The sequence below is a fragment of the Lacerta agilis genome, chromosome 17 (assembly GCF_009819535.1).
Source record: "Lacerta agilis isolate rLacAgi1 chromosome 17, rLacAgi1.pri, whole genome shotgun sequence".
NCBI classification, from domain to species: domain Eukaryota; kingdom Metazoa; phylum Chordata; class Lepidosauria; order Squamata; family Lacertidae; genus Lacerta; species Lacerta agilis.
The window spans coordinates 34,251,337-34,323,425 of record NC_046328.1 but is presented as its reverse complement, the minus strand read 5'-3'; the positions used below and the strand labels follow the sequence as shown (position 1 = coordinate 34,323,425).

Here is a 72,089-nt window from a genome sequence, read left to right as displayed (position 1 = left end):
AAGTCGAGGTACCACTGTATTGTGATGGCCTGGGAAATCAGGCTCGGACTCAGAACCACAGGAGTCTCAGTCTGCACCGGATCCCCTGCCTCAGACATCACCCTTCTTCAGCAATATGGAATCTAAATAATACAAAATAATGCAAAGCCGTAATCTTACACATATTGCATGAAACAATCTTAGAAATGCAATATACCCAAATAAATTATACATACCAAACACGATATTATGACAATGTACATCACAGGTATTCCAAAAGGTTGCAATAAACTCTTGTGATACAGTAAGGAATACTCTCCCTGTTACATTTGTTGTGGTTTGTGCTACTATTGTACGTAACCAAGGTTTTTTGGGTGGTTTGTCCCTCTTAGCAATTGTCACAACTTTGGCAGTTAGGGCATTGGGTGGGATTAATAGTAATTAATTGGAAGGGTGGGTGTATGGCTTTCCATTCCCATCCCAGGAATTGGGATATCCTGTTACAAGGATCCTAGGGGATCTGGGTTGAGCACCATAACACTCCCCAAGGCTGTTCTGATGGGCTGCTGCTATTTGATGGAAGTCATAGGGCAATCCTTTCCCAGAACTGACCCCCTAGGAAGCAGTCAGCAAGCAGGTTGACTGAATGGAAAGTTACCCAGTGCCTGAGCCAAATCATTTACACCTGTAATCAGTAAAGTTGTGGCCTTTTTTTTTTTTTGATCCAATAATATAGTCCTGTGAATTTTTGTACCAGGTTGGGTGTGGGTGTGTGGTTTCACTGCACCTGAGCACAAAATTGCTTTCCCTTTCACTCCTTGGAATGACTAGATCCCATAAAAGTATTAAGAGAAAGGACTCTTCACAGGTTGCAATATGTACACCTTATTATATGGGGCTGAGAATAGACCATGGGTAGCCAATAAAACAGAGGAGTTTTCCAGAAATACTACTATTGCTACTAATAATACTGAGAGGGACAGAAAGAGAGAGGGAGAGATATATGTGGTTTGTAGGTTATGGTTTATGAGAACCAGAGGAGGCAGGCATTCGTCTTCTACGTGACACCCTAAAAGTATATATAAACTCTCAGAACTCCGAACTCTTCCAACAGATCGCATCCTCTTCCACTCACTCCTCTGAATTTGTGCTTCTTGTGGAACCAGGTGAGTTTTGTAGAATACATTTCCATTTGCTTCTAAGCTCCATGCAACCTCCAAACTCAGGGGGATTATGCCTCCAGTGTTTAATAGCTGGAGAGCAGCAATAGGGGAGAGCTGTTTTCTCCATTCTCTAATTTGTGGGCTTCTTGGAGACACTCGATTGGCCATTGGGGGCAGCAGGATGCTGGACTTAAAGTCTAGTCATCCAACCTTCTCCTGTGAGATACTTTGTTCATGGATCACTTGGGATTGTGCCCCAGGTCAATTCACCCAGTCCTCTCCTGTGAAGTGGTAAGGCATGGCTAGGTGTTCAGCTTTGGTAATATTTCCCCGTCCGCCTTACCTAGACTTCAACACATTCAAAAAATGGAATGACAGACATGCATCCCAACAGCTGAAGCTTCCCATCGTGGAACTTGTATTGTGTAAGAAAGCTGTACCTGTTGGATTTGTGCATCTTGTATGAAGGTTCAGCTGACAGAAGATTAATGGTCAGGAATAGCAAAGGTTGGCAGGCAATCCTACATCCTTTGTGGGGGTGTTCTGATTTCTTACCCCTGCAGTGAATGCACAAGTTAAGGATGAGACAAGAATGCTAGGATTATTTCAGGGAGACGCACATCCATGCATTGAATAGATCTGTTCGTGGATGGCTTGCGAGTGTGTCCAAGGTCCATCTGTCCAATCATCTCCTCTGAAGTACTTTGACTGTGACCTTCTTGTGTGTTTCAGATCCCTCTCTCTCACTCAAGATGGCCTGTTGTGGAACTTCGTGTGGTTCTGGATGTGGGGGCGGATCTGGCGGATACGGTGGGGGCGGATACGGTGGGGGCGGAGCTGGCGCCGGCAGCGGCGGAGTGTTGGTTGACACTGGCAACACCTCAGTTGTGCACGTCCAACCCGGCGGTTGCTCCCTGACTGTTCCAGGACCCCGTCTTGTCTACCACTGTGACCCCCGAGTGTCTTGTCGCTGTGTGTGTGCTTCTGAATGCTGCCCACCCTCCTGCTGTGGCTCTGGGTCTTATGGGGGTGGACCTGGGGGTCATGGGGGCTCTGGCCCAGGCATGAGAGTCGATATGTGCTACCCAGGCTACGATGTGATCATGCCAGCAGGATTCCTGTGCAGCACTGCCCACTGTGGTAATGTCTCCAGCTCATGCTGTGAGCCATGCTGTGGGCCATGCTAAACTTCAACATGGAATCGTGGAGCAACCGGGATGTGAAATGCAAGGCATGGACACATGACAATGATCATAGGCACAACCTCCAGAGGGGATGATTGCATACTGGTACTATTGAAACTAGTAGCTACAGGGTGCAATGAACTTTCTGGATTTTTTTCCCCTTTCAGAATCTCTCATCATACATTAACCATAATTCCTTCTTTCCTCTCGGCTTAACCTACCGATCCAAATATCTTCTCCAGTTCCTTATTTATTGATGTGTCCTTTTAAACACACATGCACACACTCATTGCAATAGCTTTCTTTAATTGTGTCATGGTTTCTATTCAAGCTGGACTTCTATTTACTGCACAACTTGTAGTCTCTCTTCAGGGTTTCAAAAAAGGGTTCTTTCCCACCCCCTACCTGGGGATGCTGAGGAATGACCTTGGGTTCTTGTGCATGCAAAGCAAATGCTCTTCCATGCCCTGTCCATTCAAACATGCTAGATTTGGTGTTGCTTGTTCCTTTGTCTCCAGGGACACTGTTGCTAGGGGATTCTAAGGGAAAGCAAAAGAAATTGATAAAGGGTTTAAAGGTTTGCCCTGGTTTTGAAAGCAGGGCAGCTAAATGAGAGTGGGGGAGAAGGATGTGTCGGTCAGAGATCTGTTCTGTGGGCTACTCCAAAAGGCATCTCCATGCGATGATGGAGTCACTGTCAGGGGGAGACACTCACAATGCTTACTTGCCTATTACATGGATGTATTGCTTGTTCTGTTCTGAAATCTGTAATTGCTCTTAGTTTCTTTTGTGTATTAAACTTTCACACAGCATCAAAATTTCAGTCTCGGAGCATCATTTATCCCAAGGATGGGGGAACTGTTCCTACACAAGGTCCACATTACCTTGTGAGCAACTATTTCTGGTTCATTCATTCATTCAATTCATTCATTCAGAGCATTTGTATCTCACTCTTCAGCCAAAAAGGCTCCCAGAGTGACTTACACACCATCAAGACAAGACCAAACCAAGAACAAACTCAAGACCAAACCAAGAATAAACTCAGTTGGTCTCTAAGGTGCTACTGGAAAGAATTTTCTATTTTGTTTATAAAAACCAAAGACATACAAGGGACAAGGGACAAGGAGCAAATAGAAATATCAAAGCCAAAACAGTTTTGATTTCTAAACAGTTATTCCCATATTGACCAGCTGACACAATTAAAGGGCAGAAGATACCCAGTGGAGCCGGGCCTCCAGTAAAGCTGATGAAAGGAGCCCTGAGTAATGTGAATTTCAACTTTCTGCAGCAGACTAGTTTCTACACATACTTTCGCACCCTTCTCTATCCTCCATTCAGGCAAGCAAGAAGCATTATCAGGGTTCAAGGACACATTGCATCCATGCCCTGCATCTACCTGGCAGCAGCGGCAAGGTTTGGGCTGACACGGTGGGTTTCGTTCCCTCCTCCGCATCCATCCCCTGGTCTTGCCTGGTGTAGGCGCATGTGTGGGCGCACAGCCCAGGTGCCAACAAAGGATGCAGCACTTCTGAGAACATAGCTATTGTGGATTATCATAGATAGTCTTCTCCTCCATGAATTAATTTAGATGATCCTCTTTTAAAGACATCCAAGTTAGTGGCCATCGCTACTTCTTGTGGAAGAAAATTTCATGCACAGTGTGAAGAAGATGAACCAGAGGGATAAGTGAACCAAATAAACATATACCTGTGGTGCCCTGTAAAATTGATGACTTGTGCAAATGTTTTTAGACTCAGAGACACAAAACTACACTGACAGAGTGTCTAACTAACACAGACATGGCCTTTGCAGTGGAAAAGTGGAAGAAAATGGATGGTCCTCATTGCTCAAACGCCATTTCAATACAGGGGGTTGAAGTGGTAGTAGAGGGACTTTGCTTAGCCCAAAAATCACAGCTCCCCACTGACAAATGGCTGGTCCAGATACAGATGTGGGCAGAGCAATGGACACAACTCATCTATGTACAGTAGGCTACATTCCAATATTGCCAGAGTCAGGTGTTTTCAAGGAGCTGTCGACAGAGCCAGGTCAACCACAGGGCAGGTACATAACAATACAGTATAGTCTCCTGGAAGACAATCCCCATTTTAGAAGCTTGCAATGGAAAGATGGATTAAAGACAAATATCTTTATACTTGTCACAGTCAAGTATAAAGTGGATAAGATAGCTGATGGTCTGAGATAGGGGTAGCCAGCTTGGCATCCTTGCAGACCTACCTGCAGGTAGAGATTGAATTTAGGACCTTCTGCCTGCAAAGCAGATGCTCTTTAGGGATACATTGATATATCACAGGACAGCTCAGCCAATATGACCACAATGGGGTAGATATGTCTTGAATTGTAGCCAGGCTGACACAATTAAATGATGGTGGAGATCAGGCCATATTCTTGGAGGGAGAAGGGTATCTGGAGAGACAGGGGAAACAGAACAGTGAAAGTAAATGCATCAAAAGTACAAGGGGGAATAATGTAACTTTGATGTAAAATTTCCCCCCCAAAAAAAGATAAGAAGAGACCTGCTGGATCAGGCCCATCAAGTCTATCATCATGTTTTCACAGTGACCAACCAGCAGGGTTGGCCTAAGACATTTTGGCACCTAAGGCAGACCACAATATGACATCCTCCCCACTAGGGAATGAGGTGTGAATGAAGATCTACATTAGGAACAAGGCTGAGAGGAGGCTTGCAGTGCCTCCTACTCACCAACAGGCTGCTGTAGAGGAAGCATGGGGGATGGCTGCCAAGGAGATGGCAGATCCAGTCTCCAAGGAACATGCCATGCCACAGCTGTCACTGCCACTACAGTGGCAACAGCAGGTGATTCAGTCCCTGGAGGCCAGATATGCTACCCCTGTGGTGGTCGCCTCACATTGCCTCATGGATGCGCCAGTCCTACCAAACAGATGCATTAAAGGGAAGCCTGGAAGCAGAACCCAAACGCAAAAGCATTCTCACCTCACGCTGTTTCCAGCAACTGAAAGTCTGAAATGTAGAGTATACCGGTATGTGTGTGTGTGTGTATATACAGGTGAAACTCGAAAAATTAGAATATCGTGGAAAGGTTCATTTCTTTCAGTAATTCAACTTAAAAGGTGAAACTAATATATGAGATAGACTCAAGAAATGCAAAGCGAGATATGTCAAGCCTTTCTTTATTTGTTATAATTTTGCTGATTATGGCGTACAGCTGATGAGAACCCCAAATTCACAATCTCAACTTTGGGGTTTTCATCAGGTGCACGCCATAATCATCACAATTATAACAAATAAAGTCTTGACATTATCTTGCTTTGCATGTCATGAGTCTCATATAAATGGACTTTTCCACAATATTCTATTTTTTGAGTTTCACCTGTATATATAGATAGAGATAGATAGATGATAGATAGATAGATAGATAGATAGATAGAGATATAATTTTTATTAAATTTTCTCTTTTCCAGTTTAAAATGCTCATTTTACATCCTTAAGATATCCATGACTTCCCTTCTTCTCTTTCCATGGTTCATTGTACATACTATAAATCCCTGCATATTTTACAAAAAAAAAAAACTATACCATTCAGTATTCCATTATTGCACCCATCAAAACTTATTTACACTGTTGAATTTATCTTAATGCTGCCCACATTTCCAAATGTACACAATTATTTCCCATATATTCAATAAACATTTTCCAATCGTCTTTAAACGTATTTTCTTCGTGTTCTCTTATTCTATATGTTAAGTCTGCAAGTTGAGCATATTCTGTCAACTTAAGTTGCCATTCTTGTTTGGTTGTGACCTCACTCAATTTCCATTTTGGGCTAACAAAACACGGGCTGCAGTAGTAGCATACGTAAATAACCTTTTCTGACACATGGGAATTTCAGTCTGAATTATCCCCAACAGAAATGACTCTGTTTTTTTCAATTCATTATGGATCATTTCCCAATACTCTTGTACCCTTTTACATGTCCACCACATATGAAAGAATGTTCCCTCCACCTCCTTGTATCTCCAGCAGTTATCTGATTCGGGCTTATCCATCTTAGCAAGCCCACTCAGAATTACATACCATCTGTGAATTATTTTCAGGTAGTAGAGAACTTTCATTCCTTTGTCTAATCTGTCTCTCACTTGACCCTATCCCATCTTCCACCCTTGATATATTACTCGCATTACTGGTTTTGAAGACTCACAAAGCCTTCAGAGAAGTTGAAAGATAGGTGGAACATCTAGATGCAACATCCATCTCTGTAGACTAGACTACATACATTTGCCAATTCCATCTTCAGTTGGTAATTGTGGTTTAGGTCAACAAGCAAACTAATATTTCCATGGACCCTGGCAAATCCCTGGCAAATTGGTGACCTCTCCCAAATGGGATGGCAGATGGGTGACCTCCAGACCTGGCCACCATCAGATACTTACAGTGAAAACTTATATAGCTCTGTTCCTATTAGGTTCAATGAAACTTACTCCCAGGGAAGTAAGTACAGAACTGCAGTCTTAATTTTTTTTAATCAAATGTTGTATTTTAACAAATACTGAACTGTATAATAGTCAATGTCATAGGATAAGGTGGGGGACCCTGGGGCCTTTGAGAAGGTGATATCCATCAGCTTTGTTGCCAGGTGTTGATGGGAGGAATCCAATAACATCTGGAGGGCCAAAGGTTCCCCATACCTTTCATAGGGGACACAAACACACACATATATAACCTCAAACATTCAGTAAATAAACATTTCATATATATGCAAAGAGCATCTGAAGAAAACAAGATTGAAAGCCAATAGACAGAAATATCATATTTAGGGATCAAACATTTCATTGAAGATGTTAAATGAAAATGAGAACTAGAAGCCAGAATATGGAAACCATCATCAATACCACTCTGGACCTAGTGAGCATCTTTGTAAAAGTATTTTAGATTTTTTGTTCATTTGTATAATAGATTTATAATAGGGGTTTTTTAATGTTACAATTAACATACAAAAAACACAGGGGTTACAACAAACTCTAAGTTTCAGTACCACCACCCAAATGGTATCAGGTTACATATCCACATCATTTTCCATTTTTTTATCCAAACAGAATAAAGTTATGTATGAAGTTTCCAGCCAATAGGAAACTTGTCAAATGCATTATTGCACCATGTGAAATGTCAAGAAGTCACTATATCATGAAGTTATGAGATCCAAACTAAATCTGCATTTCAGAATATGAGATGTGGCATCTCTCTCTTGAGCAGACCTCAGAATAAAAACCTGCCCTCCACATCCCACAAATTAGTGCTTGAGAAAGCCTTGAGTTTTGGTTATTCAAGTTCACTAGCAGAGGAGTGATCCACCATTGATTCATGACCTCCTAAATCAATTGACCCATCACGAAAGGTCATAGTTTATGGGCAAATCCTCCCTGGACTTAATTGCTGTACACATTCCTTGTGAAATATTCTTGTCCTCAAATAATTAGGTTTGAATAGTATACCTTTCTTTTTATAAGTTTATGAGGACCTCTTGACTTCAGGTGACCTAAGTAGAACAGAAATAGGAATGTCCTTGTTTCTTTTTCTTCTGATGCTCGTGAAGGAACTTGCTGCTGTAAATATTTCCTCGTGATTTTCCTAAGGGTGGCAGTCTTTGTGAATACTTTCCAGCTTCAATGTTGCTCTCTCGTCATTAGCTAGGTAGGTCAGGAGACAGAGGGAAAGTGGTTAATGTACATCACAAACAACCACATTCAGCAAGTCTGTTGGGGATTATGCATATTGGCTGAGGAATATACAAAATATTGCCATACATGTTCCCAAGGCCTGATGGAAATTATGGACAATGACCAGAGATTGTCCAAAATTCAGTCAATCTATGCACCTTTTCCACAATCCATATGGACCAGGAAATGTGTGCAAAGCCCTCTTTGTGGATGGATTTTGTGCACATTCTACAAGATATATACATAACCCAACCCTTCATGAACAAACTTAATCATTTATAAAACAATGAAACACTTAAAACAAGTAAAGGGAGCTAAAATAAATAAATAAACTATTTATTTATTTATAAATAGTTAAATACACTGCAACAAGGTGGGCTGAACTACAAATAGAAGAGCAAAACAGTGAGTCTCTGTCTGAAGGTACACAGGTCATGGTCTAAAGGCATACAAGGTGACTGCCTTGCTGGACCTGAGCAGATCTAGGTCTGGTCAGGGGCTGGATGGTAGAACTCCTGGGAACCACATAAGAACTTGGGTTCCATGATGGAGAAAAGGTGGGAAATAAGCACACAGGGTTGTATACAATTAATTCCTCTTCAGGGTAGGCGCATTGAAATTAATAGATCTAATTCATGCCTATTCATTTCAATGGGACTACCCTGAGTAGGGCTAACACTGGATGTAACCCACAGATTCTGCCAGGCTTTGTAATGTCTACTTTGACTGACAAGTGTCTTAAGCATTGAGCTTCCTCAAAATGTGACAGAAACACCGCTGGGTCAGACATAAGACCCATTTAGTCCAGCATCCTATTCTCGCAATGGCTAATCAAATTGGTCCAGGAAGCCAACAGGTAGGGCATGAACACACAAGCCCCCTCTCACGGTTAACCATCAAAACATCAGAATTGTTTTGGAATTTTTTGAGTCAAGCTGAGTTTATGGGAGGAGCTCGTCATGATCTGTGTGTGCAACGTGTTGTTGTTTGAGGTGATTCACAGAATAAATGAAGCCAGGTTAATTTCCTCAACACAAGGCTGTCCATTCCCCATTAAAATTATAAAAAGAAAGGAATTTATAGATTGTAATAGAGATGCTTCATTGCATGGATCTGACACTAGACCACAGGCAGTGAATAAGGAATCTGTTTGGAGAATTGACATACATAGCGTTGTGTCATGGTGTCAATAATTAGCAACTGATGAAAAAGGTCACAGCTTTTCCAAGCTGGCCAGGTCTGTATAAAAGCACCGAGAGCTCAGGAGCCTTTTCATCAGCTTCAGTTGACTTCACACTCAAGACTTACCTTCAGCAAACCAGGTAACGTGTTGCATTTTGTCTATCTGGCAAAGGTGTAGCTTTACTGCCCAGGTGTTACATTGGTGCTATACCTTTGATGGCCAGGTAGTGGAGAGGGGGGAAAGGACCAGCTGCTGTTTTCATGCTTCCATTATTGGAAATGTGACAATGAATAGGCCAGTGTTTTTCAAACACTGTTCCGCGGCACACTAGTGTGCCGTGAGATGTTGCCTGGTGTGCCGTGGGAAAAATTGAAAAATTACTTTATATATAGTCAATATAGGCACAGAGTTAAATTTTTTAACATTTTCTAATGGTGGTGTGCCTCATGATTTTTTTCATGAAACAAGTGTGCCTTTGCCCAAAAAAGGTTGAAAAACACTGGAATAGGCAGACATTCATCCATCCGACTTGACAATTATTTGGTTCTTATTGGGAGAAGGGATAATCTCTATAATATTTTTGCACTGAGTGATCATGTTTCTTTGCACGTTAAAGGGCCTGGAAGACATTGATTTGTTGCAAGTAGATAGAATGGGGGTTGACCATAACTCAGTGGTCCATGGAGAAGGTCCCAGGTTCAATCCCTGGTGTCTCCAAGTAGGGGTAAAGACTATTGGACAGATATTGCATAAACCATCTTCATGTATTCAGACATTGCAAGAATGGGGATCTCTATGGTCCTCCAGATTATTGCTGGATGGCAACTCCCATCATCCCTGAGCAATGGCAATGCTGGCTGGGGGTGATGGGAGTTGGAGTACAACAGCTTCTGTAGGGCCACATGTTCCCTATGCTTGCTCCAGGGAACAGGGCCAGAGCAGAAATATGTCAGGACCTGGGAGAGCTCCACAGGAACTCCACCCCTACTACATACTGTTAGTGAACTTGTTCTTCGTGTCTGGGTCATAGCTTTCATCTTTTCCCTTTTCTTGCGAGGAATCCTATTCGGAATAAAGGAATTTCCCTTGAAAAAGGGAAAAGTTGACAGCTATGGCTCTGGGTCCATATGTAGCCAAAATTGACGAATCCACACAGAAGAGAAAACATCTGCTTTACTTGGAACTCCAAGTTTTGTTTTTTGTTTTTTTAAAACCAACATATTGCAGGTGAAATAAAAACAGCCCAAAGAAGAACAAGTGTGCTCAGTGGGCATGCAAAGTACTGACATGGGGCCGAAGTACTGGCACACCCCTAGGAAGGGCTCCTAGTGAAATTGACAGAGCTGGATTAGGCCACATCTAACACCAAATCTAAGCTTCTCATCATGGATTGCCTGGGAGTATGCCTGACGCCCATCCATCCAATCCTCTCCTGTTTGTTCACTGTCCGTCTCTTGTGTGTTTCAGATCCCTCTCTCTCACTCAAGATGGCCTGCTGTGGAACATCGTGTGGTGGCGGATATGGCGGATGTGGCGGATATGGTGGACACGGTGGATACGGTGGGGGCGGAGCTGGCGCCGGCAGTGGCGGAGTGTTGGTTGACACTGGAGACACCTCAGTTGTGCACGTCCAACCCGGCGGTTGCTCCCTGACAGTTCCAGGACCCCGTCTCATCTGTCACTGTGACCCCAGAGTGTCCTGCCACTGTGTGTGTGCTTCCGAATGCTGCCCTCCCTCCTGCTGTGGCTCTGGGTCTTATGGGGGTGGATATGGGGGTCATGGGGGCTATGGCCCAGGCATGAGAGTCGATATGTGCTACCCAGGCTATGATGTGATCATGCCAGCAGGATTCCTGTGCAGCACTGCCCACTGTGGTAATGTCAACACATCATGCTGTGAACCATGCTGTGGTCCTTGTTAAGTCATTAAGCAGACCATGCAACGTTACTGGGCAAAATAGGGTTGTCTTCTCAGAGGGTTGAGCACCTTCCACTCTTGCCATCTTGGTGGGATTGTTGGGTCCTTGACCTCTGTGTCTACCTTCCCTGGATATGACTCTCTCAGTTTTTCCCTCGTCACAATAGTTACTTCATGCTTTTCATTTTTGCTACTGTTTACTGTTTATAGTTATTTCATCCTTTTTGCTACTGTTTACTCATGTATTGTCATTTTAAGTGCCTACCCCCTTCCACTCAGAAGGTGATTGATTGTACTGAAACTTGAACAATGTTAGGTTTTTAAAACTCTGTAACCATTCTTTTTCACTCTCCAATTGTATCCATTTCCCATCTTTTGTCATTAAAAATTCAATGCATCATAGATATTTTGTCCTCTCATTCTTTTTTTATTTTAAAAATAGCTTTATTTAATTTCAGACTTCTAAAATACAACCATATCAAAGTTATAATCCACAAAAAATAATATTTGAAAAAACAAAACACACAGAAAAAGCAAAGAATTATAAATAACAATTAAAAATTGACTTCCAATTGTCTGTATATCGCTTCCCTTAATAATGAAACAAAACTTGCTATACCTTATACAATGATTAAAAAATATATAACTAAATAAATAGCTCACATTTTCATATAAATCTCCCCACATATATCTCAATCTAAGCAAATCACCAAATCCGTTCTTATACCTTCTTTTTTCAGATAGTCTTCCACATATTTCCACTCAGCCTTAGATCTTTGTTTGGATATATTTCGAATTGCTGCTGTCATCTTAGCCAGATTCATGAATTCCACTAATTTAATCAACCATTCTTGAATTGTCGGAATTTTCTCCCCTTTCCAATTTTGGGCTATAAGTAACCTGGCTGCCGTGCACACATACAAAATAATATTTTTCCTATCATCTGGAATATTTTCAGGAGTTATACTTAATAAAAAGACCTCTGGTTTTTTCCCAAACATACACTTAAGCATCTTCTTTAATCTTTCGTATATTTCACTCCAAAAACCAAAAATCTTTGAACATTTCCACCAGCAATGAAAATAACTGCTTTTTTTTTTCATGGCACTTACAACAATCCACCGATTGCGTCTTAGAAATTTTTGCTATTTTCTCTGGGGTTAAGTGCCATCTATAAACTAATTTCATCATATTCTCCTTAATTCCTGTACAGGCTGTAAATCTCATATTAACTTTCCATAACTTATTCCATTGCGCTCTGTAGATTGGTCTTCCTAAATCTTGGGCCCATTTTGTCATCACACATTTCACTTCCTCATCTTTTAATTCCCATTCTAATAGATATTTATAAATTTTTGCTAATGATTTATTGGAACTATCGACTAAAAGCTCTTGCAATTTAGATTTATTTTCCAAAAAACCTATCTCTTTATGCTTTTTAAATAAGCTCTGTATCTGGTGGTAATGTAGCCAGCTTGCACAATGTTGTTTTCTTTTATCAGTTGGTTTCTTTCTTGACGAGGCACGGAGAAGAACGAATCTGTGTCCATTCTTGGGTAAATTTAATATGAGGGGAAATATAGATTTAATTAATAAAAGATAAGCCTATCAATGGCTTCTAGACATTGTCATTATCTTCTTGCCTCTGAATATATGGTTTCTGAGAATCACATGCAGGGAAACTTGCTGCTGTGCTCAAGTCCTGCTTGAAGGCTTTCCAGAAGAGGCATCTGGTTGGCCACTCTGAGAACAAGATGCTGGACCAGTTGGGTCTTTTATTGGGTTTTGTTTCGTATTTGGTTAAAATAATAAATCTATTAGTTATAATAAAAGGGTGATTCCCTGGATTCTTAAATCCAAGTTTGGGACTACTAATTTTTGCTGAGAGAGTGCCAGCAGAGTTTTCCAATCACAATGACCGTTCCCCACATCAAACAGGGTGCACATTTTGCGGGGTCGCGTGCAGCCGCCTGGATCCCAGAGCAGCTCCTGGTAGTTCGGGCTGGCTTCACCTTCCCGAGCTGGATACCTGTGGTCTCCGCCTACCCAGTCAGCCTCCCAATCCTGCCTGGGGGAGGTGTTGCCAGGGGGATTGGCCAGGTATGGGGAGGGAACACAGACCCACACAATAGAAGGTGTTCAATACATGGGAAGCACCAGTTGGGCTCCAGAGCTTCTCCCACCCTCCACTTCCTCAATTTACTTTTTCATTTTGCATGTTAACCTCTTCTCCACAGGTACACAGGTGCTGCTATGTCAAGGCCGCTGTTGAAGGGCCGGAAAGGAATTTCCCTGCATTGGCAGGCTTCACTTTTCCTGTAGCAATACGTCACAACTTTAGCGGTTGCAGGCCTTGGGCGGAATCCTTTAGTCATCTTCCTAAATGGCATGTGGGGGTGTGGGGTGGTGACCCCACGCCCCTATTGCAGTGTCAATACCAGGGTTCCCGTTAAAGCGATCTTGGGTGGAGGCATTGACCATATGACGAGAGGTTGTCATTGCCCTCCCCCTCCAGCGGCAGCGAACAGGCGGGCGTGCTATCTGCTTGAACATATGTTCTCCAGAGCCAACCCAATCCCCTCACATGCTGGATAACCCTGAAGTTACCCAGGTCCCTGGCTTGGGAGCTGGGAAGGATAAACACCCAGTGCCTGAGCCTGCTAGATTGTGAAATTGGGTGCTCCACAATCTGTAGCGTTTACCAGGGTTCGGCACGCTTGCGTTGCATTGCTTTGCTTTCTGTGCCTGGCAACTCCTGGCTATTAGCAGAGTTCAAAGCCACAGCGAAAGCTTGTGTGTAACTGCCAAGGCAGCACAGCAATAATTCACAGAAGCGTTGTCTTCTTAACTAGCTGAGTTTATTTACAAAAACAATAAATCTTCTCCCGGAGTGCTCAGTTCCATGACTGCTCTGGTCGGTGAAAACGAAACCAAGAAAAACAGCACACAGAGACAAAGACCAAAAGCCCATATGTGAACTGCCCACACAGTGACCAGTGCGTCACAGCAGAGCACTTAACTCTTTAGGCTCTGATAATCTCCACAGAGCCAAGGTCTCCCTACATATGAATCTTAATACAGTTGTGGCATAATTTTAATCCCATAGCACGTTGTCTTGTGTCATTATTCCACTCCGGGGCTGCCTGGGGTTTGGGGGAATCCACCTGACCACGCAAATCACACAACAAAGTAAAGTGTGGAAATATAGGCTGTTAGAGCTTTAAAAGATCCCCTTCTAGGTTGCTTCCAAATGTCCTCACATTCCATAGCATAGAAAGAGACCATATGCTTGGCAAGTTTAAAATGGTTTACTTACAAACTCTTCAAATGTCAGATTCATGTGCTTTTCCATGTAGCAGCAGGTAAAGACGGACAGTTTAATTTAGGTTCTAAAAGTGGCAAATGTTTCTAAATTATTTGTATACAAACATATATCTTTATTATTACGGTCAACGACCAACACACAAAAACAAATACAGAATCAATAATAAGTGCAGTTTGCAATTGATCTGAGGTTGATCTAAAAGGAGTTGGCCGTCTTAAAACTAAAATATATTAAACTTAATAATTATTACTTTAAGAGAATTAAAATTAAAATTATTTAAAAGAATCAGCAATTCAGATTGTTATAAGACTTAAATCGAAAGAAGGATCAGAAGCCACCTATTTAGTGCAGACCAAAGCTTAATAGCGACAGCACAAAACTTTGCCACCACAGCTGTAACCTTAGGTTTGGCATCTGAGAGGAGCCAGTGAGTATAGTGTTCATCGGAACATCCAGAAGACTCGCATAGTAGCGGAGAGATAAGTTCATTCCATGAAACCCTAGAAAAGCGGCAACGGAGAAGCACGTGGTCTGTAGTCTCTATTTCTCCGGAGTCTCATGGACAGAGTCTGTCGCCCAAAGGAACCCCCCTGTACTTCCCATCCAAAACGGCAGAAGGCAGAATATGATAGCGGGCCAGTGTGAATGCCCTTCTGTGGGATGGGACCTCAAGCTGAGTAAGATACCTAGCTGGGAGTTGTAAGTATCTCCGCTCCTCTGATGTTAAAGAACGAGGGACTTTAGTTAAGTCATTTTGCCTCTCGATAGCCATTATCCTCTGCTTGACTAGTGCTCTTGCTGTGTTGTAACTATGTGAACAAAGGTAAGCTGGATGTGTATACAAACATAAAGATGCCTTGCTTAAGCTACACATTCCAAACCTGGAGCCCCCTTCCTGGTAGTGTTCACATGGTGGAAGACAGATAGAGCAAGGAGTTTGATAACCCTTCCAAGGTGAAGAGATGAGACCTAGCTAAGCTTGGCAGGACAGCTTACTCTATGGACTTAACCCAGTGATGGCCAAATTGGCCCTCCAGCTGTTTTGAGACTACAATTACCACCATCCCTGACCACTGGTCCTGTTAGCTAAGGATGATGTGTTGTAGAATCAGGTTAACACAGGGTTAACTCTGCACAGGAAGTGACGTTCTGAACTCTGGATGCTTCGTTGTTTCTGTATTGCTTTTGTAACTGTGTCGCAGTTGGATTTGTGTGTGCTGCAAGGCAAGATGGGGGAGTCGATATGCTCCCGGCTGATGTATATATTTCTGCAATAAATGATGACTTAGAAAAGAACTATCGTGTTCAGAAGCCTTAATTGGACTTGCACTTGACTTAACCCCTTCATGCATAAATTAGAGTTAAACACATGGGCTGTATGAGGCTGGTTTATCTTTGGCCTGATCCAGCACGGCTCTCCTCCTTAGGCAAAAGAAGCAAAGAATTTTTAAGGGTATCCGAATGATAAGACAAAGAAACTTCATTATTAGGGGAGTGAGGTGATGCACACATCTGGTCTAGGACATTGGGCTTCTTAGACCAATGTTCTGCACACATACCCAGTATTTATCTGAGCTGTGGATAAATGTCTTTTCCAAATTAACCACCTTATTTGTGGGGAGAGAAATTTCTCTGGAGTAAGGAGAAATTCTCCAACACTTTGTTGAGGGTGGTTCTCATCAATATCTGTGACAATGCTATAATGGTGATGATGATGCATTTATTATACCCATCTATTTATTATCTATTTATCTAGGATGCTTCCAACTAAAATACAGGGGGTGGGGTGGGGAATCTGTGTTAGCAGACTGGCCAGCATTTTGCATTCTTCACACTTCCCTGGAAATAGGAGGAGAGGAAGAGGAAGAAGTTATGGCAGGCACCACCCAAGGAAAGTGGTGGTGAAAATTCAGAGAAAAATATGTAAGGTGGCCTTTTTTGCAAGGGGAGAAAGAAATAGGAGCAGGGGAATTATTTCCTGTTTCATTTCTGCTTCAATCTGTGTGCTTTCTCCCCCCCCCCCCAAAAAAAAATATAAAACATGAAAATTCTCTCTCTCTCTCTCTCTCTCTCTCTCTCTCTCTCTCTCAATCTCTTTATCTGGAGCAGACTTCAGAATAACAACCTGGCTCCACATCTCACACATTAGTGTTTGAGAGAGCCTTGAGTTTTGGTTATTCAAGTTCACTAGCTTAAAAGGAGTGATCCAGCATTGATTCATGACCTCCTAAATCAGTTGATCCATCACGAAAGGTCATAGTTTATGGGCAAATCCTCCCTAGACTTAATTGCTGTACACATTCCTTGTGAAATATTCTTGTCCCCAAATAATTAGGTTTCAATAGTATACCTTTCTTTTTATAGGTTTATGAGGACCTCTTGACTTCAGGTGACCTAAGTAGAACAGAAATAGGAATGTCCTTGTTTCTTTTTCTTCTGATGCTTGTGAAGGAACTTGCTGCCGTAAATATTTCCAGGTGATTTTGCTAAGGGTGGCAGTCTTTGTGAATACTTTCCAGCTTCAATGTTGCTCTCTCATCATTACCTAGGTAGGTCAGTAGACAGATGGAAAGTGGTTAATGTACATCACAAACAACCACATTCAGCAAGTCTGTTGGGGATTATGCATATTGGCTGAGGAATCTACAAAATATTGCCATACATGTTACCAAGGCCTGATGGAAATTATGGACAATGACCAGAGATTGTCCAAAATTCAGTCAATCTATGCACCTTTTCCACAAAACATATGGACCAGGAAATGTGTGCAAAGCCCTCTTTGTGGATGGATTTTGTGCACATTCTACAAAATATATACATAACCCAACCCTTCACCAACAAACTTAATAATTTATAAAACAATGAAACACTTAAAACAAGTAAAGGGAGCTAAAATAAATAAATAAACTATACCACTGCAACAGGGTGGGCTGTTTCATTTGCAGTTTAAAATCCTTAAAAGGCCTTAGTAAACAAGGGTGTGTTAATCTGGCAGCAAAGTGATAACAAGGAGGGCACAAGTAGTTAGAGCATGAGGCTGATAACAGCAAGGTTGCAGGTTCAATTCCCATATGGAGCAGTTGCATATTTCTGCATTGCAGGAGGGGTGGATTAGATGATCCCCAGGGTTCCTTCCAGCTCTATAATTTCACAGTTTTATTATTCTACTTCTGTTGATGCAGACTAGAAAAGAATGGGATTCAAACGCTGCTCCATCACAGTGTGGATTCATGTTAAGCATGGTGTCTACTAAGACCCCTAGATCCTTCTCACATGTACCTGCCCTGTGGTACGCCCTCCCACCAGATGTCAAAGAGAAAAACGACTACCAGACTTTTAGAAGACATCTGAAGGTAGCTCTGTTTAGGGAAACTTTAAATGTTTGATGGACTATTGTATTTTGGTATTTTGTTGGAAGCCGCCCAGAGTGGCTGGGGAAGCCCAGACAGATGGGTGGGGTATAAATAATAAATTACTACTACTACTACTACTACTACTACTACTACTACTACTACTACTACTGGCAAGCCAGGTGTCCCCCAGCTAACATTTGTGTACCTGCTTCTTCCTGCCTAAGTGCAGAGCCTGACATTGGTCTCTATTGAAATTCATTTGGTTAGTTTCGGCCCACTTCTTCAATCTGTTGTAGTCATTTTGAAACCCAATTCTGAGAATTCAATGAATAGTGCACTATACTGAAAACTCTCTCTTTTATTGCCACGTGGTTGACTTCCCCTGATGTTGAAACATGGAGAATGTTCCTCTAAATATCATGGTGCATGGTCCACCTCACCAATATTCTCTATTGTGACTAGCAACATGCATCCAAAATGTCAGGTAAAGGAACATGTTCTCTTGGCATGGCACCTGAGAACCTTCTAATGAGAACCTGGAGATGCTGATGACAATACCTGTGCTCTTCTGCAAGTGTACAGGTACTTCCACTGATTCTGTCCCTGAACTACTAATAGAAGAGCAAAACAGTGAGTCTCTGTCTGAAGGTACACAGATCTAGGTCTAAAGGCATACAAGGTGACCGCCTTGGTGGACCTGGGCAGATCTAGGTCAGGGGCTGGATGGTAGACCTCCTGGGACCCACATAAGAACTTGGGTTCCATGATGGAGAAAAGGTGGGATTTTTTTAAAAGGGGGAAATAAATACACAGGGTGGTATATAATTAATTCCTCTTCAGAGTAGGCTCATTGAAATTAATAGATCTAAGTTGGTCATGTCTATTCATTTCAATAGGACTACCCTGAGTAGGGCTAACACTGGATGTAATCCACATATTCTGCCAGGCTTTGCAATGTCTACTTTGACTGACAAGTGTCTTAAGCATTGAGCTTCCTCAAAATGTGACAGAAACACCGCAGGGTCAGACATAAGACCCATTTAGTCCAGCATCCTATTCTCGCAATGGCTAATCAAATTGGTCCAGGAAGCCAACAGGTAGGGCATGACCGCAGAAGCCCCCTCTCACGGTTAACCATCAAAACATCAGAATTGTTTTGGAATTTTTTGAGTCAAGCTGAGTTTATGGGAGGAGCTCATCTGTGTGTGCAACGTGTTGTTGTTTGAGATGATTCACAGAATAAATGAAGCCAGGTTAATTTCCTCAACACAAGGCTGTCCATTCCCCATTAAAATTATAAAAAGAAAGGAATTTATGGATTTTAATAGAGATGCTTCATTGCAGGGATCTGACACTAGACCACAGGCAGTGAATAAGGATTCTGTTTGGAGAATTGACATACATAGCGTTGTGTCATGGTGTCAATAATTAGCAACTGATGTAAAAAGGTCACAGCTTTTCCAAGCTGGCCAGGTCTGTATAAAAGCACCGAGAGCTCAGGAGCCTTTTCATCAGCTTCAGTTGACTTCACACTCAAGACTTACCTTCAGCAAACCAGGTAACATGTTGCATTTTGTTTCTTTGCACGTTAAATGGCCTGGAAGACATTGATTTGTTCTATATGCAAGTAGATAGAATGGGGGTTGAACCATAGCTCCGTGGTCCATGGAGAAGGTCCCAGGTTCAATCCCTGGTGTCTCCAAGTAGGGATAGAGACTATTGGACAGATATTGCATAAACCATCTTCATGTATTCAGACATTGCAAGAATGGGGAACTCTATGGTCCTCCAGATTATTGCTGGATGGCAACTCCCATCATTCCCAAGCAATGGCAATGCTGGCTGGGGGTGATGGGAGTTGCAGTACAACAGCATCTGTAGGGCCAAAGGTTCCCTATGCTTGCTCCAGGGAACAGGGCCAGAGCAGAGACACTTCAGGACCCGGGAGAGCCAATGCTTAGGGATGATGGGAGCTGGAGGGTTTCAGGTTCCCCAGAACTGAAGCATGGTGTACTGTGCTCTAAACTGGAAATTGAATGGAACAATTTATAGTATTTCTGTTTCCTGCTTTTGATTTGCAGACCCACCCGTCCATGTATTATTTGTGCATGAGAGAGGAGGGGTATTTACAAGATAGAAGGCATTGTGAAATGTATTGTAAAAAAACCTACCCCACCCACCAATTGATTAAAAATTGAATTGATTAATCTCTTTGTAGTACAAAGCAACCACTGGCCCTCCAGATATTCCTGACCTAAAACTCCCACCAACTCCAGTAAGCATGGCCAATGGCAAGGGAAGATGGGAGTTGTAGTTCAGCAGCATCTGGAGGACCAAAGGTTCCCCACATCTATACTACAGGCTCTATTCCAGCCACACAAAACCCAGAGGCTTCTTCATCTGCATACCCACAATATCTTCATGCACACAAGCATGGCTATCCTGCTACCTTTGGAACCAGTCTTAACACCAGTCCTTCCCCTCGATGCAAATGGGATCAGGAATCCTGGAGCACATAAAGAATGCATATTTATGGGGCTGAAGTACTGACACTCCCCTAGGAAGGACTCCTAGTGACACTCACAGAGCTGGATTAGGCCACATCTAACAGCAAATTTAAGCTTCTCATCATGGATTGGCTGGGAGTATGCCTGACGCCCATCCATCCAATCCTCTCCTGCTTGTTCACTGTCTGTCTCTTGTGTGTTTCAGATCCCTCTCTCACACTCAAGATGGCCTGTTGTGGAACTTCGTGTGGTTCTGGATGTGGGGGCGGATATGGCGGACACGGTGGATACGGTGGGGGCGGAGCTGGCGCAGGCAGTGGCGGAGTGTTGGTTGACACTGGAGACACCTCAGTTGTGCACGTCCAACCCGGCGGTTGCTCCCTGACAGTTCCAGGACCCCGTCTCATCTGTCACTGTGACCCCAGAGTGTCCTGCCACTGTGTGTGTGCTTCCGAATGCTGCCCTCCCTCCTGCTGTGGCTCTGGGTCTTATGGGGGTGGATATGGGGGTCGTGGGGGCTATGGCCCAGGCATGAGAGTCGATATGTGCTACCCAGGCTATGATGTGATCATGCCAGCAGGATTCCTGTGCAGCACTGCCCACTGTGGTAATGTCAACACATCATGCTGTGAACCATGCTGTGGTCCTTGTTAAGTCATTACAGAGACCATGCAACGTTACTGGGCAAAATAGGATTGTCTTCTCAGAGGGTTGAGCACCTTCCACTCTTGCCATCTTGGTGGGATTGTTGGGTCCTTGACCTCTGTGTCTACCTTCCCTGGATATGACTCTCTCAGTTTCCCCCTCGTCACAATAGTTACTTCATGCTTTTCCTTTTTGCTACTGTTTACTGTTTATAGTTATTTCATCCTTTTTGCTACTGTTTACTCATGTATTGTCATTTTAAGTGCCTACCCCCTTCCACTCAGAAGGTGATTTATTGTACTGAAACTTGAACAATATTAGGTTTTTAAAACTCTGTAACCATTCTTTTTCACTCTCCAATTGTATCCATTTCCCATCTTTTGTCATTAAAAACCTCCATGCATCGTAGATACTTTGTCCTATTATTCATTTATTAGTTGGTTCCTTTCTTGATGAGGCATGGAGAAGAATGAATCTGTGTCCATTCTTGGGTAAATTGAATATTAGGGGAAATATAGATTGAATTCATAGAGGAGAAGCCTATCATTGGCTTCTAGACACTGTCATTGTGTTCTTGCCTCTGAGTATCTGGTTTCTGAGAATCACATGCAGGGAAACTTGCTGCTGTGCTCAAGTCCTGCTTGAAGGCTTTCCAGAAGAGGTATCTGGTTGGCCACTTTGAGAACAAGATGCTTGCCCAGCTGGGTCTTTTATTGGTTTTTGTTTCATATTTGGTCGAAAGAATAAATCTTGTAGTTATAAAAAAGGGTGATTCCCTGCATTCTTAAACCCAAGTTTCGGGCTACTGATCTTTGCTGAGAGAGTTCCAGCAGAGGTTTCCAATCACCATTCACACAACAAAGTAAAGTGTGGAAATATAGGCTGTTAGAGCTTTAAAAGATCCCCTTCTAAGTTACTTCCAAATGTCCTAACTTTCCTTAGCATAGAAAGAGACCATATGCTTGGCAAGTTTACAATGGTTTACTTACAAAATCTTCAAATGTCATATTCATGTGCTTTTCCATGTAGCAGCAGGTAAAGATGGACAGTTTAATTTAGGCTCTAAAAGTGGCAAATGCTTCTAAATTATTTGTATACAAACATAAAGATGTCTTGCTTAAGCTACACATTCCAAACCTCGAGCCCCCTTCCTGGTAGTGTTCACATGGTGGAAGACAGATAGAACAAGGAGTTTGATAAACCTTCCAAGGTGAAGAGATGAGACCTAGCTAATCTTGGCAGGACAGCTTACTCTATGGACTTAACCCAGTCATGGCCAACTTGGCCCTCCAGCTGTTATGGGACTACAATTCAAATCATCCCTGAGCTCTGGTCTTGTTAGCTAGAGCATTGCCAGCATTGCTAGTAGCCATTAATAGCCTTCTCCTCCATGAATTCATCTAAACCTCTTTTAAAGTCAGTCAAGGTGGTGGCCAACATGGTCCACTGTGGGATGGAGTTCCCTCATTTAACTATGCCCTGTGTGAAGAAGTAACTTCCTTTTATCTGTCCTGAATCCCCCAACATTCAGTTTCAATGGATGCCCATGAGTTACAGTGTTCTGAGAGTAGGAGGACAAACTTGTCTCTGTCCACTTTGTCAAGACTTTTTCCACTGTCTCGCCACAGTGGTGCATGTTCTAGTTATCTCTCAGTTGGACTACTGCAATGCGCTCTATGTGGGGCTACCTTTGAAGGTGATCCAGAAACTACAACTAATCCAGAATGCGGCTGCTAGACTGGTGACTGGGGGTGGCCACCGAGACCATATAATACCGGTCCTGAAATACCTACATTGGCTCATTGGCTCCCAGTACATTTCCGAGCGCAATTCAAAGTGTTGGTGCTGACCTTGAAAGCCCTAAACCACCTTGGTCCAGTATACCTGAAGGAGCGTCTCCACCCCCATCGTTCAGCCTGGACACTGAGGTCCAGCTCCGAGGGCCTTCTGGCGGTTCCCTCCCTGCAAGATGTGAAGTTCCAGGGTACCAGGCAGAGGGCCTTCTTGGTAGTGGCGCCAGCCCTGTGGAACACCCTTCCATCAGATGTCAAGGAAATAAACAACTGTCTGACTTTTAGAAGACATCTGAATGCAGCCTTGTTTCAGGAAGTTTTTAATGTTTGATGTTTTGTTGTGTTTTTAATATTTTGTTGGGAGCCGTCTAGAGTGGCTGGGGAAAACCAGCCAGATGGGTGGGGAATGAATGAATGAATGAATGAATGAATGAATACCATCATCATCAACGCTGTGTGTGTGTGTGTGTGTGTGTGTGTGTGTGTGTGTGTGATTTTCTTGGGTTACAAAAGTATATACATCATCTCTATTTTCGGATAAACTTCTGTCACCGAGGGAGCCAGCGTTCAGCTTCTGGGTCATGTGCCAGCAATGACTAAGCTGCTTCTGGTAAACCAGAGCAGTGCATGGAAACACTCTTTACCTTCCCGCCAGAGCAGTACTTATTTATCTACTTGCACTTTAACGTGCTTTCGAACTGCTAGGTTGGCAGGAGCTGGGACCGAGCAACGGGAGCTCACCCAGTTGCGGGGATTCAAACCGCCGACCTTCTGATCAGCAAGTCCTAGGCTCAGTGGTTTAGACGACAGAGCCACCCGCATCCCTCATACAGTATATCAATACTTTTAAGTAAAAAGGAAAGTACAGTACACTAATAGTAAACTCATCCTCTGAGTATGGATCTTTATAGAACCAATGTGACTGCCTCTTTCAAGTGACCAGAGGGAGAGCTTAGATGGTTTTATGGGGAAGGGTCCAAATTTTACAGAAACACCAAAAAAATAAAAATAAAAACAAATAGGGTGGAACTGGAAAGGGAGCAAAGAAACAAGAAATAGCCCAGTGAAGACTGAGCATGCTAATTCAACATGAGATGCTGGCTGACTGTTGAGGGGGCAGGGGAAGGAAAGGGAGGATAGAACCGAGTAGCATTGGAAAAGGCATGGCTGATTGGTGTTTTGAACCAAAGCACTCCCTGCTGCAACTTTTCATTGCAGGTCCCATCCATCTAAATCAGGGGTCGGCAAAGTTTTTGTGGCTTGGGCCGGTTTATGGTCCCGCAGACACCGCGGTGGGCCGGAGTGCACATACACATGCATGGATGTGCAAACGCTATTTCCAGTGCTCCTTCTGGCACGGAGGAGGCGTGTGCAGCTTCCCATTGGCTGCAGGAGCTCCTTGCAGCCAATGGGAAGCCAGCCAACGCCGTGGAATGCGGTCCCCGCTCTGCTCTGCAACCGAGTGGGCGGTGGGGGTCCCTGAGCAGGCGGCGGGGGTCCATGGGCCGGTTAAATGACCCCCATGGGCCACCATAGGCCTTAGGTTGCCAACCCCTGATCTAAATGCACGGTAGCTTCTTTGCATACGTGGCTATGCTCAGTACAGTCTTTTAAAAATGTTTGGACCCATTCACTCACATACATTTAAAGCCCAAGATACTACTTCAATCAGTCATGGCTTTCCCCAAAGAATACTGGGAGCTATAGTTTGGTAAGGTTGCTGAGAGCTGTTAGTAGTCCCTCCCATTCTGCCTCACAGAGCTGGAATTCCCAGAGTTCCATGGGGAAGAGGGACTGATTGTTAAACTGGAGCCTTATTTGCCCCTACGGGTTCCCATGGTTGCGCCCGGTGAGAAAACTTGGAAGCAGAAAAGACACCTGAGGCTGCTGGCTTCAGAGAGAGAAAGATTTATTTTCTGTATGCAGTGGTACCTGCGTTGTTTTGTACAGCCAAGCAAGTACAAAAAGTCAATTTTCAGACAGTTCTTATAGACAGTTCCCTGGCTCTCTTCCCACCCCAGGAATCTTCCTCTTGTCCATATAAGGAACATTTCCTGTTGTACATTTCCTGTTGTACATATAAGGCAAAATGACATTTAGCCCTGAGTTGGTTCATGTGCACTTCAGCAAGGCCATCCTATCTGTGACCTAGACAATTCCTCTCTGTGCAAGGACAGTTACTCTCTGTGCAAGGTCTACTACTGTTATCTCTAGACTCTTAGTCATAGCTTGCCAGAAAGAAGTGCAATGCAGATCAGAGTTCACAGCTTTACAGAGAGGTTTCATACAGAAAAGCTTAACAGAGGCACTTTTATACTTCTGGACTAACAATACATTCAGGTAAATATATACAGGTTAGCTAATTAACCCCTTTCAAAACCACTCTGAATATTTAAATTTCACCTGTTGTCAGGGACTGTTCTGAAGAGGGCAGCACTGAGGAAGAATGGTGGAAGCCTTCCCTCTTCCCCTGCTCCTGATTCAGATCAGGAATCTTCCCATGAGCAGGAGGACACTATAGATTTGGAAGAGTGGTTTGCAGAAGGACCTAGTTCAGAAGGCAGAAGCTGGGAAGTACTGGGTGGGGAACAGCTAGGAGAAGAAACACTGGGAGAGAGAGGATTAACAGATTCACTTTCTCTGGAAAGTATTCCTCTGCTCTCCCCAAGGTCAAGAAGACCTCAGAAAGTGGCAGAACAGAAAGCACACAAAGCACAGAGGGGTCAAGATCAGATTACAAGACGCAGGAGTGAAGTGGATTAATAGGGACATAAGGGGGTGGAATTCTTAATTGGGAGCACTACCATTCTAGGAGGGACCCAGGTGGCGCTGTCGGTTAAACCACAGAGTCTAGGGCTTGCTGATCAGAAGGTCGGCGGTTTGAATCCCTGCAACGGGGTGAGCTCCCATTGTTCGGTCCCAGCTCCTGCCCACCTAGCAGTTCAAAAGCACGGCAAAGTGCAAGTAGATAAATAGGTACCACTCCAGTGGGAAGGTAAACGGCGTTTCCGTGCACTGCTCTGGTTTGCCAGAAGCGGCTTTGTCATGCTGGCCACGTGACCCAGAAGCTGTCTGCAGACAAACGCCGGCTCCCTCGGCCTATAGAGCAAGATGAGCACCACAACCCCAGAGTCGGACACGACTGGACTTGAGGTCAGGGGTCCCTTTACCTTTACCATTCTAGGAGATGAGTTCTTTGTTCTCTCACTGTGATTATTAAAGTTCCTAACTGGTAAGAAGACTCATTTTCCTTTGTTCTGCTTATCTACTGCCATGGGGGGTGGGGAGTCGATTCCCTGAAGCCTGACACCTGTTTAAGGTATCCCAATTTCTAAAACACACACACTCACACATCCCTCTCCATCCTCCATCCAGTGTGACCAGAGTTCAAAGGCACATTCCATTCAGACAGAAACACTCAATGTGGTTGCAAAACAGGGTCAGTGATGGGTGGGTTTCCATACACACCAAGTGTCCCTGTTTCCCAGGGACAGACCCAGACCCAAAATTATGAAAACCAATACAGCTTCTGATTTGATCGAGGAATGCCCCTGTTTTCCCCACCAGTCCCTATTTTCACCTGAGAAATGTTGGAGGGTACATGTTTCTGGAGGGTGTGTGACCTGGACTGAGTCCCAAGAGTCCAGTATACAATCTTGAGGGCTGCAATTGTCCCACTGCACCTGGGGTTCCCCATCCCTGATCTAGTTCTACCTGTTTCGGGGAAATTTCAGACAGGTTGGAATCTCAATTTGCTAGAGACAATCTAGTCCTGCCCTCTAGAGGGCAAGCCTGCTCCATATTCTGTGTGACTTACATCCCTTAAGATATATGAAGACCACGCTCTTTCAGCCACTCCTCATAGGGCATGGTTTCCAAAAACCCACCACCACCCTGGTTGCACAAAAGCATTATAAAACACCAGCTTGAGAAGTCATTGTTTGCTTTATTATTAGATAAATATGCATTTTGACAAATGGATTTTTCACTAAATTAAAAACAAAACACAACAACATTTCACACGTGATCAAAACAAGGCTTTCTTTAAATTATGATAAACATTGTTTTAAATATATCAGTATTTAAAAACGCAATGCGACCTATGAGCTAAATCTTCCAGTCTCCATTTCCCCCCACTGCATGGACTATTGAACCTCTTATGAAGCCTGTGGCTCTGTGGTTGTTTACTCAGAAGTAACTGCTGTTGAGGTGAAGTCTTTTGTGAGGATGCTTAGGATTTGTGGGTTGAATCCATGACAGTGCCGTGTGAATGTTACGTTTAGCTCAATGGTTTCTGCTTGTGCAATTGAATGTCCTGCCCCTTTCCTCCCCTAAATCTGACCAATGGGTTCTTCTGCCAATCCTCTGGAGCAGGTTTAGGGGAGACTTAGGGGCCAGGACAGAGGAGGGCAAGTCTCATTGCACAAGCAGAAATCCTTACAATGATGTAATAGTATTAGTTGAAGACCGCCCATCACCTATACTTAGGGATGATACCTGATCCCGGCCTCTTGATTTCACATTAGATTATGGGTCCATTTACACTACAATAGCAAAATGAAATTAAAGCAGGGCTGGACATAAGGAGAGCTCTGCTGATCAGGCCAAAGGCCCACCTAATTCAGTTTCCTGTGGCCAAGTAGATTCCTCTGTGAAACCCGCAAGCAGGACCTAAGTGAAACAACAACCCTCCTCACTTTTGATTCCAGTAACTGGTATTCAGAGACACACCCTGGTCTCTCTATAAGGCACCATTTCTTCTGTTCATTTGTGATGCCCCGTCAAGAGAAACAAGACCAAAGAGAGAGGATACAATTAAGGGCATGTAAACACGACAATCAATGGAATGCAGGGTTTTCAACAATGTACACTTAGATCCCTAACTGGGCGCAATAGTACAGAAAACACATCTTAGCTATGTTTTTTTCAAAGAATTTAAGGGAAAATAATATTGTCCATCTATTTGATAGGTGTTTGGGATGAAGGCTCTTCTTCATCAGCCAAGCCACAAAGGCCACCTCTTTATTCCAGCTGTCTCTTGTACAATACGCATGGAGGAATTCAGTAAGATGACTGATAGCTTGAAGAGCTGAAGCCATGGTGATATTTGGAAAATCTGGAAGACTTGGCCAAAATGCTCCTTGGAGTTATGGACCGGCTGTACATCTCAGCCCAAGGGCGGGCGGGCCTTCTCAAATCAGGCAGAGGACGTTTCACGGTGGACAGTGAGGTGGTCCTGGTGGCAAGAGCTGTTGAGGTAGCTGGATCACTGTTGCTGCACAGTGCCTGTGGCTCTGGAGCACATGGGGTAATTGTTTCCACTTTGCATGCTTCAGGGAAGACTTGGAGGATTGGTCCAGGAAGCTCAACTTCAATTGGAGGGGGCTGGATGACAATCTTCATCTCTGGTCCTTGGGAGACACATGAAGAAGAAGTACCCAACACCCCACACACTTTAGTGCAGGACAAGGCACGTGCCGTCAGGGTTTTGACTTCCCCTTCTTCGCCACTGGTGATGGCACATCGCTCTTCACCACTGGTGATTGCACCGGCAGTGTCACATGGGTTGTAGACCTCCACTGAGCACTCCTCTGCAGCAATTTCCAAAATTGGGCCAGGGATGGTGACCTCAATCGGTGGTGGATATATCACCACTTTGGAACTAGGACCTTGTGTCACACATGCTGGTGTGCTATTGAGACCGCATGGGACAGAGGTAGAACGAGACATGCGCTGTGGGGTAAGGGAGCAGTCAGAAACTGACGTAGAGCGGGCGAGGGCATGTGGCTGGGAACCACTAGGGACACAGGGGTTTGATGTCTGGATGAGGCATTCATTGGGGTAGCTAGTGAGGACTGCACCTGGGATTGTAATGCAAACAGGAGGTGGCTGTATCACCACTTGCGAGTCAGGGCAGGTGGTCGTACAACACGGGGTGTCTCCACCGGAAACAGCACGCAGACCAGAGGATTTAGTGACAAGTGCTGTGGAAGATCCATCACCGCACAGCTCAGAGCCATTGGTGAGACACGATGTTTGGGTTTCCACCAGGCATTGGTTAGGGGCTGTGGTGAGGCTCAGTCCTGGTAGAGTGAGGACCATCGGTGGTGGATGTATCACCACTTTTGCATCCGGGCACGACGTGACACATGGTGTGGTGACGCACTTCACACCCGAGGTGGACATTCTGTTGGGATGGATTTCAGCCTGGAGGCAGAAAATAGATCAGGGGGACAGAAAACAGATCAGAGTTAGTTTGGTGTTCTGAAGCTATTTTAAAAAGGACATACTTTGATGGAGCCACCATACTTCCATCCTCATAAAAAGTCCACTAGTCTTAGAGAAGTGATTGTAGCTTTTTCTCTCAATTCCCCATATGCTTTTGTACAACCTAAAAGCCCCCAATTTTACCTTGGAATTTCACTCTTGGCCAAGTTCCAAGTCAACAGGAATGGGAAGACCCTCTTCCAACCTCTTCCAGTGTTGTCTGTCTACTTAAAACAGGGTCGGGGAACCATTGGCCCTCCAGATGTTGTTGGAATACAACTCTCATGATCCCTGGTCATCAGCTAAGCTGGTTGCTGGAGCTGATGGGAGTTCAAGAACATCTGGAGGGCACCAGTTTCCCTACTCACTTTCCTATAAGGTTATGAAGTCCAGATTCTAAAATAGCCTACCTACACCTATGGCTACAAAAATAGTCTTACCCCAGCAGATCTTCCTAGACTACAATTCCCATCAACACTTCTGACTATTGGCCAGAATGGCTTCTGGGGCTGCTGGGAGTTGGAGTCCAACAACATCTGGAGAAGGGCCACAGTGTTTCCATCCTTGAATATAAGAATCATCTAGAGAAGTTGTATTGTGAGTTGTGGGGGGGGATGCAAATAGTAAATTAATAAGTAACCTTCCATCTGTGTTCTTCAAAACTCCACACAAAAGGAAGACTCTCCAAATTCATTACAAACTCTTCATGTGCCTGGACAAGACTGGTGGCTGTTCTTGGAATTTTGGGGAGACCAGGGAAGAATCTAGGGAACCAGGCCCCGTGGCTCTCTGACACTCACTTCCCGCTGGAAATGGCAATTGCACTTGCTCACAAATCACCAGCCTGCCTCAGTTGCTCCAAATGAAGCCTTTCCTGCCTGCCTGGGATTCTTTGTGACATTCCTAATGACCTATTTAAATTCCTTCCGCCTTCCGCATGGTTTGCATGGCTGGTTATTATGGTGACTTGCTTACATAAAGCAGCCCATGGCCATTTTGGAAACATCCTTTCCTCTGGGTGCAGGTCACATTCCAAAGGATACACTATCCTCCCTATGTCCCTTTTCCTGCTCACAGTTTCCCCTTCCTTCCTTCCTTCCTTCCTTCCTTCCTTCCTTCCTTCCTTCCTCTGATTCCTTGACTTCTTTGAGAGTCCAATTCAATGAGGAGCATTGTGAATTTGGTACATACCTGCTTCACTCTTGCTCGACACTAAGGAACTCATCACCTATGTGGAGTTACAGGGCTATTTCCCCTGGCTTTATATGTGTTAGGAGAGCTCAGGCACTCCCTGATTATTTCTCTCTCTCTCTCCCTTTCTCAGCATTTCTAATTATGTCTCACCAGCCCAAGCAGCAACTCTTGAAAGGCCCAGATGAGATCAGGGATGCATCATAGAAGTAGATGCAAGGACAGACCGGTTAGGGGAGGAAAGTCATCTACAAGAAGGGTGTTTCTACAATGAGGAAACAAGTCAAAGGGAAAGAAGAAGCATTTGTGGTTTCTAAATTAGAGGCTGGGAAAGGTGTGTCTATATTAAGGGTTGGACTTCAAAAGAAATGATAGGGTGAAATTCCCCAGTCAGGCTTTCAAATGGAAGACTAAATTACCCACCCCCAAAGAAAATAGTTCAGTTCAGCAAACTTCACCAAAGTTTGAGCTAAATCAGCAGTGCCATTGACTGTGCCCTCCACACTCTGCAGGGTCAGTCCTGCAGCGTGCGGCAAGCATTATTGGGGGGGGGGTGCTTGGCAGCTTGCCCCCCTAAACAACAACCCAGGAAAGGGCCATAGCTCAGTAGTAGAGCATGTGTTTTGAATGCAGAAGGTCCTAAGTTCAGTCCCTAGCATCTTCAGATAGGACTGGAAAAGAAGCCTTGTCTGAAATTATGGAGAAACACAACCAGTCACCTTAGAGACAGTACTGACCTAAATGGACCAATGGCCTGATTTGGTATAAAGGAGATTTCTCTATGTTGGGTGAAGAGCTGCTGCCAATCAGTATAGACACCAATGGTTGGGCTCTGCATAAGCTAGCTTAGAATCATAGAATTGTAGAGCTGGAAAAGTTCCCAAGGGTCATCTAGTGCAAATCCTTGCAATGCAGGAATCTCAGCTAAAGCATCCATGACAGGTGGCCACCCAACCTCTGCTTAAAAACCGCCAAGGAAGGAGAGTCCACCACCTCCCGAAGGAGACCATTCCACTGTCGAATGGCTCTTACTGTCAGAAAGTTCTTCCTGAGGTTGAGTCCGAATCTCCCTTCTTGTAAATTGAAACCATTGGTTTGAGCCTTGCCCTCCAGAGCAGAAGACAAGCTTGTCCTCTCTATGTTCCTATTTTCTAAATCAGTCCTTTTTTGGAGGACTGGAATCTTCCTGTTATTTTGAAGGTGAGGGCTGCATAGTTCAGTGGTTCCATCCCCGTCATCTCCAGGTAGGATTCCCTGCCTGAAACCCCGGAGAGCCACTGTCGGTCCTTGCAGACGATGGTGAGCTAGATGCATGAAGGGTCTGACTCCATATAAGGCAGTTCCTAACTTACCTGCTACCCTCAGGTTCTGTGGGGGATGGCATACGATTGCCAATGATGAGGTAGCTATTAGTGCAGCCAACTTCTCTATATGGAATGTTTGTGTGGGGATATTGTAATTTCCCAAATCTTCTGAGTCAGCCTGGCTCCCCTACCTGTGTGGAATGTTCTCCAACGCATAGCTTTTATTTTTAGAATGCCAGTCTATTTAAGATCTATTCATATCTCTTAACATCCTTGTTATTCTTTTCTTTTCTTTTTTTAGTTTGTGCAGAATAATGAAAATCTGGCTGGTTTCAGCTTCCATAGCTGGTCTGTGTCTTGTTAGATTGGATGACGGCATTTTTATGTGTGTCAACATTCAGTTTTGCATCTGAATGCAATAATTCTACTGTTGCAGAGGTGGTTTTTATTCATGCAGTGATTTCATTGAGTTGTTTCATGGCATGCTTTAGTTTTGACTCTTTTCCCAAGCACAACGCCCATAGAACTATTATTATTGTTTAATTAGGGTGCCTCGTAAATTCAAGGAATTCATTCGTTTGCTTATTAACCCAGTTTATGGACTGCTCTTCATTAGACTGTCATCTCAAGGCAGTTTCCAATACAAAGTCTAAAAATGTAAAACAATAAAACACATCAACATAAAATCCAGTATAAATAAACAAAGTTTGATGGGAAAGAAATTGCTTTGCATACAAATGAACCCCAATTTCTATCACTGGCATCTCCAGGGAGGGTTGAAAGAGGCAGAAATCTTGGGAGATCCACTGACAGTCAGTCTAGACCATACTGAACTAGATGGATCAATGGTTTTGACTTGGACTAATGCAGTTTTTCATATTTCTGTTTATGACAGCTCATTATTCAGAATGATGAGGACTAGAATCTTAGAATTATTTTTAAGGGAAGATCCATAGTTGTAGAACATCTGTGTTATATCCAGATAGGTTCCAAGTTCGGTCCGCAGCATCTCCAGGCAGGGCTGGAAGAAAACCCAGTCTGAACTTCTGGAGAGCCACTGACACTCAGTGCAGACAAATCCGCTCCCTTTACCCGGTGGGCAGTGCTGCGGCACAGCATCCGGGACCTCTCAACGACCCAGCTGGAGGACGGAGGGGTGTCGCCCGTGTCATGGGGACTCCCGGCTGCGTCACACCCCCAGCTGTTCAATCGGCATGGCCGGGGGTGTGGCTACAAAGGGCCTTCTCGGTAGAGTCGCCCGCCCTATGAAACACCTTTCCATCAAATGTCAAGGAAATAAACAACTATCTGACTTTTAGAAGACATCTGAAGATATCCGAAGGCAGCCCTGTTTAGGGAATTTTTTTGATTGTTTGATCAAAATGTTTGATTCTATTTGTAATATTCTGTTGGGAGCCGCCCAGAGTGGCTGGGGAAACCCAGCCAGATGGGTGGGGTATAAATAATAATAATAATAATAATAATAATAATAATAATAATAATAATAATAATAATTACAGGCCGTTTAAGCTGCGGCGTGGCTGGGGGGGGCGTCCTCCTTTTGCTGTCCCTCCTCAATAAGGGTATCCTATTAAAGGGATCAAGGGGTGTGGATCCTGTCCCAAGCTTGCACGTGGGCTAGGGTCATGCCACGACCCCGCCGGGGGACCCTAGGGGGCCCCCGATTTGACGTATGTCATAGGGCTCCCCCTACTGGTGGTTTACCCTTAGTGAGACTCCCTCCAGACAGGCAAGAGTCAGGATATAGTCTGGTTTCACCCAATGCCTAAGCCAAACCGCTCAAATCTGTAACCAATAAAGTTGTGGCCTATTTTATCCCATTAACCTAAAATATTCATGTCCGTGTGTTTATTATATAAGGGAACTGCGGGGCCCAGGGCCTTGGCATGCAATATAGAATTACCAGTAAATAGACTAATGGTCTGATTTGGTATATGGCATCTTCCTGTGTTCTGCTTAGCCACCATGAGAACAGGATGCTGAATGGGATTCACCTTTGACCTCTTCTAATGGTCTTAATGAGAAGAAGAACCCTCCAATACATCAGGAGTGACTCACCTTCTGAAAAGGGGATCCCTCCCATGCTGCCTAGAACTTGAAATTGCCTAAATGCCTCACTGTGAAACTGGCACAGAAGTCTCATCAGGAAGAGGTCAAGGAGGAACCAGAGAACCTCCATCCCTCTCCTTCCTTGTTCTAGTTATCTCCTGCTTGAACTAGTGCAATGCGCTCTAGGTGGGGCTACCTTTGAAGGTGACCTCGAAACTACAACTAATCCAGAATGCGGCAGCTAGACTGGTGACTGGGAGCAGCCACCGAGACCACATAACACCGGTCTTGAAAGACCTCTATTGGCTCCCAGTATGTTTCCGAGCACAATTCAAAGTGTTGGTGCTGACCTTTTAACCCCTAAATGGCCTCGGCCCAGTATACCTGAAGGAGCATCTCCACCCCCATCACTCTGGCCGGACACTGAGGTCCAGCACTGAGGGCCTTCTGGTGGTTCCCTCACTGCGAGATGCGAAATTACAGGGAACCAGGCAGAGGGCCTTCTCGGTAGTGGCGCCCGCCCTGTGGAACACCCTCCCACCAGATGTGAAAGGAAAAAACAACAACTACCAGACTTTGAGAAGACATCTGAAGGCAGCCCTGTTTAGGGAAGCTTTTAATATCTGAAGGACTACAGTGGTACCCCGTATTACGCACACGATCCGTTCCGGATCGCGCTATGTAACTCGGGCGTGCTTAACACGAACGCCCCCCCAAAAAACAAAAAACCTGAAAGTTCGTGTGTTTTTGCACTTATGTGCATGCGCAAAGTGTGCAGAATGCTTCTGCGCACCTGCGCATCGCGCATGCTCTGGGGAGGACTTCCGGTTCGCGGAGGTCCGTAAGTTGAACGTATGCAACATGGAGCCTACACAACTCTAGGTATGACTGTATTGTATTTTGATATTTTGTTGGAAGCCGCCCAGAGTGGCTGGGGAAACCCAGCCAGATGGGTGGGGTATAAATTTATTATTATTATTATTCCTGAGCGAGGCCATTGTGATTGAGGGGAACCTACCTAGCAGGCTGCACACCTCGATATATGCCGTGAAATGAGGGCATGGGTAGCAGAGGTGTAGCAATACATAAAGGAGAGAATCTCTGAGTAAGCTCCAAGATGGGCGTAGTCTGCTTATCTGAATCATCCACTGCTGGAGTGAAAGGTGGGAACGGGATGGCCACACACAACTGTGACTGATGCAAGACAGGGGGGAAAAATCAGCGTACCCATTTCACAGAAATAATGCAAATCCTCTCTACGCTATCTATTGCAAAATGCAAATGCTGTGTTGTTGAATCCACCAGGAGTGATGCAAGACCGGGGGGGGGGGGAATCTGCGTACCCATTTCACAGAAATAAGAATGCAAATCCTCTCTACGCTATCTATTGCAAAATGCAAATGCTGTGTTGCTTGAATCCACCAGGAGCTGTGCGTTCAGTTATGGTGGAACCAGTTCTATGGCGCTCCCTCCCTGCTGAGATCAGCAAGCCACCTCCCTGTTGAACTTCCACCACCTTGCGGGAAAAGACTTCTTAAAAATCAGCAGGTGCCTTAAGTCATTTCTGAGTTTATCCCATTGGTATTTCTTTAGCATACCACAGATGACTGCAGTTAAGTAGTGTACAAACGATCAAAATAAATAGATGGATTTGTAAAATAAACTCCTCTGTCGAAAGGGAAGCTACCTTGACAATTCAGAGAGCATTTGAGAGAAATGAGAGTGTGGTGAACAGGGTGTGGGTGGCGTTCCAGAAGCTATCTTAATTGCTAAAGGGCTAGTCTCATCATCTCAAGAACCAGTTTAGGCGGGTTTCCAAAAGCAACGCTTTGACTTCTGAACAAATAAATGAGTTGGTTTGGAGAAGCCTTGGATGAAATGAATACACAGAGCATGGGATTAATCTGTTGTGTTTACTGGGATATGTTTGCCAGAGGGGGGAACTTCAAGTTTCCTTGATGTAAACCAGTTCTTTGCTCATTTTTAATTAAAGTGAAAGCACATCACTCCCATTTAAGATCTCCCTGTAAATTTTAGACTGCTAACAGCAAAACCCATACTATGGTTGACATCAAAGAACTGGGTGCAAGTCAGCGACAGGAAATATGTGACTTTTCAGGAGCTGTTGGGCTGTGTCTCCCAGCATCCCTGACCATTCACAGTGCTACCGGGACTGATGGGATTTGGATACCGGAAAAAATCTAAATAAAAAATTTAAAAATCCTTCCAGTAGCACCTTAGAGACCAACTATGTTCGTTCTTGGTATGAGCTTTTGTGTGCATGCATGCATCTGAAGAAGTGTGCATGCACACGAAAGCTCATACCAAGAACAAACTTAGTTGGTCTCTAAGGTGCCACTGGAAGGAATTTTTCATTTTTCATTTTTATTTAGATTTTTTTTTTACTATGGCAGACCAACACGGCTACCTACCTGTAACTGGGGAAAATCTAGGGGTCCACAGTTTCTCCATTCTTGACCAGAGTCCCCTCAGGATGCCCTTATTACTACTGTATTGCCAGTTTGTGATTATTTGGGTGATTATTCACTTTCGATACTAATTACAACAGCAAGAGTTTAAGGGGTGGGTATATAGCTTTCTTTCCAACTGCTGCACAGCCCATAACTCCTTGCTGATATCCTGTAAGTTTTTGCACCACAGATGCTCCTGTTAACGTTTTGCTCCTCTTTTCTTGAACTATAGCACAAGAGTGCCCCTCCAGATAACGCAGTAGCAATAGAGATACACCACAGAACGGCTCATAAAGCAGGATAATGCCACAGTGTAAGTCACTCTTATTGCATCAATAAGAGAACACAACTACCAAAATAAATAATTACATAAAAACAAAACAAAAACACCAGTCTGAAAGAACACTGTAAACAATTAAAAACATTGGCAGGATTGTAAAAAAAAACAACCAAAAAACACACACACACTTGCAATGAAGCGAGAATTATGGTTACAACTCAGTTTTAAGAAAATGTGGAAGATATGATACGATGCAGTTTGAAAAGAATATTTAGGGAAACCATGGAGGGGTGGAGGGAAGTCTTGGGATTATGATAAGGGCCACTATTTGAACGACAATCATAAACATTTGATCTTTTTTTATCCACTATTGTTTTTAACTGAACATTGTGCATCTTTTGTTGCAATGGCTGCTGGCTATGTGAATAAAGTTTATTATTATTATTATTATTATTATTATTATTATTATTATTATTATTATTATTATTATTATTATTATTATTATCCTACTTGTAAAATGATTATGATGGTAATTGTTAAAAATGAAAGTGAATTAAAAAAATTAAAAAAGAAAAAGAATATATGAATGGCAGGCCATCACAATTTGTATTTTCCAAAGCAGGGTGCGATTTTTAGCCAAATGGGAATCAATGGAGGAATTTGTAGATGTGGTTGTCTTTGTGCCATTAAGAATATCTTGATTATTAGCCATGAAAATCAAACGTGGAAGGAGACAGAAAGAGAGCATAGCAGGATGAGGCCGTCAGGAAGGGAGGTCATGGGAAAGGGTGGTAGCTCAGTGGTAGAGCATCAGCTTCGCAGGCAGACAGCCCCAGGTGAAGCCCTCAGCATTTCCAGGTAGGGCTGGGAAAGGTAGTTGCCAGTCAGTGTAGACCAGGCACCCCCAAACTTGGCCCTCCAGAAGTTTTGGGACTACAATTCCCATCATCCCTCGCCACTGGTCCTGTTACCTAGGGGTGATGGGAGTTGTAGTCCCAAAACATCTGGAGGGCTGAATTTGGGGATGCCTGGTGTAGACAATACTGAGCTAGATCGACCAGTTGTCAAACACAGTAAAAGGCTGCTTCCTACAGTACGTTCCAGTCAAAATACAGAGAGGGGAATGAAGACCACATTGGAATGATGGAAGTGAAATTCAGAATCCACTGGGGGATTCCTTCTCTGAATGACTTATGGGGTTTTCCTGGAATTTCTCCCCCACCCCTGTTTCTCAGCTATACAGGTGAAACTCGAAAAATCAGAATATCATGAAAAAGTCCATTTATGTAAGCAATTGTTTTCATTAGCTGCTGGAGTTTAATATATGAGATAGACTCATGACATGCAAAGCGAGATATGTCAAGCCTTTGCTTGTTATAATTGTGATGATTATGGCGCGCAGCTGATGAAAACCCCAAAGTTGAAATTGTTAAGTTGGGGTTCTCTTCAGCTGTACGCCATAATCATCACAATTATAACAAACAAAGGCTTGGCATATCTCGCTTTGCATGTCATGAGTCTATCTCATATATTAGTTTCACCTTTTAAGTTGAATTACTGAAAGAAATGAACCTTTCCACGGTATTCTGATTTTTCGAGTTTCTCCTGTACTTTTATCACCACCACCAAAAACAACTACAGTGAGAACAATAAGAATAAGAAGGTGTATTAAGAGGAAGAAAAAGTTTGCAAAGATTCATCCTATGGTTTCCCAGAAGCATCACTGAATTGTGACTTTTTTCCGCTGCCAGTTGTAGCGAACACCAACAGACAGTCATGTGCAGCAAAACACATGCATGCCTACTCAGATTTAAACCTTAATGGCTTGGATCCCAAGATGTATTTAGTGAAGGAAGTTCACAGAAGGAAAGCTTCTACTCCCTTGTCCCCTCTGAAGCTACCTGTGACCTGGGGGAGGGGGCCCTCCAGACCATTGTGGAATGAAGAGGGAGGTTCATGAAGGAAGCAAGCAGTGGGAAGCTTCCTTGTCATGACCTTACTCAACTCATTTTAGATTCTAAGCCTGGTTTCAAACAGTCCCTCTTCCCCCAGCAAAACCCAGCAAACCATCCTAGGAGGACCTCTCTGATTCTCTGGAGAAGTTTTTTAGGGGGTGTAGGAGGTAGGATAGGAAAAACAATTTTTCTTCCTTGAGTTTCCTTAAGGTATCTAATCTTAGGATCCACAGAATTGTAGAGTTGGAAGGGATCCAAAGAGTTATCTTGTCCAATCCTGTGGAATCTAGTAATATCCAGTAGTTATGAGTGCTATGTCCTTCCTTAAACAATTAAACAAGTCATGGATAAAAAGGCAGCTGTCAATAGTCCAGATTTTGACTGATGTGAAAGGACGTAAAAGGGGCAAACAAGTTGACTATCAACTGAAGCATTACAAAGAAGAAGTGTGCTTACACAAGAATAGAGGAAGCTGCCTTATATTGAGTTAGATCACTGGTCCATCTACCTCAATACTGTCTACAATGAGTAGCACTTGCCTTCCAGGATTTTAGGCAGGGGTCCCTCCAATCCTTACCTAAAAATGCCAGCGATTTGACCTTGGGCGTTCTGCTTGCACAACAGGTGCTCTATCTGAGCCATTCAAGACACTTGAAGAAGCATTCTTGTTTTAATCCAGGGTGCTCCCATTTCAGTCAACTGGACTTCTCACAAAGTTAGCAGGTCCTAAATGGGCTCCTTGTTGTTTGGGGGCAATTCAGAACGGAAACAGTCACAGAAGCATCATAAGCAAGCTCATGTCAAATCAGGCTTACCTGGTTCCCTCCGCGGCTGGATTCAAATAAGCTCTTTTTAAGAGCCATGGCAAGCTTTTATAAAGATTCTCAGACAGCCTTAAGGGGATGAGACAGCCTTTGAACGCAAAGGTCTTAATTATATCCCGGCCAAAATTTGCTCCACGCCGCTCAATTTGCTCTAATTGTCGGGAAACCTGCTTGTGATCTTCTGCTTTTTTATTTTTTGGACGAGACGTGATGTTTGTCTTACACAGGTGGCTGTTTTATAGTCAGGAACAATTGAGAACACATTGCTTCATGGGCTTTATTATTAGCCTAACCTCAAAGCCAACTCTCTGACCGCAGTGCATTGGCCCCTCGTGTTCTTTATGGGAATCATTTGGGAGAAGTCAATTGCATAGGCTTTTCTTTTGCCTAACTCAGAAGATACCCCTGAGCGAAAATGATTTGCAGAAACTCCCTGACCCAGCCCCATTTATTTATTTTTCAACCACATCTGAGAGATTATTCAAATGACACTCCATTTCCCCCCTACATCAAGCTTCATGCGGTCTCTGAATGTTCCACCATATGTGAAGAAGAAGAAGAAGAAGAAGAAGAAGAAGAAGAAGAAGAGGAGGAGGAGGAGGAGGAGGAAGAAGAAGAAGAAGAAGAAGAAGAAGAAGAAGAAGAAGAAGAAGAAGAAGAAGTAGTGTTTGGATTTGATATCCCGCTTTATCACTACTCGAAGGAGTCTCAAAGTGGCTAACATTCTCCTTTCCCTTCCTCCCCCACAACAAACACTCTGTGAGGTGAGTGGGGCTGAGAGACTTCAAAGAAGCGTGACTAGCCCAAGGTCACCCAGCAGCTGCATGTGGAGGAGCGGAGACGCGAACCCGGTTTCCCAGATTATGAGTCTACCGCTCTTAACCACTACATCGCATGTGACTTCAGGACACATTCTGAAGTCTTAAAAGAAGGGTGGGCAACTTGTGGCTCTTGGTTGATGTTCAAGAGGTCTGGGCAAGAGATCAGATCAGGCCTCTCACAGGAGTAATCTTGTCCCTCCTCTGGTGGTCCGCTGGGCAGGGAGATAGATAAGAAAGCGTGTTGGGGGAGGGGGGAAGAAGATAAATAGAGAAGCAGAAACCTTTGGGGAGCATGTAGAGAGGGATGGGTGAGGAGCCATTGCAAGTGTCAGCACAGGAACTGTTGGGATGAAAGGCCATTCCTCAACCTGTTCCTTTAATTGCCTCCTCTAATTTATTCTGTCCCACGTTCCACACTGCCTGAATCCTAACCAAACCGCAAAGATTTTCTAATCAGCAGGTTGCTACAGGATTGGGTTGCTTCTGTTCTTTTGCATATCCCTACCACCAGCAGAAACAGAAGAACATTGGAAGAACCTGCTGAATCAGGCCAAAGATCCATCATAGTCCAGTGTTCTGTTCTAACAGTGGCCCAACTGATCCTATGGTAAACCCACATGCAGCACATTGGTGTTTCCCCAGTGTGTGAATGCAGAAGCTCTCATACCAAGATGAAGGTCTACCGGGCTTGTGTGTTGAGCACGCTGTTTTATGGAAGTGAGTCATGGGCAACTGACACCCGCCAGGAGTGATACCTCACTGCCTTTCATATATACAGCATCAGGAAGATTTGGGGCATCACATGACAGCACAGAGTCTCAAACAAAGATGTGCTCTTCCAAGCCCACATGCCCAGCATGTTTACACTGCAGTCTCAGAGACATCCGTGCTGACTTGGTCATGTGCATAGAATGGAAGATGGCAGGATACCCAAGGATGTGCTTTACAGGGTGAAGGCTTCAGGGACTAGGCAGGCCAACTCTGCATTGCAAACATGGCTGTCTTACCCATAGATGCAGGGGTGTGGGGCACCCGGGTGCCGGGCTCTCAGAGGCGCCAGGCCAAGAGTCCGGGGCCCAAGAGTTGAGTCTGGGGAAGAGCCCGCCCATTGGTCAGAGTGCCACAGTGGGCTGTTCTGCTGCAGGCGGCTCTGCACTGCGAGTTTGGGAGTGACCGAGCCAGCGAGATGCTGAGGTGGCTGGCTGTCTCCACCCTCCTGCACGCCTGGGACTGGGCAACCGAGGGGAGGAGCACTGGGTGGATCTTTTCACCCCGGCACCTCATATGCTCAAGACAGCCCCCAGCCTAGACAACTGCAATGCCTAGAGACAAACAGTCAGTTCTTGTATCCACAGTAATAACCAGAGAAGAAATGATCACTGGGAGAAGCATGGGGCAACTGCACAAGAGAAACCAGATGCCTTCTTCTACCCCAGCTGTAACAAAATATACAGGTGAAACTTGAAAAATTAGAATATCGTGGAAAGGTTCATTCCTTTCAATAATTCAACCTAAAAGGTGAAATTAATATATGAGATAGACTCATGACATGCAAAGCGAGATATGTCAAGCTTTTATTTGTTATAATTGTGATGATTATGGGGTACAGCTGATGAGAACCCCAAATTAACAATTTCAACATTGGGGTTTTCATCAGCTGTACGCCATAATCATCACAATTATAACAAGCAAAGGCTTGACATATCTCGCTTTGCATGTCATGAGTCTATCTCATATATTAAAGTCCAGTAGCTAATGAAAACAATTTCTTGCATAAATGGACTTTTCCACGTTATTCTAATTTTTTGAGTTTCACCTTTATCTATCCCATATTGGTCTCTACGGCCACAGCAGGCGCTGTAACTCTGCAACAGTTTGACTTTACCTCTAATGGCACGCTCTTCCATTGTCTCTCAGACAGATGCCAACAAAATAAGCCAGGGGTTGCCAACCTGGTCCCTACCGCCCACTAGTGGGCATTTCAGGATTCTAGGTGGGCAGTAGGGGGTTCTGCGGCACAAGCTGAATCCTCCTTCCATTGAGCACTGGTGGGCGGTAAGGAAATTTCACCATCAAGAAAGATGCATTAGTGGGCGGCAGGCATAAAAAGGTTGACTACCCCTGAAATAAGCAAAAGCAAAGAATAAATAAATGACAAGAGAAAGAAACCAATATAAACCAAGGCACCTCTGCTTCTGAAGATGGAATGGTTGAGTGTCTAAATCCAAATTATAGGAAATAAAATTCCACCGTATTTCATAAAAGCACTCTGGATATTCTGAACTTCCTGGAAACACACAGTTTATATGAATACTACCCACCCACACAGCAGAAGCCAAAGAATATAAGTTCTTGTGCGAAACAGCCAATTGCATTTTCTTTCCAGGTTTTCTACGGCTGGGAAATTGAAATTCTAGTTGCAGCTAACATCCTGGTCAAAATCCCTTAAGAGTGACAAACATTCATGTTGCCTGTCCACATTTGTAAAAATGGCCTTTTAGTGTTGTAATCTGTCCTGGGATCTTGGGTGAAGGGTAGGAAATAAATAAATAAATAAATAAATAAATAAATAGTAAGTAGGTGACAATTCAACTCAAGGTGCTCATATAGAGTGTTATTTAGAGTGACTGTTACAGCATCCCTCTGATGCAAAGTCATCTGGCCTTAGAATAAAAAATGTATAGCTTATGAAGCAATATCCTGCAATCAAATGTTGTTGATCTTATATCCCCCTAAAAGAAACTATGAATAACTTTGCAAGTACTTAGCAGGCCCAATTCCTGCTGTTGTCTTTGATCTTTTGTTGTTCAGTCGTGTCCGACTCTTCGTGACCCCGTGGACCAGAGCACGCCAGGCACGCCTGTCCTTCACTGCCTCCCGCAGTTTGGCCAAACTCATGCTAGTTGCTTCGAGAACACTGTCCAACCATCTCATCCTCTGTCGTCCCCTTCTCCTATAAAGCTTTAAATGGCTCAGGGCCGCACTACCTCATGGACCTTCTCTCTCCATATGAACCTATGCAGACCCTGAGATCGTCCTCTGAGGCCCTCCTTCGTGTGCCTCCTCCATGAGAGGTCTGGAGGGTGGCAACACGAGAACGGGGCCTTCTCTGCAGTGGCTCCTCTTTTGTGGAATGCTCTCCCTGGGGAGGTTCAGCTGGCGCCTTCATCTTTAGATGCCGGGCAGAAACATTCCTCTTCAGCTAGGCCTTTGACTGATTGGCTGGTTGACACCCAATGCCCTTTGAAGTGTGTCATGGAAGGGGGGATTATTGCTTTCTTGTTATTGTTGTTTCTGCATCCAACCAGGCTGTGTGTGACGTATAATAAATGTAATAAATAAATAATAATAAATAATGAATTTGAATTTGAATACACGATTCACTATATCAAAAGTATTGGAAACTGCCATTCTAATGGAATGATCCGCCCTGGACAAAATACTATAGAAAGAGAATCTTGATGCAATGATGCAAATGATCAGAACCAGGTGGCTTTTGTTGTGGGGGGTGGGGTTGGCCAACGATATTTCATTGATGCAGATCTGCACCAATGCCCTGCACGTTAGGGATAAAAAAAAAAAAAATGGCACACCAAACTATTTTCATATCTGCCACTTTGCTTTTATCCCCTCCCTGCAAAAAGTGGTTGCTCAACGCACACAATTTCACAGGCAAGTCAGTAAGCATTGCACAAAGAAGCGATCTTGATGCAACGGTGTGTACGCAGTCACATCAAAAGCAATTGTTTTGCTGTAGTGCTTTTTATCAATGAACACATCTGCATTGGCAATATAGAGGGGGCAGGAAGACCAAACAGACAAAAGAGAGAGGTGAAACCTGTAGGTTTAAATTTACAGAGAAAGGATCACACCAGTTGTGGATGGTGTTACGGTGCTCCTTCCTTGTGGTGGTGAGGAGGGCTGTCATTCCACCCCCCTTGTTGCCTAAGAATTGTCATAGGACTGGTGCAGACAAAGGAATCTGTGGCTTCAGATATACATACTTTTTATGCAATCTTGCTGAGCAGACTCATTTTCGCAAGCAATTGTTTTCAATTGAATGCCCCCTTTCCTGTTATTTTCACAAACATATGACTATTGTTTTATTAAATTTATATACCTCTTTTCCTCTAAGGAGCTCAATGTGGTCACAGCGCTCTCTTCCTCCCCATTTTTATCCTCAAAACAATTCTGGGAGGTAGGTTAGGTCGAAAGACTGGCCCAAAGTTACTCAGAGAATTTCACGGCAGAGCAGGGATTTGAAACTTGGTATCTCCCATTTCTTAGTCCAACACTCTAAACGCTATACCACAGGCACACTACTTCCTCCTCTAACATGCAACTTTTTGTACTAATTACTGGGTTGGAGAATGGCGCGGGGGGGGGTATTCGGAAAGGTGGAAATCTCACAGCACAGCTGCATCTGAAGAAGCGTCAACTAGGTAAAGGTAAAGGGTCCCCTGACCAATCGGTCCAGTCGTATCCGACTCTGGGGTTGCGGTGCTCATCTCGCTCTATAGGCCGAGGGAGCCGGTGTTTGTCCGCAGACAGCTTCCGGGTCATGTGGCCAGCATGACAAAGCCGCTTCTGGAGAACCAGAGCAGCGCATGGAAATGTCATTTACCTTCCCGCCGGAGCAGTCCCTATTTATCTACTTGCACTTTGACATGCTTTCGAACTACTAGGTGGGCAGGAGCTGGGACTGAGCAACGGGATCTCACCCCGTGGCAGGGATTCGAACCGCCGACCTTCTGATCAGCAAGCCCTAGACTCTGTGGTTTAACCCACAGCGCCACCTGGATCCCATGAACTAGGTAGGTTCATATTAAAAATGAATGTCTCTCCAGTAACTATGGCAAACCAAGATATGAGACATCAGGTCTATTAGAAGGATACAAGCCCATTAAAGCTCTGCATTGCACACTACAAACTCCCACATACCGTATGTTCTATTTCATTTAGCTGCTGGAGGGTGGAGTGTAATTTAGGATGTGTAGCAAGAATACTCGCTAAAATGTGTGAGCTGTACTCACACATAATAGCCCATGGTAATTATGGCCCGCTTCCACGTACACTCACCAAAGCAGCCCCTCTCCCTACTACACCTTCAGTATAATGTGCGGTATGATCCAAGCCATGGGCTTCCCTCCAGCCATTGAAGAGAAGGTAATGCAAATGGCCACAACAGGTTCAGTTGCATTAGGCATGGTTGGCGTGAATAACATAAGAATCAGGCCAATGGCAACCTGTTCTCATAGAAGTCAACCAGATGCCTATGGAAAGCCGCTGGGCAGAACCTGAGTGCAACTCACCATTCCCGGTAACTGGAATTCTGCCTCTGACGGTAGTGTTTATGCTGCCCCACCACTGCTACAAGCAGCTAAATGCATGAGCTGGCAGATTGGAGCAAATGAGCTTGTTGTTGTTGTTCAGTCGTTCAGTCGTGTCCGACTCTTCGTGACCCCATGGACCAGAGTACGCCAGGCACGCCTATCCTTCACTGCCTCTCGCAGTTTGGCCAACTCATGTTAGTAGCTTCAAGAACACTGTCCAACCATCTCATCCTCTGTCGTCCCCTTCTCCTTGTGCCCTCCATCTTTCCCAACATCAGGGTCTTTTCTAGGGAGTCTTCTCTTCTCATGAGGTGGCCAAAGTACTGGAGCCTCAACTTCAGGATCTGTCCTTCTAGTGAGTACTCAGGGCTGATTTCTTTGAGAATGGATAGGTTTGATCTTCTTGCAGTCCACGGGACTCTCAAGAGTCTCCTCCAGCACCATAATTCAAAAGCATCAATTCTACGGCGATCAGCCTTCTTTATGGTCCAGCTCTCACTTCCGTACATTACTACTGGGAAAACCATAGCTTTAACTATACGGACCTTTGTCGGCAAGGTGATGTCTTTGCTTTTTAAGATGCTGTCTAGGTTTGTCATTGCTTTTCTCCCAAGAAGCAGGCGTCTTCTGATTTCGTGACTGCTGTCACCATCTGCAGTGATCATGGAACCCAAGAAAGTGAAATCTCTCACTGCCTCCATTTCTTCCCCTTCTATTTGCCAGGAGGTGATGGGACCAGTAGCAAATGAGCTACCTTCTACCAAATCAAACAATTAGTTCACCAAGCTCAGTGCTGTCTGCACCAGGGATGGTGAGCCTGGGGCCCTCCAGATGTTGTTGGAGGACGACTCCACTCATCCCTGACCATTAGTCATGTTGGCTGTGTTTGATGGGAGATGGAGAGTCCAAATATATTGTTGAACTCCAACTCCTTTCATCCAAGTCCAATGGCTCTATTGTCTGGGGCTGGTGAGAGTTGGAGTCCAACAATATCTGAAGGACCACAGCTTGCCTGTCTACACGGGGTCTCCAGATTTCCAGACAGTGGCCAGTCTTTTCCAATCCTATCTAGATACCTTAGAGATTTGCACCTTCAACATGTACAGCATGTGCTCAGTCACTGAGCTATGGTTTCCAAAAGTATCAAGATGACAGTAAGTCAGGACATATGCCTTCGGAGTAGAATATTGCCCTTCATTCGAGGATTATACCTGTGGTAGTCTATGGAGTATAGTGGTTAGAGAGCCTGATGAGCAGTGGTGAGTCTGGGTTCAAATCCCACTTAGCTGTGAAGCTACAGTAGCTGGGTGTGACCTGGGGCCAGCCACTATTCTACCTAACCTAGGACTGCCATGAGGATAAAATTGTGGTGATGGGGAGACTGTGAACCTGGTATTTCTTGAGCTCCTTGTGGAAAGACTAGGATAAAAATGTCATTAATTATAATTATTTAAACTCCACCCTGACTTTCATGCAGAATCATCTTGCTTTATTTTTCTGATGAATCACCCGACTTCAGTCTTTGTGGAAGAAAGAAGATGAGAACTTGCTGTCTAGTATATTATTACCACATCTGGGCCAAGAGCAAAAAAGTGAGTTGAAGTTAATGATTTAGGGAGACGTACCTATTATTCAAGGGCTGGGAGACAACAGGTCTCCAAGGCACATGGTGACTGAGGCACCTGTCTAGGGGGAAGCCAATTATGGGAGGCAGGAAAGAACAAATTATTTCTGCAGGTGCACTTCTGTTCCATCATTGAATTGTAGATTTGGAAGGGACCCCAAAGATCATCTAGTTCAGGCTTCCTCAACCTCGGACCCTCCAGATGTTTTTTGGCCTACAACTCCCATGATCCCTAGCTAGCAGGACCAGTGGTCAGGAATGCTGGGAATTGTAGTCTCAAAACATCTGGAGGGCCGAGGTTGAGGGAGCCTGATCTAGTTCAACCCACTGCAATGCAGGGATTTCAACTAAGCTATCCATGGCAGATGGCTGTCCAGCCTCTGCTTAAAAACCTCCTAAGAAGGAGAGTTCACAACCTCCCAAGGGAGTCTGTTCCACTATCAAACAGCTCTTACCATCAGAAAGTTCTTCCTGATGTTTAGTCAGAATCTCCTGTCTTGTAAACTGAGGCCCTTGTTGCTGGTCCTAACTTCTGGAACAGGAGAAAACAAGCTTCCTCCATCTTCCACGGGACATCCCTTTAGATATTTGAAGATGGGTATCATATCTCCTCTCGGTCTCCTCTTACCCATGCTAAACATACCCAGCTCCCTCAAGTGTTAGAACATGGTGCTAATAACACCAAGGCTGCGGGTTTGATCCCCGTACGGGACAGCTGCATATTCTGCATTGCAAGAGGTTTGGACTAGATGATCCTCAGTGTCCCTTCTAGCTCTAGAATTCTATTATTCTAACTGTTCCTCACAAGGCTTGGTTTCCAGACCATTGATAATTTTACTAGCCCTCCTCTGCAAACTTCTCAATAGCCTTCTTAAATTGTAGTGCCCAGAACTGGAGACAGTACTCCAGGCGTGGTCTGACCAAGGCAGAATAGAGTGGTGCTATTACTTTCCTTGATCTGGACACTAGACTTCTGTTGATGAAGCCTAGAATAGCATTAGCCTTTTTGCTGCTGTATCACACTGTTGACTCTTGTGAAGCCTGTGGTATGCTATCTTATATTTGTCCCCTATCTTATATTTGTGCTGCTGGTTATTAATTAATTAATTTGCCTATTGCCCTTCATCCGAATATTCTAGGGTGGTTTGCAACAGAAAGCGCAAAACGAGAATACAAAATTCATAATAAAACGAAAACAAATAAATAACCCCCCCTCCCCATAGATACTTTTAAAAGCCATAGAATTTTAATCAGCCAAATGCCTTGTTAGAGAGAAACAAAATAAAAAATTCTTTCCAGTAGCACCTTAGAGACCAACTAAGTTTGTTCTTGGTATGAGAAATGTGCATGCACACGAAAGCTCATACCAAGAACAAACACAGTTGGTCTCTAAGGTGCTACTGAAAATAATTTTCTATTTTGTTTCGACTATGGCAGACCAACATGGCTACCCACCTGTAACTTGTTAGAAACATTTTTGCTTCTCGCCTAATGATATGTAATGAAGGTGCCAGGCAAGCCTTCCTGGGGAGAGCATTCCACAAGCAATGAGCCACTGGAGAAAAGGCCCTTCAGACCTCTCCTGGAGGAGTCACATGAAGAAGCGCCTCAGGGGGTGGCTATTCCTGCCTAAGTGCAGAACCTTACATTTGCCCCTATTGAAATTCAATGTGTTAGTTTGGACTCGGTTCCCCAATCTGTTAAAGTCATCTTCGATCCCAATTCTGTCTTCTGTAGAATTAGCCACCTCTCTCAATTTTGGTGCCATCTGAAAATTGGACGAACACTCCTTCAATTCCCTCAGCCAAGTCATGTTATAAGGATGTTGCACAACAATAGAGCCAGAAGAGAATCCTGTGGCACCCAACTCGACACTTTTTTCCCCAGGGTGCTGAGAAACCATTAGTAAGCATTCTTTGGGTTGGGTCAGTCAACCATCACAGTTATGCTTCGTTATTGGTTGTGGGTGAATTCCATGGAGCTTTGGTGACATTTTGATCACATCCTCACTGTACATTTAATGCACCCGATGAAGATCTGGGAATAGCTGGACTGCACTATTTGTTCCCCACAAAACAAATAAGAACAAAATTTGTTCCTTCCCCCTCTCCCCCTATTATGTTATTTAATGGACGAGAACAGCAACAAAACCTGTTCCACTTGGAGGATCTAAAAGGAATTTGGCTTGGCCTGGAACTGACCAGATGCCGGAATCCTTGGACAGTTACAACCAGGGTGCCTTTGAGTTTTAGTATGGTAGGCTTGGATGAGGAAAATCAAGACCAGGGTATCAGAAAAATGCTTCACAGGGAGGATGCCATAGTTCAGAGGCAGAAATCCCCATTTCTCCCTCACTTATTCTCCAAGGAACTCAAGGTGGTGTATATGGTTCTCCTCATCCTCATTTAATCCCTACAACTGCCCTGTGAGTTGGTTAGGAAGTTATTGGCCCTTGTTTTAGCAGACAAATTTGCATAATTCTGCTACACAACCACATGTATGAATTCCATTACCACTCGTAGAAATCAAAAATAGTTTTACAAAAGTAGGTACAAGGAAAAGGTCATCTCTCCTAAGCCCAACCAACCAGGCAACGGGAATTGAAAAGTGGGAGGAGCATCTCTAGATGGAAGCTCCCATTAAATGCTTCACTTTTCTCCACCCTCTATGCTTGAGTGACCATAATGATCAGCTGGATAGCTCAGCTGGTTAGAGAGTGGTGCTGATAATCCCATGGTTGCAGGTTTGATCCCCGTATGGGGCAGCTGCATATTCCTACATTGCGGGGGGTTGGACTGGGCCCTTTCCAACTCCACAATTCTAATATTCCAATCCTAGCTGGAAAGTGGCATTTCCTCTGCCCACTGCATAATACTCTTTCTCCTTGGGACCTTGACACACAATAAACCCCTTCCTGTTGTCTTTGCCAGCTTCTCTGGACACCCAAGCACAACTCATACCCCAACTCCTCTGAAAAATGCTAGGTCCCAGATTTAGAGGCATGCCCACCTAGTTTCATCCCTTGAACCAAAGATTTCTGCCCCCCCTTCATAAGTTGTCATGCCCAAAGGCCCCTGTCCATAGCCTCCCACTCACTAAGAATATGACAGAGCTTTCTGTGCCAAGCAGAGAACCCTCCCTCTTCCACCAGGAAATGGAGGAATCGCCCCAGAAACTCACTGAAAGATCCCAGGGCCTCTGGGGTAAGCTTTCATCCCCTCTTTCACTGAGTTAAAAGGATCTCGGATAAATAGGGTAGGACATACCTCAGCCTGAGTGCTTCCTCCGTCAGTCTGTAGACTTGAGAAACCAGGTACCTGACTCGGCAAATAAAATTCTTTTTCTTCCGTAGAATCTCCCTTCTCAATAACTTGTGTTCCCCTGCTGTAATCTTCCTCCCACGCCCGATAAGCCATTTGACATGCTCTCGGCGCATTTGATGCCATGCCCATTATCTCTCAGCCTCCAGCAAATCTGCTTGGAAACGAAAGCTGTTGCTGATGTTTGGGCGATAATGACAGGCAGGCTCCTTATGAAAGAAAGGAATAGAAGTGTTTCATCTCTTTGCTTGCTCTGCTGTGCATGGGAACAGTGCCCTCTCTAGGGGGTGAGAGAAGACGACAGCGTGACACCAACAGCAGAACCTGCCTGATCTGTAATGCAGGCAGTGATTCTGGGAAGATTTTTTAGCAAATGAGTCAGTTGCTGGCTCTGCGCACCTTCTTCCACTGGCATACCACAAAGAAGAAAGGTCAGACCACAAGTAGGGAATAAGTGAATTTGTTGTGGTCAGTGACTCCTGTGCTGTCACCCAAAAAATGCATTGCAGGTAGATAGATATCAGTAGCAGGTGGCTAAAAACAGACAAACAACAACAGCAGCAACAACAAAACCATACCGATTGAATTCCTCACAGTCATAGGGCTCTTCCAGGTGACCTATCATAGCATCACAGAACTTTAGAGTTGGAAGGGACCCTAACAGTCATCTAGTCCAACCCCCATGGAATTCATAAATCACAGCCTGTTTATTGATCACTAGCAGAAAGTAACCAGTGTTGCTCAGCAATTCCAAACAGCAACAGCAACAACAACAACAACAACAACAACAACAACAACAACAACTGAGATTTATAAATGAATAATGGGATTTGTTGTTTGCAAGGGCTACACATCCCCCTATCATGACCCAAGCTGACTCGGGGAACATCCAACCAGGATCTAGCCCCAAATCAATTTGAGGGACATGGCTGATATTCTTGCATGGAATTGGCAGGGAAGAACTGTCTGCTGGTATACAAACCCAGATTTCATCACTTTTCTCCCACGATTTTCCAAACTAAGTGGCCTGCAAATGGATTTGTTTTCTCTGGAATCAAGTAACCCAGAAGCGAGCATCAAAGATGCATTGCATTCCATTAGTTTTCCAGTAGGGGCTTTTGCACCACAAAAAACTCACATATAAAGTGGAGATGAACAATTAGGGAAACATTGGGGAAATGGGATAAACTACCATGTGAATGCATGGTACGTGGGTGGCGCTGTGGTCTAAACCACTGAGCTTCTTGGGCTTGCTGATCAGAAGGTTGGCGGTTCGAATCCCCATGATGGGGTGAGCTCCTGTTGCTCGGTCCCAGCTCCTGCCAACCTAGCAGTTCGAAAGCATGTCAAAGTGCAAGTAGATAAATAGATACCGCTCCGGCGGGAAGGTAAATGGCGTTTCCGTGTGCTGCTCTGGTTCGCCAGAAGTGGCTTAGTCATGCTGGCCACATGACCTGGAAAAACTGTCTGCGGACAAACGTTGGTTCCCTTGGCCAGTAAAGCGAGATGAGCGCCACAACCCCAGAGTCGTTTGCGACTGGACTTAACTGTCAGGGGTCCTTTACCTTTACCATGTGAGTGCAGTCAGAGTGCTTGAATCCACTTTAAGGGCACAGATCTGAAGCTCTGGTTTTTGCTTGAATACTAATAATAATAATAATAATAATAATAATAATAATAATAATAATAATTTATTTATAAACCACCACCCCCAATCTGGCTGGGTTTCCCCAGCCACTCTGGGCAGATTCCAAGAGAATATTAAACATAATTAAACACCAAACATTAAAAACTAGTGATGACCTTGAGATTCCCATGGAACAACTAAAGACTAAGGACCTGTTCTCCTGGGGTAAGAGACTGGGAAAGATAAGCAAAGGTCCCAAGAGAGAATTGAGGAGGTCTGTACTTTTCTTTGGGGGGTAGAAATTTAGACTAAGTTCTCTACAGAAAGAAGATGATGCATTTCAGAACCGTCTTTCCCATAGGGCTTAGTGGTGCATCGCGCCAGGGCACTGGCCTCTCAGGGGCGCCCCAGCAAGTGGGGGAGCTGCGCGGCTTTGCCAGTGGCCTCCCCTTTCCCTGCACGCCCACCAGCTGCGCCCCGCCAACCATAAGGCTGGCGGGCATGCAGCTTCCCTCCCACCCAAGCCTCCTCGGGAGGAGAGCGATCCCTGCATCCTTAGGATAGAAACTGCACCCAGCCAACCATATGGCTGGCGGGTGCGCAGCTAGCCTCCCAAGCCTCTGCGGGGATCGCTCTCCTCCCGCAGTGGCTTGGGAGGGAAGTTGCTCTCTCCTCCCGCAGAGGCTTGGGAGGGGGAGCAACTTCACTCCCAAGCCTCTGCGGGGATCGCTCTCCCACAGTGGCATGGGGGAGAGTTGCCCCCCCCCCCCGGATGGCTGGCAGTCCACAGCTACAGCTACCACAACGCTATATGTGGTAATTTGGGGGAGCTGGGCAGATATTTGCATCCCGGCTCGGCATCTGCTAAAGATGGCCCTGATGCTGTTTGCGACGAACCCCACCCCTCAGTTACTAAAATCGTGTCCAAAAGGGTACAGGGGTGAAACCAACCCCCCTCCACTCGGTTAGCCCAAAACAAACCCCTCTTACTTCAAGGACTTATTAGTAATAAGAGTCTTTTTCCAGCTTTCATGGCCTGGTATCCTCACTACTCTGGGTTACTTAAATGAACAACCTCTTGCCTACAGTAAAGGGCCTCCCTCAGCTCGGAGCCCCACTGTCTCGATTTGCCTCAACACTCTGGCAACTTCGTGGCACTCTAGGTTTTCACCATCTAACCCTTTCCTGTGTGACTCTAGGACACAAACTATCGCCTCTCTTTCCTCAGGTAAGTTTTGCCCTTTCTTGAGTCCACACCACTGTGAGATTTGATACCCTGCTGGACCGATAATGACGATTCCTCCTCGGCACCAAAAAGAACTGAACTTTATTTTCTTGAGAGCATCATTGTTTTAAAGATTCATGCATTCACAACCTTAGTTGCGGTAATACAGAAACATCTTTCGATCTATAGTTTCATGTTAAACTAATCCTAACCTAAACCACCACTATCCTGGCCCCACACCTTTTTCCTTCCCTGTCTCCCCACACACCCTCCCTCTTCTCAACTGTCAAAACGGCTCTTCCCTCCTTTTAAACCGGGGACCGCCCCCCCCCCCAAAGGATGAGCTGTCAGTTGAGTTGAAGGTAGATTAACTCCTTCTGAGCCGGGAGGTAATAACTCCTCCACCCTAGGGCCAATCCGTCGCACTGTTCTACACCATTTGGGCACTTCAGATACCTTACTGTTGATTTTCCCCTTCCTTATTTTTCCAGAGGCTGTTGTTCAATATGCATTATGTTTTATAGCTGCGCCTGTGATAAGTAGGTAATAACTTAATGTTACAAGACTCAGCAACTGACAAGTGTCGCCAAGTTTATTGCTGGGGTGCTATTGTGTATCCTTTGGCGTTGCTACTTAGCATGTGTTCATTATATTCATTATGGATTAGGTACTATGTGTTACTTATTGTTACACATTGTATTTATATAACTGTTTAGATTCTTTTTGTGTACAGTATGGATATCATATTATGTGTTTATATAGTGCTATTATGTTTTGCGCTGTAAACTTTGGCTGAAAGTTTTATATTCCATCAGGCGTATGCAGGCAATTAAGAAGACATCTCAAGACAGCTCACAAAAAAATTGAAGAAACACGGATAAAACACAGATAGTTAAAATATATAAAATGTAATGCTTAAAATGTAACGGAACTATCTATGGAATTTAAATGACGTGAAGACAAATGTATTAAAAAGAGGCAGTAAAAAAGAGCACAGTACTATTAAAAGCCCTTTCCTTAAAAGTAGCCAGTTCTTCAAAGCCTTCCACAATAAAACAGTCTTCACTGGCAGAGGATAGTTAGGTCTGGCCTTTCTCGGAAGGGGGTTCAAAGTCTAGCAGCCACCACAGAGAAGGCCCTGTCCCACTTCTGCACCAAGCATGCTTGTGAGGGTGGCAGGATGACAGGAAGGCCTCCCCTAAAGATCTTAGAGCCCGGTCAGGTTTGGAAGAGAGACTATGGTCCTTCTGATAGCCTGGGCCTATGCCTTGTTGTTGTTGTTCAGTCGTTCAGTCGTGTCCGACTCTTCGTGACCCCATGGACCAGAGCACGCCAGGCACGCCTATCCTTCACTGCCTCCCGCAGTTTGGCCAAACTCATGTTAGTAGCTTCGAGAACACTGTCCAACCATCTCATCCTCTGTTGTCCCCTTCTCCATGTGCCCTCCATCTTTCCCAACATCAGGGTCTTTTCCAGGGAGTCTTCCCTTCTCATGAGGTGGCCAAAGTACTGGAGCCTCAACTTCAGGATCTGCCCTTCCAGTGAGCACTCAGGGCTGATTTCTTTAAGAATGGATAGGTTTGATCTTCTTGCAGTCCATGGGACTCTCAAGAGTCTCCTCCAGCACCATATGCCTAACAGATGCTAATGCTAATAAATGCTAACGCTAAAAACAACAACCATAGATCAACAACACTGCATTCATTATTAAATTATTAGTCGTGCATTGTAAATGGCTTCCTGTTATAGGTATGCAAACCTTAATTGTCCCAGGGCCATGCTAGTTCCTTGGCCCTGGTGACAAATGACAAATTTCAGATGACAAATTTCCTTGTCTCCAGTTATTTTCCCAACTCACATTCCTAATTGCTTGGTTAAGAAGGATCATTTGACGTGATTCATCATTGCTGCTGAACTTTTATCCTGATGTGCACGTTCATCTAAGATCACGACAGCTCATAAATCTAACAGGGGCAAAAAAAATCACCCCTGAACAATGCTTAAAGACATCCAAATTCCACCCCACCAAAAACTGGGCAAGATTAAGATCTCAGGTTCTCCCCGGGATTAATCCCATTGAAGTTAATCCAGGCCTGGAAGAAAAATCATGGGGCAACTTCAAAGGAACACCTACCTGAGCACCATCATGCTTATACACCTGGCTGCCTAGATCAGATAGGCAACCCCAAGAGTTATCTAAGGTGACAACATGTCTGGAAAACTGAAGAACTACCAACAGTGGAAGATTGGCAGATGAAGTTGATTGAATACATGGAACTCGCAGAACTGACCGCGAAACTCCGAGACCAGAGGGAAGAAACGGTGCAGGAGGATTGGAAGAAATTCAAAGACTATTTGAAACGACGTGAAAAGATAGACATTTGAAATTGAAATCAGAGGACATATAAGCCTACAGTAATGCCAGAAGTTAGATTAAGATAGGATATAAGAAGTAGATAGAAATATGTTGTGTTTATTTTTATTAGAATTAAGATTAGAGTTAAATGATGACTATTGTTTATAAAGGTTAAGATCAGATGAGAAGGAGGATTTTATAATGTTATAAAGTTACTAAAGAAGATTAGATATGAACACAGAAGAGAGGATGTGAGGAGGTCCCAATACAATGTTAGGAATAAGATAAGGATAGTTAAATAAGTGTTTGTTTGTTAAAATTTTTGTATTTTTCGTAGTTTTGTAGTTTTTTGTAGTGTTTTGTTATATTTTTTATTTTGTGTGTGTTTTATTGTTAAAATTCAATAAATTCTTATAAAAAAATAATAAGGTGACAACATGTCAAGATGAAACCACAGTGTTCAAAGCAACACCTGAGTCCAGTATTTGATTCCACGCAGATTCTACACTATGGCCGGTTCTTCATCTGAAGTAAGAACAACAGCGTAAGGATATAAGAAGATGGCTGCTGGATCAGACCAATGGTCCATCCAGTCCAACATCCTTTTCTCACAGTGGCAATCAGATGCCTGTGGGAAACCGACAAGCAGAACCCGAACACAAGATCAACTCTACCCTCCTGCAGTTGACAGCAACGGGTATTCAAGAGCAACTGCTGCCTCCGACTGCAGAGGCAGGTCATAGCCATTTGGGTTAGTAGCCAGGGATAGCCTTCTCTTCCATGATTTTGTCAAATCCTCTTCCAAAGTAATCTAAGTTGGTGGCCATCCCTGCCTCCCGTAGGAACAACTTCCGCAGATGCACTGCAGGAAGAAGTATTTCCTTTTATCTGACCTGAATCTTCCAACTTTCAGCTGCATTGAATTACAGAAATCATTGATAACATGGAGCTGCTTCAGATGCTCTGGAGAGGCAGTGTGAAAGGTAGCATTGATGTAGAAACGGGGAGCTTTAGGCCTGGGGGCCAAATGCATCCTTCCAGACCTCTCTGCCTGGCCCTTGGGACTCTCTCTGCAGGCTGTACCCCTCACCAGCCCTGCTTTGCACCTTCCTTGAATTTTTTTTTGCCTGGTCTGAATGTATCTTTGAACTCGGATAATGCCTCCTGGGTGGAAGATTAGAGAGGGGTGCGTGTGTATGTATAGAATGTGCCTCAAACAAACAACAGATGTGCACCCCAGTCCCAACCTCTGAACCGATAGCCATTCAATATGCAGCCTGTAAGCCCACTGTGGGCCAGTGATTCAGAATGGCTTTCACTGACACTTTTTATTGAGAAACATGGAGCCACAGAGACAGATGTGTGGTTTTAAATGGGGGTCAACACATAATGGCCACATCTGCGCTATACGTTCAGTATGGGACGTGGGTGGTGCTGTGGTTTAAACCACTGAGCCTCTTGGGCTTACCAATCAGAAGGTAAGTGGTTCAAATCCAAACAATTACCCAAACAATTACCGCCCAGTCAGCCTGACATCAACACCAGGAAAGATTCTAGAGCAGATCATTAAGCAAACGGTCTGTGAGCACATAGAAAGGAACGCTGTGATAACTAAAAGTCAGCATGGGTTTCTGAAAAATAAGTCATGTCAGACTAACCTGATCTCATTTTTTGACAGAATTACAAGCCTGGTAGATGAAGGGAATGCTGTGGATATAGCCTATCTTGATTTCAGCAAGGCCTTTGACAAGGTGCCCCATGATATTCTTGTAAAGAAGCTGGTAAAATGTGGGCTAGACAATGCTACCATTCAGTGGATTTGTAACTGGCTGACTGACCGAACCCAAAGGGTCTCATCAATGGCTCCTATTCATCCGGGAGAGAAGTGACTAGTGGGGTGCCACAGGGTTCTGTCTTGGGCCCAGTCTTATTCAACATCTTAATCAATGACTTGGATGATGGGCTTGAGGGCATCCTAATCAAGTTTGCATATGACACCAAATTGGGAGGGCTGGCTAATACCCCAGAGGACAGGATCACACTTCAAAATGACCTTAATAGATTAGACAACTGGGCCAAAGCAAACAAGATTAATTTTAACAAGGAGAAATGTAAAGTACTACACTTGGGCCAAATAAAAAATAAAAAATGAAAGGCACAAATACAGGATGGGTGACACCTGGCTTGAGAGCAGTACATGTGAAAAGGATCTAGGAGTCTTGGTAGACCACAAACTTGACATGAGTCAACAGTGTGATGCAGCAGCTAAAAAAGCCAATGCAATTCTGGGCTGCATCAATAGGAGTATAGCGTCTAGATCAAGGGAAGTAATAGTACCACTATATTCTGCTCTGGTCAGACCTCATCAGGAATACTGTGTCCAGTTCTGGGCACCACAGTTCAAGAAGGATACTGACAAGCTGGAACGTGTCCAGAAGAGGGCAACCAAAATGGTCAAAGGCCTGGAAACAATGCCTTATGAGGAACGGCTTAGGGAGCTGGGTATGTTTAGCCTGGAGAAGAGAAGATTAAGGGGTGATATGATAGCCATGTTCAAATATATAAAAGGATGTCATATAGAGGAGGGTGAAAGGTTGTTTTCTGCTGCTCCAGAGAAGCGGACACAGAGCAATGGATTCAAACTACAAGAAAGAAGATTCCACCTAAACATTAGGAAGAACTTCCTGACAGTGAGAGCTGTTTGGCAGTGGAATTTGCTACCAAGGAGTGTGGTGGAGTCTCCTTCTTTGGAGGTCTTTAAGCAGAGGCTTGACAGCCATCTGTCAGGAATTCTTTGATGGTGTTTCCTGCTTGGCAGGGGGTTGGACTGGATGGCCCTTGTGGTCTCTTCCAACTCTATGATTCTATGATTCTATGAATCCCCGCGACGGGGTGAGCTCCCATTTCTCGGTCCCAGCTCCTGCCAACCTAGCAGTTCTAAATCACACCAGAGCAAGTAGATAAATAGGTACTGCTGCGGCGGAAAGGCAAATGATGTTTCCATGTGCTCTGGTTCTATCACGATGTTCAATTGTGCCAGAAGCAGTTTAGTCATGCTGGTCACATGATCCAGAAAGCTGTCTGTGGACAAATGCCATCTGCCTCGGCCTGAAAAGCAAGATGAGCACTGCACCCCATAGTCACCTTTGGCTGGACCTAACCATCCAGGAGTCCTTTACCCTTTTTACCTTTATGCATTCAGAGCATTTTAAACATTCCCAGCTTCTACCAAAGAATCCTGGAAGATGTTTGTTTGTGGAGGGTGCCAAGAGTGGTTTATTAATAAGTTTCTCTTTCCCGGGGACTCTGATTTCTGATTCTGTGATCATAGGAATTCATTGAAACTTCCTCCTTTTTACATGCGCTTAAAGATTGCAACCTCAGTCTCTTAAGTAGTTTGCCATGCTAAGTAGGAACCATTAATAGACACATGAAAGCTTATATGATGCATTGCAAGGTTTAATATACTATAAAGTGATAAGCAAGTGATAGCATAGACTCTTGAAACTGAACTGAGAACAGAACAAGCAGGTATGATTACACAACAGATTACACTTTCAACCACAAAGTTTTACAACAAATCAGACATAAATCAGCTATAAGAGACAGTATTAATAATGTAATCTCATTTTTTCCTCATTCAAAATGTTAGGCTTTGCACTGGAATTTTGTGACCGGCGAATGAATGAAAATGAGGGGCAAAATCCATTTTCACCCTAGTGAAGGAAGTGCATAAGTCTGAAATTCTATACACACTAGCTTCACCAGTCTCAATGGGTCTTACTTCTGAGTAGCCACGGATAGGATATCACCAAAAATCTATTTCTAAGAATAAGTGGGTGTTAAAAGTGGTTCATGCCCTTCTAAAACATTGCCAACACTAATAGTATTGAGATATGCCAAAACACGAGGTCAACTGTTCTTTTCAAGTTTCTTTGTAGTATATGTTTAGGGGGGGGTAAATTTGTGAGAATGCAGACTGGCTCTTTTAATTGAAAATATGATTGTGTGAAGATTTTATTATCTAGAAAGACAGTCTCCCACAAGAGCACCAGGATCTGGTCAAGAATTTTGCCTGAACAAGGGAGGTTGGCAACTGGTCAGTAGTTTACTTAGGTTCTCAGAATTTTGAGGTGCTTTATTAAGGAGCAGTCTTATCTTGTATGGGTAAAATACCTCTTTTTAAGAAAGGATATATGTAAAAGAACATGAAAGAACACCTTAGAATTAGTGCCCATGAATATTAATATGGATCTGCCATGGTTGAGGGTGTGAAGTTAGAGGAAAGATCCTTCAGATGACCAACAGCAAGAAGACCTGTCATGTTTAAAGCTGGACTTCAGAAGTTTTAGCCCTCAACAGTTCTAAGTGACATAACTTGAGGTTCCGGGGGGCTTCCAGAAGTCCATAGCTCATCCATGTTTCTTTATTCCTTTGTTCCCTTGGGTTCCTATGTTCCTCACTTAGAGCAAGGGATAGCTGTAAGGCAGTGCCATCCTGGACCGGTACAGCATTGCTATGCCTGAACCATATCCGGAAGTCGGTTCATCCTCTGATTCCAGTTCGGAGGGAGCTTCATAGAAAAAGGCAGAATATCTCCTCCCACCACGAGCGCAAGGGTTGTGTTGTTCAATGCACAAAGGCCGGTTTGGGCAGCAAAGAGCAGGTCCCGGGATGGTCAATACAAAGGGTGGTGGCTGTATTCTGACTGTGGTTGCAGGACAAGATGCATGGCACGAGTTTCTTCCGGACATATTGTTTCCTGATGGAGGTGACTCTGGAACAAGACACCAGGCAAAAGAATAAACATGGATGGTCAAAATACTGGGAACCTTTTCTTTGCACTCATTAAAGCATCTAAAATTTAGTATTTGAGGGACATCATTTGGGCTTCCTTTGGGAATATCAAATTTGAAAATTAAAGTTTCTGCTCAGTAGTTGCTGAGTGGTTGGCTATTAAGATACACAGGCAATGCTTGGTAAGATTTCAAAGGTTGGAAAGCTGATGACCATTGAACACAATACTAATACATTTTGTCTCCGATTTCCATTTCTTCACTTTGTTGTTGTTTTTCCAGTAAATGGTGAACCACTTTCAAGCAAGGCAACTTTGGCTCAAATCCACTTTCTGTCCAAACTACAATAGTGGGTATTGGCTGATCACACTCTCTAAACTTAATCTACCTCAGAGGGTTGCTTAAAGCATTGAAAATAAAATGTTTCAGAAATAAACATTGTCTGATTTTGAAATTATTGTCAATCCCTGTTAGTCAAGGCAATGCCTAGACTTATCTATACTTCCATCTAAATATAAGTGTCTTCCCTCTAAATCTATGACTAAACTAAAATATACGGGGCACGCTTGTCTTCATGGTGAGATGCTTCCATTACCGGCAAAGTTGTTGTGAAGTTATAGAATGTCTATAAGCATTCTAACTTCCAGAATGGGTGGGTGTTAATAGTAGAATGAGACAAAGCAGCATTGCAGAGGGAGGTACAAAACAGAGTTTGTAGAGGGAGCAAAAACCATTTGGGAAGCAACACAAGGAGGCAGGAGGCCCATATAGATATGAGGTACCTCCTTGAGAATGCACAGAGTCTTATCAAAATGTTTTAGTCATGCTGTTGCAATCCCCTAGAGCTCTAAGTGTCCTACAGAAGTTCAGTTTAGGTCCCATTTGGTGGTGATTCTACAGGCTAGCGAGTTTTGGAAGCAATTCTGTAGGGTAGCTAAGATCAGGGAGGCCTTCAGATGAAGGGCAGCTGAAATATTGATGTAGAGACTCCAGGGTTTGGTGAGCAGAGGAGGTAGATACATATAGGAATATTAGAACTATAGAGTTGGAACGACCCCAAAAAGGTCATCTAGGTCAACTCCCTGCAATGCAGGAATCACAGCTAAGGAGAAGGCGAAGGAAGAAAGCAAATGAGTAAAACATGGTTAGAGATCTTCCGTAATTATTCTCAGCTATTTTCTTCTTAGATTTTGAAGTTATCTGGTCTTCTTTACATTGTGGAACCAATGCAGGAAGAGTAATCAGTTTAAATATGGAAATATATTTCCAGAATTCTTAACATGATGTTCAGTTTGCTGTAGCCTTCCATTCCATTTATTTTCCATAAGTGTGCCCACTAAAAATAATTATCTGGGTGGCTCCATGAATACTCACAAAATATTGAAATACAACCTCTAACCTTAAAACTATTTTCAATTTGGTTCTGGCAAACCAGAGCAACGCACGGAAATGCCGTTTACCTTCCCGCCAGAGCGGTACCTATTTATCTACTTGCACTTGACATGTTTTTGAACTGCTAGGTTGGCAGGAGCAGGAAGTGAGCAACGGAAGCTCACCCCGTTACAGGAATTCGAACCGCCGACCTCCTGTTTGGCAAGCCCTAGGCTCTGTGGTTTCGACCACAATGCAATGAATCTGATTGATGTTTTGTGCAAAGGTTTCCTGATCTGCAGGAACTGATGTGTGCATAATTAAACTCTACACAATAAGACTCATGAGACAATCTGCTCACAGTAATTGCTTTTCGTAGTGTTTTATCAATGTGCATCAGGACATAAAAAGGGAAGGCGAAATGAACTGAAGGAATGGAAACTTGTGTCAAAATCAGCATTTCCCCACAGGGATCCCATAAGTCTTTTTTAAGCAGTGAAGGTGCAGAGAGAAAGGTTCAAAGCAATATGATATTAGTTTTAAAAATGCAAAAGAGATCCCAACCATATGGGGGGGGGGAACCTGAGTTCATGGATATTACCAGAACTCCAGGGTTTGACTGCACCACACTCAACCTCAACTCTGACTCCCTCTCTCTCTCCTTCTCCATGCTAGTTTTCACCTTAGCTCCTTTTCCCCACAACAAAGCTCTCCTTTCAAGCCACATCAAGTGGCTAACCAGATTCCTCCAGGAAGCCCACAGGCAGGGCTTGAGGGCAAGAGCTCGACCTCACTGTTACTCATAAGCACGTAAGAAAAGTCCTGCACCCGGATCAGATCAATGGCCCATCTAGTCCAGCATCCTGCTCTTACAGTGGCTGTCCTTGTGTGGATACAGTACTTAAAATCTCAGCTCAGTTTTAGACAAAGGCTTTCACACACTGTGGTACATAAGTCAGATTTAAAGGCACATTGGTCGGCACTCAACAGGTACAACAGGGGCTGAGGTTGTCCCAACATTTGACATGCCCCATGGCTCTCCTTTTGAAGAGTGAGGTGGGCACAGTCAGTTGTGTGGGTGGTATCCAAAGCCATGCAACTGGCCACAGCCATCTCCATATCCTTGGTGATGGAGGTGGAACTGACATGGTCGTCTCACTGTGTAATCTATCTGCAGGAACCTCCTCAGTGGGAGAAGGCATGGGAGATTGTTCTGGTGTTGCATCAGGCAAAGGTGATATACCATCTGAGGTGCCTGAAGGCACCAAGGTATGATTCTGTCCTTACACTCTGCTTGTCACATTCCTGGGGTCTGAATCAATGTCCTCCAGCCTACTGGGCCCCTCACCAGAGTCCTGTGATGACAATTCCCCATTTTCATCCTCCCGTCAGACCAGTCCGGTCACTATATCTCCATGTGGTTCATGACAGTGGCCAACCAGATGTCTATGGGAAGCCTGCAAGGGGGCTAAACTCAGCAGCACTCTCCCTGCTTGTGAATCCCAGCAACTGGCATTCAGAGGCATATAGCTACCAGCAGTTGAAGTAGCTTATCCTCCTTAACCTTGTCTACACTTCTTTTGAAGTCATCCAAGTTGGTGGCCATCACCACCTGGCCAGTCTTGGCCACAGCCCAATCTAGCCCATCATTCTGGGGCTGTTCATGCTCCATTTGTGGGATTAATTCCCAACACGTTCCTGGTTAAACCAGAATTCTGTAGAAGAGGATTGGAGAGTAGAACAAGCCTGTAGCCCATATGAAGTCCTTTAGATGTTGTTGGACTCCAATTCATAGCTGTCAACCTTTCCCTTCTTTTGCAGGAAATTCCCTTATTATAGCATTGGGGAACAGCAGGGAGGGTTGACAGCTATACTCCAACTCCTATCAGCCCCAGCCAGCAGGGCCTCAGGCCAAGGATGAGTGGAGTTGTACCTCAACAGCATCTGGAGGGCAACAGGCTCACCATCCCAGGCGCAGACAATGACTAATCTGATGGACCAATGGTATGATTTGGTGTAATGTAGCTCCTTTGCTCCTATTTGCCAGTTCATGTGTTTAGATACTTGATGGTGGTGGGAGTCCAACATCATTTGGAAAGCACTATGCTGTCTACCATGCAGAGGTATAAATATATGCAATGGGAGAAATCAGATAAGGAAACAAGGTCAAGTAAACAAACTTAGCTACAGTGCAAGATATTGAGATGTTAGAGACCAAAAACAGATTTGAATCAAGAAAATCAAGATACCTATAGATATGTAACTGACAAAACAACACGAGCACACATACATACACACAAATCTACTACCCTTACATTATGCTATTCCCTGGCATCAATGGGCCACACAACTCTAATTCTGAATCCAGACCTGAACCAAGTAAAAATAAAAGCAGCCACCGAGGAGCATTTCAGAAGCTGGTCTGCTTACTCTCTTACCTGGATATCTGGCAAGGAGAAGCCGCGAAGGTATCAGATGAAGATTCTAGGAGCGTTTTGAGTCGCCTGCATTTTTATACTGTTCATCAAGGATATGAGCCACCCCCACTACATACACACGATGCAATTAATTGCCACCCAAACAAGATTTAATACAATGTTTACTCTACTTTTAAGGGAGTAGTGGCTTTTAATTATATGGTTTTTTATTTGTGAGGGCGAGATTGTTGCAATTCCTGATGAGAACTTTGTCATCAATGTTTCTGTTGGTTTTTTTTTCTCCAACATACCTCCCATCATAGCCACGAGTCCCCTGCAGAGTGCCATCTCATCACCCCCCTTAGAAAAGGCACCTGGTATGAACCGCCCCTCCCCCTTCCTCTGCCACTGTGACCACTGTGATAACAGGATGGTTGACTAGAAGGGCATTGGCCTAATCCAGCAAGCCTTTTCTTATATTCTTCAATTATATTCATTCATGCAAGGACTCTGGATCCAGCACATTCATCCACTGGCACAAGAGTTTTGAGGGTGACCTTATCAATTCTAGCTTTCAACTAAACCCCTTGTTGTTGTTCAGTCGTTCAGTCGTGTCCGACTCTTCGTGACCCCATGGACCAGAGCACGCCAGGCACTCCTGTCTTCCACTGCCTCTCGCAGTTTGGCCAAACTCATGTTAGTAGCTTCGAGAACACTGTCCAACCATCTCATCCTCTGTCGTCCCCTTCTCCTTGTGCCCTCCATCTTTCCCAACATCAGGGTCTTTTCTAGGGAGTCTTCTCTTCTCATGAGGTGGCCAAAGTACTGGAGCCTCAACTTCAGGATCTGTCCTTCTAGTGAATACTCAGGGCTGATTTCTTTGAGAATGGATAGGTTTGGAGTTCCCGGCGTGCACAGCGGGAGGATGGCGGACTTTAACATCTTTGCTATCTATCACGAGTTAATTTGGCGGCTGCGATGGGAGTAAGCAGCCTCCCACCTCCCCGGGACGACGGGGAGGGCTGCCTTTGCCCGCGGTACTCCTTAACCCGCTTTGGGTCCTTCGGGACCGGTGGGGGAGTCTGGGCACATAGGGCTCGTTTTCAGATGCAGCTCCTGGAGCCGGCCCCGTTCGTGCACGCTCCCTTTAATTGGATATATAAATTTGTTTAAAGATTTTGGGCATGTCTCGGACAAAGGAGTGGGAAGAATGTTGCTAACTGCAGCCCTGAGTGATTAAGAATGAAGATTGGAAGAAGACGCGGACTTTACATTGGTATGTGAAGGAGGGAAAAGAAGGGGGGGTAAGCTCTGGAATCTCCGTTTGTTTTGCCTCAATATCTACTTAACACGGGCGAAACCTCCCCCTAGAAAATCCACTTTCACAGGCAAATGGCAAGTGGACTTTAAAGACAGAATGGAAATTAGAATGGAAATTACAAAAATAAACTGTGTGGAGGTGAAACTTGATCTGGACTTGACTCAACAGAAATGGAGGATCCTCGGCTGGCTGTGACGCAGCTAGAATTAACTGCCGAGTGCTGATGATAGCCTGTGGAGCTGTACACCACTTCAAAGGGAGAAGCCGGATTTGATGGACGATTGATAGTGGAATTTACGAGGGTCTGGCCCTCCCGGAAAGGAGTGGGGACGGCTCACAGGGGAAGAAATTGGTGTGTCGCAGTTTGATTTACAAGTTTGATTTATGAGAGACTTTCAAGATGGCGTCAGCCGAAATGCGATATTGGGAGAGGATGGCTTTTTCCACACAGAGACATTATTTACTATAAGAGTGTCTGCTTGCTGGCATTTATCAGAGGCTGTGAAAATATTGACTTTATGAAGCAACTGGAAAAGATCATAAGAAAGCGCTCCGGAGTCCGAGACATGGGGAATTCACAAGTTAAAAATTTGGCATAATTGGAATTGTTATAATTGGAATTGTATAATTAATTTGGCATTGTAATTTGTTTGGTAATTGGAAATATATGTTGGAAAATCAATAAATATGTTTAAAAAAAAAAAAAAAAAAAAAAAAAAAAAAAGAGAATGGATAGGTTTGATCTTCTTGCAGTCCATGGGACTCTCAAGAGTCTCCTCCTAAACCCCTATGAATGTCTAAAACTTCTGCTCCAGAGGGTTAGGGGGATGTAGCTCAGTGGAAGGACGCCTGTTTTGCACTCAGAAGGTCCCAGGTTCAATCACCAGGTAGGGTTGGGAGAGACGCCTGCCTGAAACCCCGGAGAGCCTCTGCCGCGCAGCATGGCCAATACTGCCCTAGATGGACCAAAAGGCAGTTCCCCCAATTTCTGCAAATATTGTTGGGAATTCACTCCCTTCTACTTAACGAGGGCCTAAGTTAGTTGAAACAAAATCGAAAATTCTTTCTAGTAGCACCTTAGAGACCAACTGAGTTTGTTCCTGGTATGAGCTTTCGTGTGCATGCACACTTCTTCAGATAAGTTAGTTGAGGCCTCCCTCTACTAGATAGAAGATTCTTACATGAATTGTGGACTTCTTCTGGTTTTGGAGGGCCCAGTCTTAGGTGCTTAGAAAAACGGTGCTAACTGGAGAAATGGACATATTTGATACTGAACAGTTTAAGCTTGGCCCACTCTTGCAAAGTACTTGAGGTCCTGACTGTGCCAGCACCAGGCTATTTTGTACCCTAGGCGATGCTAACTAGGCAAGCTCCACATTGGGTAAAATATTTCTGCATTTCAGGGGGGTCGGAGTAGATGATCCTCATGTTCCCTTCCATCTCTACAATTCTATGATTTTATCATTCCCCTTGCACCCCAAAACTATATATTGCTGACTTCAACTTTCAAAAACAGATGTATTTACCCAGCTTTTCTTTAAAACAAACACACACACACACAACCTGCTGCTACTCTTTTTATCATTATTACTGTAATCATTACATTTACATATATTACATTACCCTTCACCAGCAGGTTCCAGAGCAGCTTACAAGAACTTACAATTCAGAAGTATAGACAGTTAAAACAGATTGCAATCACGGGAGTAGGGTGGCTCCCGAAAACTCATATCTCATGTCTCAAAGGCCCAGTGGAAGAGGTGTGTCTTCAGGATTTTGCAGAAAGCTATATAGTGAAGACGCCAGCTGCACTGCTGCGGGGAGGGATTGCCACAGCTGAGGGCCTGGCACAGAATCAGAGAAATGTTGTAGGGTATGGAGTTGTGCAACCTTTAGAAGACAAACTTTAGAAGACATCTGAAGACAGCCCTATATAGGGAAGTTGTTTAATGTTTTGCGTGTGGAGGTCCCCAATGCCACCCCCAAAATAATTCAGCCATGAGACATAATTTTGTTTGGGTTTTTGGCAGAATTTAGGGCACAACTTTATTAAATTACAAATCAATGTGAGTGGTTGCCTAGGCATTGGTCCAGACTAGCTGCCCAACAGGACACAGCTGACCAAGTGTCAGCAGTGGGAAATCCCATCTGGGGAGAGATCTGGGGGTTGGGACGCAGAACCCTCCCCCTCCCCAGTGGGTCCCAGGGGCTCTCGCATGGGCCTTGACCCATACAGTGGTACCTCGCAAGACGAAATTAATTCGTTCCACAAGACTTTTCGTCTTGCGGAAATTTCGTCTTGCGAGGCACCGTTTCCCATAGGAACGCATTAAAATTTAATTAATGCGTTCCTATGGGAAAAAAGTCAGGGAGCGCCGGTCGGAAGGGGCGCCGGCCGGCACCGGAGCCGCGCGGCGCCGCATTTTAAGGCTGCAGCGAGCGAACTGTTCGCCCGCTGCAGCTTTAAAATGCGCCGTAGCTAAAAAGGCTTACCTTTTGGCTCCGGTGGGGGGGGGGTTCCGAGTCGCGTCCGCCATTTTGGATCAACTCAGACATGCGCAGTCGATCCAAAATGGCGGACGCGACGCGGAAAACACCCCCCAACCGGAGCCAAAAGGTAAGCCGCGCCCCTCCCGACCGGCACGGCGCCGCGTTTTAAGGCTCCGGCGAGCGCTGCAGCTTTAAAACGCGGCGTCACGCCGCAGCTAAAAAGGCTTACCTTTTGGCTCCGGTGGTGGTGGGGGTGTTTTCTGCGTCGCGTCCGCCATTTTGGATCGACTCAGACATGTGCAGTCGATCCAAAATGGCGGGCGCGACGCGGAAAACACCCCCCCACACCGGAGCCAAAAGGTAAGCCTTTCTAGCTGCGGCGCGACGCCGCGTTTTAAAGCTGCAGCGCTCGCTGGAGCCTTAAAACGCAGTGCCGTGCCGGTCGGGAGGGCTTACCTTTTGGCTCCGGTGTGTGTGGGGGTGTTTTCCGCGTCGCGCCCGCCATTTTGGATCGACTGCGCATGTCTGAGTCGATCCAAAATGGCGGACGCGATGCAGAAAACACCCCCCCACCACCGGAGCCAAAAGGTAAGCCTTTTTAGCTGCGGTGCGACGCCGCGTTTTAAAGCTGCAGCGCTCGCTGGAGCCTTAAAACGCGGCGCCGTGCCGGTCGGGAGGGCTTACCTTTTGGCTCCGTTGTGTGGGGGGGTGTTTTCCGCGTCGCGCCCGCCATTTTGGATCGACTGCGCATGTCTGAGTCGATCCAAAATGGCGGACGCGACGCGGAAAACACCCCCCCACACACCGGAGCCAAAAGGTAAGCCTTTTTAGCTATGGCGCGATGCCGCGTTTTAAAGCTGCAGCGCTCGCTGCAGCCTTAAAACGCGGCTCCGGCGGCTCACAGTGGTACCTCGCCAGACGAATTCGTCTTGCGAAAAACAGCCATAGACGAATTCGTCTCGCGAGTCAACTAAAAACTCGCAAAACCCTTTCGTTTTGCGAGTTTTTCGTTGTGCGAGGCATTCGTCTTGCGGGGTACCACTGTACCGTGGTTTCAGACTACCATATGAGCCCCTGGATTCCTTTAACGGAATTCCCAGCACACCATCACCATTTGGAGGGACTACCGCCCCTCCAATCACACATAAAGACCAATGTGTAACCGCCAACCTTACAAGTTGTGACTAGTTGCTACGCAGTAGGCAAAAACCAGATGGCAACAGCCAATCAGCCACTGGCAAAATTCCTACCAGGCCCCTGCCCCAAAAGCAGACAACCCCATGACAGGCATAGCAAAGTCAACGCAAAGGCCTAAACACAGGGAGGGAGGCTTGGTGATCCGCAGCATACAGCCAAGAGGGAGGTCACTCACAGAGCTGATCCATATATAGGCTGCTGGCTGTCCATCACAACGTGATACATATGAAATTCCCTAACAACACCCCCACACCCAATTGGAGCTGTGGCCATCTAAACTATTCCGCCCACAGCAATGGAGGTGGCTTGCTGGCCCCCACCGCAACACGTGCTCTCTATTAGGAAGAACCCGCTTTATTAAATTTTGTATATGTCGGAAACTGCAGAGTGGCTGGGGCAACCCAGTCAGATGAGTGAGGTAAAAATAAAAATAAAAATAATTGAATAGGACATCCCTATTTTCATCAGAGAAATGTTGGAGGGTATGGTACAACCTGCAATGCAGGAATATACCCTGTCTATCCACAGGGTATTTGCGGCATATGGCATGTGCAGAACACCATCCAACTTCTTCAGATAAAGAGGCGGCACACACGTCTGCTGGAACGAGCTCCTGCGTCAGTCCACATGACCTGCACTGTGATCCCACCCCGAAAAGGCACTTTGCGTGTTTAAACTTTAACCTTCCCCAAATAAATTCACATAGGACTCAGATATTTAGTTTGGTTTTTGGCAGAAATTTAGGCCACAACTTTTTTGATTACAACCAAGTGAGTGGTTGCATAGGTTCTGGTTCGACTATCTCCCTGCACCCTTGCAGGCAGACCCGTCCCAGAGCCACGTTCGTAGGACAGCCAAGGATGAACACCAGGGACAGCTGATGGAAGGTTCACCAATCAGCCGTTCTGATGTCCCCAGGACTCGGTCACTGGCCGGACCCCTTTCGAGGACCGACAAACCATTGAGTCCCTGGATTCCTGTACCGGAATATCCTGCATTTCCATAGGCATGGCCACATCACGTGTCATGCCTATCACCTGAACCAGAGCCTATCCGCAACTTACAAGTTGTGACTAGTTGCTACACAGCAGGCAAAACCCAAATGGCAACAGCCAATCAGCCAAGTGGGGGAAATTCCTGCCATGCCCCTGTCCCAACGACAGACGACACCCGACAGCATAGCAAGGTCAAGCGCAAACCCTAAATATATGGAGAGGTGGGCGGGTGTTCCAATGCATTAGGCCCCAAAGAGGAAGCTCAGCAGCCTCGCATGGGCTTAAATAGGTCCCGCGTTGCTGCATTTTTCGATGCCCCATTGGCCAGATTTCACCCCAGCAACACGGGACATACCTATCAGGGGTTGTGGCCTTAATTTCCAGTTACCCCCACAACAGTGGGTCGGGTTGCAGGTCGTACCGCAACACGTGCCCTCCTTTAATGGAGAACTCGATTTTTCAGTGTGAGATCTTGTGCGGTATGGACCCCCAAAGTCCTTTTTCAGGGCAAGAGTATGGGACAACAGCATGGCACCCCAAATGGCAACTGCACATGAAAAACCAGCATGTCTCCCTGTTTTTTTCCTGGGACACTTTTGCATGTATGCATATGCTCCTTCTTTTCCAACACAATTTCTGGAAAAAAGGACTGGCTCTACCACCCTTTCCACAAGAGTGCCTACTGTACCGGCCCTTTCCCAAACGCTTCCCGTCCCCGTGTAAACTGAATAACGCCGAACGGAACATGCCTTGTTTTATCTGGCCTCTAAGCAAGCGAAACGTTTGCTCCAATTTATCTCTCTCGTATCGAGAAGAAAACAAACCTAAGTGTGTCAAGCTGCTACCGTGGTTCCCTCAAGATGTTTCCAGGTGTGAGTCATGACTACCCTCATTGCCTGAAGCAGGAAGCGAGCAATCTTTCTAAGTAATTACTTAATGAATGGGGTTTCTTATCCACCCCTTCTCCGTAAGGCCCCAGGGAGGGTTACGACAGTAGAACGTGCAGTTACAAAACTATAAAACTAATGTGTTTTTTCATTTAATTATTATTATATCTATACCTATATCCATATTCTGCCCTCTACAGAGACTACCCTCATCCCCAACCCAGTTCAATATCATAGGAAACTGTTTTATATTGAGTGAGGCCACTAGTTCATCTTAGGTTAACACTGCATAAACTGAGTGGCAGTAGCTCTCCAGGGTTTCAGACAGCAAGTCTTTTCTTAGACCTACCTGGAGATGCCAAGGATTGAACCTGGGACCTCCTTCATATTAAGCAGATGCTCTGCTACTGAGCTACTGTCTATCCCCAAAGGAAAACTGGGTCCTCCATTAAAGGAAGGCATGTGTTGTGGTGCCATTTGGGTTTTGCCTACCGCATAGCAATTAGTCACAACTTGTAAGTTGCGGATAGGCTCTGGTTCAGGTGATAGGCGTGACACGTGAGGTGGCCACGCCTATGGAAATGCAGGATATTCCGGTACAGGAATCCAGGGACTCAATGGTTTGTCAGTCCCCGAAAGGGGTCCGTCCAGTGTCCGAGTCCCGGGGACATCAGAACAGCTGATTGGGAAACCTTCCATCAGCTGTCCCTGGTGTTCATCCTTGGCTGTCCCACGAACGTGGCTCTGGGACAGGGCTGCCTGCACGAGTACAGGGAGGTAGTCGAACCAGAACCTATGCAACCACTCACTTGGTTGTAATCAATAAAGTTGTGGCCTACATTCTGCCCAAAACCAAACCAAATATTTGAGTCATGTGTGAATTTATTTGGGGAAGGTTAAAGGTCTAAACACGCAAACAGGAAGCTGCATTATACCAGTTGCTGGAAACCACAGCAGGGAAGAGAACTGTTGTCCTTTTTCAAATTATTATTATTATTATTATTATTATTATTATTATTATTATTAGTTTTACATATAATCCCATTACGTAACATCATATTCTCTTATATTATCTCTTTGGCTCAACTGAGCCTAACGACTTCCCTCCCTCCTGTCTGATGGTTTACAAAATTTAACTTTGCATCATTACATTTGCTTCATTTCCTAGTTATTTTGTTA

General features: G+C 44.6%; 1 protein-coding gene across 2 annotated transcripts; it reads right to left on the bottom strand.

Annotated features, from left to right (window-relative positions):
- Positions 1 to 27,674: 27,674 nt before the first annotated feature.
- On the bottom strand, positions 27,675 to 50,364 carry LOC117039245. 2 transcript variants are annotated; one of them, XM_033136335.1, is made up of 2 exons: positions 50,175 to 50,364; positions 27,675 to 28,975 (listed from the first exon to the last, which is right to left on the bottom strand). In XM_033136335.1, the coding sequence occupies exons 1-2, from the start codon at positions 50,358 to 50,360 to the stop codon at positions 27,830 to 27,832; spliced, it is 1,332 nt and encodes a 443-aa protein (XP_032992226.1). In that variant the 5' UTR covers positions 50,361 to 50,364; the 3' UTR covers positions 27,675 to 27,829. The 2 variants fall into 2 exon arrangements, with proteins under 2 accessions (XP_032992226.1, XP_032992227.1); XM_033136336.1 differs by lacking the exon at positions 50,175 to 50,364 and adding an exon at positions 30,227 to 30,335.
- Positions 50,365 to 72,089: the final 21,725 nt, after the last annotated feature.

Excerpts from the sequence above, each read along its gene's own strand:
- LOC117039245 (XM_033136335.1), bottom strand. The coding sequence starts at position 50,360 with ATGGGCATGGCATCAAATGCGCCGAGAGCATGTCAAATGGCTTATCGG. Across the intron at positions 28,976-50,174 it reads GAGGAAGCACTCAGGCTGAG|GCTGAAATCCATCCCAACAG; the intron begins GTATGTCCTACC and ends TTCTGCCTCCAG.